The 72,089-nt window shown below is 39.3% G+C and overlaps 2 protein-coding genes across 6 annotated transcripts; one reads left to right on the top strand and one right to left on the bottom strand.

Annotated features, from left to right (window-relative positions):
* Positions 1-32,818: 32,818 nt before the first annotated feature.
* On the bottom strand, positions 32,819-59,384 carry LOC143851669 (uncharacterized). 5 transcript variants are annotated; one of them, XM_077361153.1, is made up of 5 exons: positions 58,601-59,384; positions 56,979-57,514; positions 44,339-44,405; positions 44,163-44,240; positions 32,819-32,937 (listed from the first exon to the last, which is right to left on the bottom strand). In XM_077361153.1, the coding sequence occupies exons 1-3, from the start codon at positions 58,701-58,703 to the stop codon at positions 44,361-44,363; spliced, it is 684 nt and encodes a 227-aa protein (XP_077217268.1). In that variant the 5' UTR covers positions 58,704-59,384; the 3' UTR covers positions 32,819-32,937; positions 44,163-44,240; positions 44,339-44,360. The 5 variants fall into 5 exon arrangements, with proteins under 5 accessions (XP_077217268.1, XP_077217273.1, XP_077217270.1 ...); XM_077361158.1 differs by lacking the exon at positions 58,601-59,384 and adding an exon at positions 57,998-58,593; XM_077361155.1 differs by lacking the exon at positions 32,819-32,937 and adding an exon at positions 39,459-39,639.
* Positions 59,385-61,120: 1,736 nt separating this feature from the next.
* Positions 61,121-62,496, top strand: LOC143850507 (uncharacterized). Its single transcript, XM_077359748.1, has 2 exons — positions 61,121-61,243; positions 61,849-62,496. The coding sequence occupies exons 1-2, from the start codon at positions 61,121-61,123 to the stop codon at positions 62,494-62,496; spliced, it is 771 nt and encodes a 256-aa protein (XP_077215863.1).
* The last annotated feature ends 9,593 nt before the right edge of the window (positions 62,497-72,089 follow it).

Below are 72,089 nucleotides of genomic sequence, written 5' to 3'. Positions count from 1 at the left end.
ACCCTAATGCGTGTATGGAGGCAGGTTTTACTGATACAGTTATTGTTTATGGCAGACAGTTGTTGTTCGTGAATCGTGGAGACTTGTTCATTTGGAATAATTATGGTTTAATTTATATTTCTATTAGATTATTGTGGATATTTTGTGCTATGCAGGTAAATGCACACAGCGGTGGGGCTGTGTGCGGGTGAGCGGCAATGAGCACTACAACATATAAATGTTTCTCTATTTGTTTCCTTTTTGTATCTTGGTGCATTTTTTGGCTGAAATTCTACTGTGCATTATTTGATGAAACTTGTAGGGAAATGTTATCCGCACTACTGTATTTTGATGAGGGCACTCCTCACTTTATTAGAAGTACGGTATGGCCCTCACCATAGGATGATCCAAACCGTCCATTAGATGGGCCACAGCCTAAATAGGTTGTGCCCCAAAAATCATTTCCATAGGTTGATCCTAACCCTCCGATCTGAATGTTAAAGGGTTGATCCTAACCCTCTATAGATCTGAGAGTTAGGATCAACCTATGGAAATATTTTTTTAGGGCACAACCAAGTTAAGCATTTACCTTAAAATCGGGTTGGGTTCAGGTTGATTCCAATTCATTTTTTAGCAAAAGCTCAACCGACACGACCCAAGCTGCACCCCTATCATCCATTCTGCCAAGGAGAAACTGACGCTAATTTGTGGTTCTTGTACGTCACAGGCACCCATATCTGTAATTACAATGGGCAATTTAACTTTGTGACTAAACACGTGGTACTTTCAAAGAACATTTGCTCCATGATTTGGTTTTTTCCCCCTCCTTTAGCTTATCTATTTCCAAATATCTTTCTAATATATCAGTGGTAGAAACTTTTAAATTCTTGATAACCTCTTATTGTTTCCCCTTCTTCACATATTGTAATTTGTGAATTATGTATTTATTTATAGTTGTTTTACCCTCATTTTTTGGTACTTACAGTTTGGGAGGTTGACCGAACAACTCTACACCAACTTAGCTTTTGTCCGGTAGTCATCAACACCGGCCAAAATCATCAGAACTGTCGGCTAATGTTTTCCCTGAGAACGAAAATAGAAAAGAACGAAAACAAAAATAGAAAAGAACGAAAAAAAAACAATTAGGCGGCGTTCGAAGTTCCTGAATGCAGACGACGATCATGCCGGCTATATTTTACACTGCCAAGGGTCCGTAAATGAAAATTATAAAAAAATAAAAAAATAAATTAGGGGCGGTCTGGTAATTCAGATTTTGGAAAAAAAAATACAATTAAAAGATATGTAAATCCAAAACTGGGATACAATGAATTGCCTGTAAGCAATCCACAAACAGCAAATCCTTTGGTTGTGCGACCAATAATAACAACAATTACTAGCTGGGTCAAGCGATGAAGTATTCGTTACAGAAAAGAGTGGAGTTATCCACAAACAGCAAATCCATTGGTTGTGGACCATTAAGTATATTTTACAGAAATGATGGTGTATTCACTATCAATAACATAAAATCTTGTGATTCTCACACTTGAAGAAATGAGAAGCAGAACAGCATGGACTATGTTAGCTTCAAGAAATGAACTGCCCTATCATCTAACTGGATTTGTGATATATAACTGAAATAGCACACAAAGAAAGCACTCAAAATTGGAGATGAAAAATCATGATGCTATATATAGGTAAATGAAAAAGCATAGGACAGAGAGCATGCAAAATTGAGATTGTAAAACAATGATGCTACACAGGCATAATGCAAAAAACTTATGTGGCGAAATAGCAAGAAGATGAGGTAGAGATTCTAGCTCAACCATAGATACTTGCCTACTCCCCAAATTAATTTCAGTATAATGGTCTCCAGAATTGAGACTTGACCTTCTGATGCAGTGCCAACATGGCAGCCATGTCATGCCTAGGTGGTTTTGGTGGAGTTCCAAGGTGCAGTCCCTCATTAATGTTGCTGGCCCGTTTTGAACCTGCTTTTTGAGCTTCTAAATGGAAGAATTATGGAAAGTGGTAAACTACAAAGTTGTAGGTCTCTTTGAGATCTTTCCACAAGTATTTGTGCTTGAAAATTGGATAATGCGGGTGCTTAAGAGGGAAGAAGAAGAAAATTAGAACACAAGAACACAACTTAGAGAAGAAGAAGAAAATGGGAGCAAAGCTCAACCCAATTGATTTCCATCAATTACATAAGTTTATCAACATCCAAAATCCTCTCTAAAGATGGTTTCTAACTCCACCAAAACCACCTAGGCATGACATGGCCTTCGGTGATGAGAGGGTAGAAAGTTATGACAGTTTTGGTGGACTGTGTCTGTGGGTTCTCAAAACAGTCAAAGTTAGTGAGTTCCAATGCAATTAATGTTATGTTAGTCCCCAAGCTAGCTAGTGGAGGATCTTGAACGAATTTGCTTTGGTTTTCTTTTATTTAAAGAGTTAGAAACCATCTTTAGAGAGGATTTTGGATGTTGATAAACTTATGTAATTGATGGAAATCAATTGGGTTGAGCTTTGCTCCCATTTTCTTCTTCTTCTCTAAGTTGTGTTCTTGTGTTCTAATTTTCTTCTTCTTCCCTCTTAAGCACCCGCATTATCTGGTAGAGCCAACGTTACTCTCTTGGGCTAGCTTCGATTTGATTTTCATGGCGGCACGAAGAGGTAGAGGAAGGCGTGGTAACCAAATGATGGAAGATTTGAGAGATGATGAACTTCAAGCACTTCGAAGACAAGTTGAGCAACTTACCAGGCGACTTGAACGCCAAGAGGCTCGTAGTGAGCATGGTGGATCAAGCCATGGAGGTTCTAGTGATGAATCCGATGTGAATCCCTTCGCCAATACTCGTGAAGATGCTAGGTTGAGAAGGTTCTATCGTGATTTCGACACCGTCAAGATTGACTTGCCGGAGTTCCATGGTCGTCTACAACCCGAAGAGTTTCTTGAATGGCTTAGTGCCATTGAGAAGTTCTTTGATTACAAGGAGACACCCGAAAGCCAACGTGTGAAGCTTGTGGCTACAAGGCTTCGTGGCTACGCTTCAACATGGTGGGATAAGGTTCAAGAGATGAGAATCCACAAAGGAAAGCGTAAAATCTCATCTTGGGAGAAAATGAAGTCAAGGCTTAAGGAGAAATTTCTTCCATTGGATTTTTTCCAAATTATCTTTTCTCAATTCAACAACCTACGCCAAGAATCCAAGAGTGTGTTGGACTATACCGAAGAATTCTACAAACTCATGGCTCGTAATGATATTCAAGAGGGTGAAAATCAACTTGTGGCAAGGTATGTTGATGGTTTGAAGTTTTCCATTCGTGATGAGGTGGAAACGCACCGATCATTGAGCGTCAATGATGCTTATCAACTAGCCTTGAAGGTGAAGGCTAAGCGTTCTCGTCGTGGTGCTAAAAAGTATGTGGATGTTCGTAGTCTCTATCCTTCTTTCGAAGGTGAATCTTCACATGGTGGAGGTACAAAGTCAAAGTCCGAATATTTCAACAAAAATTCTACAAAATCAGCCCCTACACATCAAGTTGTAAATCAGCCCAATCGTCCCAACAATTCAAATGCTTGTTTCAAGTGTGGTCAAGTTGGCCATCGTTTCAAAGATTGTCCAAAGAGGCAAGTAGTTGCCTTCGGTGATGAAGAAAATGATGATAATTTTGTTGATGATTCAAATCAGCCCATATATGATGAGGATCTTATTGACTATTCAAGTCAACCCATATATGATGAGGAAGATGGCATACAAAATGAAGAAATCGAATCCGAAGAAGGAGAAAGTTTGGTGATCCAAAGAGCACTTGCTACACCAAAGGTTGAATCCGATGATGATTGGCTTCGTTCCGATATTTTCAAGACTCGATGCGAATCTCATGACAAGGTTTGCTCCATTGTGATCGATGGTGGGAGTTGTGAGAACATCGTATCTCATAAAATGGTGAACAAGCACAAGCTCAAAACCGAACAACATCCAAAGCCGTATCGGATTGCATGGTTCAAGAAAGGGTATGAGAGTAACTTTTTTATTTCCAAGAACGAGTTTGATCAAGAGACCAATGATAATGGTAAATTCAATGCTCTACTTGTTGTTGAAACTAACGAGGAGTACGAGGAACTTCAACGGCAATTAAATGAATTCATCACCAAAGAAATTGGATCCGATTGCATATTAGGTGAACCGATGGATATTGAAGTGATGGGTGAATAGAAAAATATTACATCGATTTTTTCATCCAATTACATCGATCCATTTTTATTTGATCCTACATTGAATCTCACAGTGGATATTGGCGTATTCAAACATGTTCAAAATCTAGACAAATTATCACTTCTTCATGGAGATTATGAAGTGGAGTTTGATCTTAGGAAGTTTCAATTGATGATCATTCTTCGATACTTCAAGGTTCGAGGGCGAGTTTTCTTGAACCAAGGAAGTTTAGCAAATTTCAAGATCGTGTGGATGCCCATTTTGAAGTGCTTAAGAAAATTGGGGATAATGCATTCAAGGTTGAGCTCCCTCCAAATATCAATACTCACCCAACTTCAATGATAAAGACTTGACAACTTATCATGGAGAGCTTGATGAGAACTCGTGGGCGAGTTCTTTCTCACCCGAAGATAATGATGCAGTGCCAACATGGCAGCCATGTCATGCCTAGGTGGTTTTGGTGGAGTTCCAAGGTGCAGTCCCTCATTAATGTTGCTGGCCCGTTTTGAACCTGCTTTTTGAGCTTCTAAATGGAAGATTTATGAAAAGTGGTAAACTACAAAGTTGTAGGTCTCTTTGAGATCTTTCCAACAAGTATTTGTGCTTGAAAATTGGATAAGAGGGTAGAAAGTTATGACAGTTTTGGTGGACTGTGTCTGTGGGTTCCCAAAACAGTCAAAGTTAGTGAGTTCCAATGCAATTAATGTTATGTTAGTCCCCAAGCTAGCTAGTGGAGGATCTTGAACGAATTTGCTTTGGTTTTCTTTTATTTAAAGAGTTAGAAACCATCTTTAGAGAGGATTTTGGATGTTGATAAACTTATGTAATTGATGGAAATCAATTGGGTTGAGCTTTGCTCCCATTTTCTTCTTCTTCTCTAAGTTGTGTTCTTGTGTTCTAATTTTCTTCTTCTTCCCTCTTAAGCACCCGCATTACCTTCCTATTTTGTGGCCTTTAGGAAACATTGTTCCCAAAACAGATATTCACTAATGACATCTAGTCATTTGTTCACATGGTTATTTGTAGTCCTAGAAATGAAGTGGCATAAGTCCTACAAAACTTGCAACTCATTCAGCAAATGGAGGAATTTTTTCCTTTTTTGACCTCAAAGGAGAGGTATTCACCTCCATCCAATTGAGCTATAAGTTGATGCGAGAATTAACCTGCTCCGATCGTGAGGTTGGTGTAGCACGTATATCAAATTCAATAGAACATACAAAAATCATTAGAACATGAACACAATCGCTACTATTAAGCATAACTCAATGGCATGTTAAAGGTAAGATTTGACCTTATAATTGAAGCATCTATTTGCATACCCTGAGAGAATAGTTTAGTGTATTGGTGATAAAGTGTGTAGTTTACCAGAATCACATGTCTTGAGGCATCAGCATACAAGAACAAATAAGCATTCAAACACTCGGCATGGCAAATAAGATGAGCTAAACATGAAATTTGAGCTACCCAGATGCAGCTACTCGAGAAATTATAATTGAAGAAAGATGAGATCTTTCTCATTTACTGAGTATTCTCACAAAAGAAATCCAACAATGTTAGGGGAGATTGAGGAGGTTTTTTGTTTTAGGAGGGCTCCATAGATCTAATCCAGTAAGAAGATTTCTATGTTTTAGGAGAGTGAAGAGGGTTTTTGTTATTTCTACACAATGATGAAACGCTCATCCATGATTCTGAGGCTTTAGAAGCATTTTGTTCCTGTTTTAGGCCATCTGGGAGGTACTTTGTATGCCTTGTAATGTCTTACCTAACCAGCAAATATAACAATTGAAGGTACTATTGTGACTTGGGATCTGTCCAAGAAGGCATGCTTCTCATCTTCTGCTAAATGCAACAGAAAGTTGCAAGAAACCTGAGAAACACGGCAACCACAAGTGAAAAGTTTAGACAAATAAATTCTTGTAATCTTTTTAGCCAACAAATATTTGGGGCAATGAAATCTAAGTGTTAGTTGGTTGATTGACTCTGAACCCAAGATTGTTCATAATTCCAACACAAAACTAGCCACACTTCAACAAATGGAATGGAAAATCTGGTAAATTAGATTCAATGATTAAAGAAGACAAGCCATCTTGCACACAAAACAAGTTAATGTACAACACTTACATGCAAGATAATCTTCATACTTTTGGCTTCTGCATAGTCTCATTCCAGCAACATAGAAAGAAACTTCACGGCAAAGTGTTGCACCAGTCCCACAAAAGAAACCTGTGAAGCCATCTTGGGGAACAGTAACTCTAAATTGAATGGATAATTCATGTAAGTGTTTATGATGGCACAGTTCTTCTAGGAGGAAACATAGCCGGCATATATGAATGGGTAACTTAAAACAGAGTTCAACCCATCGATCGCACATAGAATAGAAAGCAAACTATGCATCTATGAGCTCTTGGGTTTATTTATGCTCATATGTATCAGAATTAAGGTTATTTTGGTCACTTTCCCATCAATACAATATAAACTTGATGTATCATCTTTCTCAGATATGAGAAGATGTGTTTGCGCTTATTAAATCAAATCTTTCAATATCATTGAAAAAAATATGCTCCTACAGAATGATCTTACTCCGTCTTAATATCATCTCTACTATAGAAGATTCCCATTGCTATCCTATATTGAAATCTTAGCTATCATCTCAGGGCCAATTAAGTACAAATTACCAAGCTAAAATCCCAATTAAATAAAAGAGGACATCAATACCATTCACAATGAAAGTCATTGATAACACTATTAAAGCCAAAAAAATTTCATCTCTAAAATCACTAAAAGAGGGCACTCTGGCTAGCTCAGGTCAGCTAGCTACTGCTGAAGGTCAGATTTTACCCCCAACACTCACCGTTATAATCCTTTGAAGCACAAGTAGAGGGATGGGCAAGGACTCTTACAAGCCGAGAGGACTCCTTGTTGCCAAATTCAAGAGTAAGTCCAAAGGAAAACAAACAAACTAGAAGAAAAAAGGGGTGGAACTCGTCCAAGCCTGCCTCCAAATTTTGAAAACTATTTCAAATTTTCATCTTCAAAACTACTGAAATGAGAGGACTTTTATTTTTTGAATGGCAAGGACTTCACCCCAAATTATAGTAGAGGGTTGAGGTCCTTGATGGGCTGAGAACTTGACAAGTGTCTTGTTTCCTCATGGACACTTGTCAAGCAAGGAAACAAGATGAATATAGATGTGGTATGTGTCCCATGGTCCTGTGGTCTAGAGGACAATTGGCAATCATAGAGGCCACATGTCGCATTGGCTGCCATGAGTCTTCAAATGACTTGTTTATTGCAGGTCCCGTTGTAAATTTGTGGATTACCTGACAAGTGGCAGCCTAGGAAATTACCTTGAGTGGTCTCCCTCTTGTGCAAGCATGGGAGCTCTCCAAGTGACGAAGGTGTGGTCCCCTCCCTTAGAAGCAGGAACCTTCCTCATGGGTGCCGCCTGTCCCATGATAAAACCGTGATTTGGAGGTCCTTTGGATGGGAACCGCTCCCATGGCACTCCCAAAGAGACGGGAACCGCTCCCATGGTGCTCCCAACCTACTCCTATTACACCATTAGTCTCACAGTCTCACTATCACCAACTTCCTTGTATCAAACTCCTCCAACTCTTCAAAGTATTTCATTGGAGCAAGCCCAAAGGCATCTTCATAGGGCACAAGGAAAGAGGGCACAACATGAAGATGGTTAGAGATTATTAATTTTAGATGTACTTAAAATTTGAAAGATATATGTTAAGAAAGTTAAATTACAATTTTTTATGCACTTGAATTTTAAAAAACATATGAAGAAAATATTACATAAACGCTCCCACGGTGCTCCCAACCTTAGACTCTTCTTGACCCTTACTCTTCCCAGCCCCCGTTCCCGCACCCGTTTTGTGCTTCTAGTACACACCTCATCCCCCACATCCTTTACCCCTTCTATTCTTCTAATTTACAAATATGGCATCACTACAGAATCTCCCACACTTCTGTCGCTAATTACAATCTTGTCCTCACTACAAATACTCCCCTCATCTCACAATTATTACAAAATACCCCCAATCAAAACAAGCAAACTGCGAACTAATTACCCATACTCTATCAAAGATGCCCCATAAGCTCTGACCAGGGACTTGGTTTATATCAAACTTCCCCTCCCTCTTTAAAAAAGAGCTTGTCTTGAAGCTTAACTCCGCTATTGGAGGTGTATGCTAAAGTCATGGGTAGGCAAGGATATTGTCTCTCACTAACCGGCCAAAGGCAACATAACTACGATGTCGGGGTCAAAGATGTAACCCTTCACCCAGGGCCCATTTCTCTCTATGTGAAGATATCTCTGTGCAAGGATCCACCACCATCTCAATCTAAATGGCCATGGCTCCTATCTGTCTCCGTAGATGTGTATTTTGACCATCTTGGCGATAGTTCCTATCTGTCTCCATCAATGTGTATTTTGCCCATCTGCCATAAGCTCTGCTCAATAAATCAGTCCAACTCTACCAAGGCGAAGTCCAAGGTACCTTCTGTCGGTGAAAATTTGTCCACTGCCTCGCCATAATCATCCACTGCGATCTCTGTCTCAAGCTCATCCTAATTAAAGGACCCTTCCTGCTCTTCATGAATATCCAAAGAACTATTGTATCAATAGGCTCCTCTACCGGTGCCTCAAATGAATCCCCGTTTGTAGTAGATGCCTCAACCTCTCTGTGAACCATAACATAAACTGGATCCTCTATATGCCTGTCAATGCATCCTTATGTGGCCTCTCCTCACCATCAGTCTCTACATATGTGATATCAACCTCAAATGTAGGAATAGAAGATGCTTGAGCCAGACTTGTTGCTTCTGTAACTGACACAAGGTCTTGGCTGATGTGGTTTAGATAGGAAAGGAACAAGAAAGCAACTCAGGGAAGGATAGTTGAGAAGTTATCGGTGAAAATTCAAGATCAACCAATGACACCTGGATCAACGCAAGTTTCCAACAGATCTCAACCAGATCAGCTTAAGGATTCACAAACTATTTGAAGTTCAAATAGCAAGGTTGATTGCGGGTTTCAAAAGATTCAATTCTTCTTGACACTAATCCCGGTAGGCTAATAATTGAGAGGTACACGAAAATCAAACTAACAGAAAGGGGATAAGCTGTAGACGAGTTTCATTAGATTTTGAACAACACTCAATGATGAAGTTGATGGAAGTTACAGTAACTGGTTAAAGAAAATAGATCATCTATCTTCAGTCTCTGGATCTATGAATTAAGGTACTTCGGTGGCTGAGATCTTAGGCTTTAACCAGTTTACAGAGAGGAACTGTCGAAGCAAAATGATCAATAGGTTTTGCTATAATTCTAGAAGCTAACCAGTTTCCCAGTGAGGAACTTATTGAGTGGAGTCACTCTTGAATGCAACAGTGGCAGAAAACTTATATTGACTGCAGATCTAGCTAGATCTAAGATCTAGTTGGATCTATAATCTACGAGGTATCCACACCGGAATTTCTAGCTTAGCATTTCTGAGAATAACCTATTCGATATTTGTCAGTTGATTTCCTAAGCTTCACTAGGAGAATTCAAAGAAAGATCAGCTAACTACTTCGACCTACTAGTAATATAGAAGTGAAGCTAGAACAAAGATAGATAAGGTAAGAAGAAGAAGCTGCTTCTGCTATTGGATTCAAAGTAGAACAAGAGTGGGAAAGTAGACCCTTATGGGGAGAGGGTTGGACTAGTAGCCAAATAAGTGTTCAAACTTGTCCTCTTCTTTCTTGTGTTCCCTAGGACACTTGGCATAATGAGAGAGATTATATCCTCCTTGGTTGCCACTTGTAAGTGGTCCCAAGGACACTTATCACCCAATCACACGGGTGGTTAGTTACACAAGTGGTCCCCAAGTGGGCTTGTGTCATGCTTGAAGATCATGGGTAGACCTAGCAAAAAGTGACCGGGACCCGCGGGTCCACCCGGCCCGTCAAAACTGGGCCGGCCGGGTGGACCCGCGGGTGCCCGTAGAGAATTACAAAAGTTATATTTTGACGTTTTATTCCCGTAATTTTCATATTCTTTTTATTTTCTTTGTAGTTTTTTTGGTAATTGTCATATTTTAATACTTTCTTTTGGTACTATTTTGGTAATTTTTCTACTTTGGTTCCCTTTTTCGGTAATTTTTCATTTAAAACTTACTAACTGTTTGATTATTATAAATTCCTATTATTTTATTGCTAGCCACCTTTGCGCATTCGTACTTCTGTCAGATCTTTGCAGCAAAGGATGTGTACAAGCCGAGAAGTAGACTAGGGGAAGGTGGCTAGCGAATCCCTATTATAAAAAAATTCTTAAATAATAATACGTCAGAAATCCGGTGGCCCGCGGTCAGCCCGGCCCTTCCGGGTCCTGGTCCAAGCATAGTGACCCGTAAAATTTTTCGGGTCAAAATGACCCGGCCCATTTGACCCGGACCAGTACGGGCCAGGTCACAATCGGCCCGGGCCGCCCGTTTGCCAGGTCTAATCATGGGCCTTCCTTTGTGGTCCTCTTCTTTGTACAATTCACTTCTTTCCTATTCCATATTACAATAAAATGTCACTACAATTTCCCCTCCATTATTCTCTCTAATTGCCTTAGTAGCCCCTAATTGCTACATTATTATTAACAAAATTACAAGAGTGCCCTCGCTATAACAAAAAGTACTATCACTACCTATGCTACCAATATCCAATCACTTTGATCGGGGACATAGTCCACATCAGTTATACAAGGAAATCGATAAAGGGAAACTATATCTTTGCTAAGAACAATTCAAACCAGTGTTTTAAAATGCACATGAGGGTCAAAACATTGCCAAAGTAGATCTTAATCAAGCAGTCGAGTACCCGGTTGACGCATCGATTGACCTGGTCATAACTCAAGAGAGTGAAAGAAGTTTTAATTGAATTTGTAGGGCAAAAGATCGACTCGAACAAGAACACGGCCATAGAAAAAGAGAGTCGACTTGGCAGTCGAAGATGACTGTAGAGATTTAAAACTATGATCCAAATGGTACACACTTTCACCCTCTTTAAAAGGAGAGTTTTAGTATTTGAATTTTGTGGATTTTCTCTTCCAGCAGTGGGAGAACAACTTTTATATTTTACATCCAAGATAGAACATCTCTGTTTATCAGGCTGAACCCGTTTCTATTAAATGCACATGTCATAATGTAGTAGCTGCTTCAATGTGAGCAAAGTGCATTGGCTAAATCCTGGTAGAAGTTTAAGTATAAGACTATGGAAGGGTGGCCTATTGAGAAGGCTCAGATTTGGAATTCTCTGACAGATAAAATAGTAGAAGACTGGCATAAATTCATCCGTTTCTTACCAAGATATTTAGATTTCAAAATCAGAATCACAGTTTAAGATACAGCATGTTTGTGTATTATCATTTTTTTTTTCAATTCAAGTAGCATATGAAACCTTCAAACACTTCTTGCATTTCCAAGAAAAAACATTTTCTTCTTCAATTAATTGAACTAAAACGAAAATGCTATTAATTTTATGAATTCCTTTGTTTCTCAAAAAACTTCTGAAATGGATGCTGATGAAATTTGCTACAGAGTATAGGCTATATCCAACAAAAGTGTAAAACTAGTTCAGAAATGGGTATAATCTTTATAAGTTTCTTTGTTCTTCCATAGCAAGATATCAAGCTTCTCAAAATAGATAAAAATAGTAGTGTCCTTTAACATCCACCAGCATCCATTTCAGAACTTTTAACATCCACCAACTTTGCACATCAAAATTAGATAAAAATAGACCATAAATTCCATGTCACTTGATTTTTTTCATTTAAAAACATGTTTTTCATAACTGTTTAAGTTTCAAAAATGCCCCCTTCAGTGCAATATTCATGTCTTTATTTTCCCCTGATCATTTAGCAGAAAACCTCCAAGGATGTGCCACACACTAAACTCACATCCTCATCGGAACTGCCAATGAGTGAACAGTGATTGATCTCTCAACTATACGCCATATTTTGAAAAAGAGAGTACAACGAAATCACAAAAAAAAAAGGCTGACAATCTCTAGCACAAACAGCTCCAGTTCTGAAAGTAGTAGACCCAGTGAGTCAGTCAGGTTCAATCAATTATATTGACATCTCGAAGTAACAGGAGCAACCCAAACAAGAGGGGCTTATCAACTAGTGGAATTGCCCGGAAGAACCACCTGCAACAATCTAAAAAGGTATTTCGGATACTAAGAAAATTGATGGAATATCTTGGCAATGAAAGACGTTCAAACAAATTATGATGCTATTCCAAATTAAGAAATCATCATTGAATCCTTTATTCTAATATATCAAAAGAAGTTCATATAAGTGCCATTTAAAGGTGACTAGAAAGTGCCATAAGTATGGTGCTTTGTCTCGCCTTGAGTTCGAACAATCCTTGAAAGGCAATGATGTTGTATTCGCTCTAGTGTCTAAACGCAATCAAAAAGTGGTGATGGCGTTTCTAGTGTTTCGGAGTATGCTAAGCCTATCGTGGAAGAGTTTTCGGGCGTATTTCCAAATGGATTGCAATTGGGTTTACCTACGGTGACATATATAGCATAAAATGGATCTCAATCTCGATGTCTTGTTTCCAGACAAGCAATAATACCAGATGTCGCCTAAAGAAGATGAAGAATGGTGGAGGCAAGTAGAAGATTTGATTGACAAGGAGTGTATTGGTGAAAGCATCAATTTGTGTGTGTGTGTGTGTCGTGCCTGCTTTGTTGGTACCCAAGATGGACGGTAGTCACAGCACATGAAGGGTGTGCTTTGAAAGGTGAGTCATCAACAAGATCACCATAAAGTACCATTTTCCTTGAGAAGTGCTAGAAAAATTGATTGATGATGCTTACAATATATGTTGCATGGATTCGGATTCGCATGTTGGGATCCTACACGGATTCGAGGTATCAGATTCGGCAAACCCCAAAAATTAAGATCCATGGATTCGGTAATTTTTATTAAATAAAATAAAAAATTTAAATATATATATATATAATATATTAGATAAAATTATCTGATGTATCCCTCGGATAGCTTATTTGAGCTACGCTCGGAAATAGGGTAGGTGCCTATGTCGTTTGGGTGATGCTAGGTATTGATTCCATAGGACCTAACATAGATAGGGTCTTCCTAGAAAATAATGTCCATAGGATGACGCTAACCCTTGATTTGTGGAGGTTTAAACGGGATGGATATAAAATGGTCCATTTTGTGCCTCTACAAAGCGAATGGTTAGGATGATCCTATCAATTTTTTAGGAACACCCTATCCATGTTAGGTCTTATGGAATTGTAAAGACCCAGCCCCACACGGGCCTAAAAGGTTAATAACCTTAATTAAATCTGGACCGTAGATCCCCAGACCAAAAATCACAGTGTATTTTTATTTTTTTTAGTATAACCAATTTTTGGGGCATCAAATCTTGTCTGTTCGACATGATTTTGGTCCCAGTAGATGGGTATTTTCGAATACCTATCTAACGGACCCAGATGAATTGGCTTATTCGAAAAAGGCTTTGTTCTTTGGAAGATCTATCTCGTGTCTAGTACTGCATGGTTCCACTCTGCAAGAACTCCGAATCATTCTCTTGAAGCTCCAAGATTCAGTGATTCGGACGTGGTTTGAGCAAGTTATAACCCTTTTTCTGCCAGGGTTAGGCATAGTTACGAGTTTTGTCTTATTAGGCAACTTTTGGGTTTTTATTTTTATTTAAAAACTTTAGTGTACTTGTTAAATTTGATAAGTACACCCATAGAGAGTTTAATAAAGATGGACTCTTGCTAATTGTAGAAGACTTGGATTAAGAAACTAACCTTTAACATTAAATCTAATTGGGAAACCCACTTTAAGCACAAAACTCATTAGCTATTAAAAACCCAAAACATGGGATTTTGCAACCCTACTTGTGCACGTCAAAAAAACCGAGAGAGAGAGAGAGAGAGAAAGAATAATTAATAGGAAACATTAATAATTGGAAATGTTTGGCGTTAATCTCTCTAAACATCCTACAAGATTAGGAAATGTTACCAATTGGAGAATAGGAAACATTCCCCGTAAATCTCTAAATGTGCACAGTTGGATTAATAATTGATTTTAGCCAAATAAATCGTAGATTTGTTTCCATTTCCAAAGGTTTTCTCTCTCTTTCAATTCTTCCTTCTAGCCTTCTCCTTCTTTTTTCACTTTTCATGAAATGGTTTTTGTTTTTTATTATTCTATGTGCTCTCGACTAGGAGACGGCCCGGTATCATATGTCCCCTCCGCCCAGCCATAACCCAACCTGCTACAACCCTATCCCTAAGGCAGGGCCATTACGGGCAGGAATTCTGATCAGTTAGTCTCCCTCAAACCAGGTTTGCACATGAATCAATAGAGTTGAGTCTAGGCAACCGAGTCCCTCTGCTAATGTTTGCTTTTATCTCTCCTTATAACACAATATTTATTTGTTATGGCCATTTTTTGTGGATTCATAAAAAACAAAAATCGGCAGATAAATATCGGCTGTCATTTGTCACGTAGGCCCTTGTAAAAAAATCAATTGTTGAGATGAAATCCGATGAACCTACATTTTTCTCTAAGTTCATTGTAATCTAGCACATAGGCCCCCATAAAAAAATTGTTGAGGTGAAACTCCATCAATTTATAAACCTACATAATTTTTCTCTATATCTCAATTTATCAATGTACACTCCCCTTCAAAGGAACATGCCAGATTATAATCGACGGAGGATAAACAAAGCCAAGGACACCATCTCTATCCAAACCTATGCATTAGGATGGGACACACTATTTTCTTCAATGGGGTGGTCCTACCATTTTACACCCATACATAGCATGGGTCCGAAATACTAGTGTATGGATGTATGTAAATGCATTCACAGAACATTACAAACTTTCACAAATTTAAACAATTGATACTTATATTATTTCTCTCATCTTTTCCTTCTTGGATCTATGACTACGCAGTCCTTTCGACATAGACAATACTAATATTTCTAGTGTACTAACAACTCTTTTTCACATAATCTGTGTATGTATGTAGAAAGTTTCTATATTCATTTTTTTCTGCTTTACATAAAAAAAATTGCCCAAATTTCTTTTTTAAACATTTAGTTCTTTTTTTGCTCTCCCCGTGCATCGCACGGGGTGTCGGAGTGTCTTCCTAGTCTCTCTGTAAATAGCACCCAACAACACCTTTGCAAATATTTTTCCCACCAATTGACTCAGCAGACATAATTGAATAGGGAAACAGTCTGCCCTAGACATTGCTTCCTCCCTCTCGCCTACTCTCTCTTGGAGTGAATTATAGGATAAGTTGTTCAACATGTCATGCACATTTTTTTGTTGTTCAACTTCTCTGTGGCAAGACCCAATAAAGAAGGAGAGAGAGAGAGAGAGAGAGAGAGAGAGAGATGGCTTTCCTACTCATATGTGTTCATTGGATGCCACTATTAATGCCCTAACAAAATAGGCAGAGTTGTCAACAAGAAAAATAGATCGGGTTATAAATGAGAATCACCTTTTGTATCAAAGATTGAACAAGGCCAAAATATTGAAGCCGACAATCCTTTAGAGAATTCCATCAATCAATGAGAGGTGTCCAAGGTGGAGTTCAAGCCCCAACAAGAGGTAGAAAAAGGTTGGTGAAAATCAGCATGGAGCAATTTTGGAAACCAAACTCATCATACCAAAGTATAGGTTGACACCTTTGATATGAAAGAACCCAAATTCAACCAACATGCTACTGGAGTTGAATTTTTGGGATGCAAGAGTTGCTTTGAATATTGATTCTTTCGAGATGAAGAGATGAGTCATGCTTCATGTGGCTGATTTCCATGGAAAGCTTCACTCAGAAACTTTCCAAGATAGGCTCATGAGAGGAGAATTTCATTGATTGGTGTGATATGAATGAAGATCAGAAGGTCAAGTTTGTTGAGGCCAAACGTAAGGGAGCTTTATCAATTAGGTGTCAACAACAGTCAAGGGGTTGACATGCGGTTGACATGGACCACCCTGAATTCAACAATATTAAAGAAATGACTAGGTAAATGTTTCTATCGGGTGATTATGCAAAAGCTTTGTTGAACCGGTACCATAATTCACGACAACATGTGACGAGTGGAAGAATACAGATGAATTTTTCAAGCTAACAAGAGTTGGCCTAGTTTAGCCCATTGCTTCTGCTTAGAGGCCCTCTGGTGGGTCTAAGGTGGAAGTTGAGATTCTTTTTCGAGAGGGATATCATCCCCGATATTGAAGCACTGGCATCATAGCAACCCTCGTCGACTAATGGCTCTTAAGGATTCATGGGCCGCTCTTGATCCATATGGGTGCTCATCAGATCTTCTCACTACCTGCCCTTGGACAAGGTTTTAGCCAAACAAATAAGAGTACGTGAGGTGTCAAGAAGTAGCTTATTCTTTGTTTTGATTCCGTAGGAGCAGCAAATCCGTAGCATCCCTTCGTGTTCGAGCCTAGAATCGTCATCCTCCCTTTTCGGACACGAACATAAACTCTATTACCCTTTTTGGTATATTCTCGTGAGGACTCAATCACATATTCCCGAATCGAATGCTGGTGCTTACGAGCACGAAAGGTTCAGGAGGAAGCACCCACCACTAGAGGTACGCCAGAGGGGTACAACATATCCTACACTACCTATTAGGAGTGTTTGTCGGCTAACTGTAGTTCGCAGTTCCCCAAGCCGGGTCTAGTATTACGACCGCTACTCGTGAATAATAATCAGAAGAGTCAGTGAACGACATTGGATCTGTTGAACAGGATCCACATCAAAGAGTTTTATCCATAGGCTCTAATGAGCATTAAGGATTATCTGCGATTCTCGCCTGGGGTCGTCTAATTTAGCCCTCGAAATGGCATTAGCCGAGAAGGCCTACGAATATGGAGAGGCAAAGGTTTTCTTTACTTAGGAGGTTATAAAGGTTCCACAGTCCTTGCGCAGTGCTCCTTGAAAAATGTGCTCGTTACAATTACCCTAATGACAAACAGGGTTTTGGCTATGACTCGCCTAACTGAACAACAACTTGTTGCTTGCAATGTTGGAAGCATTCAAATTCAAACTCGTAATGAGCTTGTCACCAAACAAATTTGGACTGTTAATGACTTTTGAGTATTTTCCATTAGCCAATAAAGTTGAAGTAAAACTTGGGCAATCGGCACATCAGAAAGGCCATCACAAACAAGGAAAGACTTCTAGTGCCTCTCAAAGCACTAAGCAAATGGTCGACCAGGACTTCAGCCCACACCGAAGCTGAAGTATATAAAAGGATTTTTAGCCTTTTATTTGTTGTTCGTCTTGGAAACAGCACCATACCCTAGTCCATATATTGGGTTTTATTTGGGTATGTGCTTGGTTTTATTTTGGGTTTTAATTTGAGTTTAAACCTTTTAATTTTCATTTCTGCTGCACCAAGTGGCAATTTCAAATGAAAGAATTGGGCCCTACTTGGTAAATGCTGTGGAGAAATGGGGAAGAAAAGGAGGCTCTTTCGGGCCTTGTAAAGGATTTAAATGTAAAGAGAGGGAAACCTTTATAAATAGGAGGGAGCTACTTATTTAGTCATTTAGGGAGTTTTGATGAGTTTGTGATTATGCGAAATCTTCATATTTGATTTCTTGAGTGCATTGGATCATTTATGTCATTTTCCAATTGAAATTGCTCAAAAATTCTCAAATTCCCAAGCAATTTTGAATTCCCCAATTTTTTGCCATTTTTCTCATCAATTTCTCTCCATTTTTAAAATTTTCCAAATTTTCTCCAATTGTTGGAAAATTCAAGTTTCAATTTGTTGTTTGCACTTGATTCATCAATTTCTTCAAGTTTTTTCACAAATTGCATGTGAAATTGTGTTTTTTGAAACAATAAAGTCAAAAAATACCGCCATTTAGGTTTTCTTCCCTTCATGTCTTCATTTTTATCCTTGTCAATGATAAGCATGTTGTTCTGTTCATTTAATTCACGAAATTTTGCTATCCAATAGATCTACAATGAAATCTATTTGTTTTTCCCCATCTTAAAAGCCTTCTTCACTAATTTCAGCCCTTTTTCACCAATTTCCACTGCGTTTTCTTGCCTCGCTGAATCATGGAATATAAGGAATGCCAGCTTCTGATTCGATTTGAAAGAAATCATGTAAAGATCTGTTGTAAGAGCACAAAGCTGATGGAATTTTCCTTCCAACGTGAAAAGATTGCCCTGTTTCTGTTCCTATGCTTGAAGGTTGAAGAAAACAACAGAGAAGCTGAAATTCGAAGTATTACTGTTCGTGCCTTCCTTTTCTTCCACTAGTGAATGATTCTTCTTTATTCTTTTTTTCCTTTTTTGAATTATCTCTAGTGAATGATTCTGAATGTCACTGAAATGGATTCAGCAAAGGATTAGAGAGGCTTTTCCTCCCTGTTCATGAGTATTGTTCGAAGGACTTAAATTTGGAAAGAGGAAGCAGGAGCTGCCTTCATTGTTCGTCCATGTCATTCCAGATTTTTCTCCATTCAAGGAAAGACAGTTTTGTCTACTTGAAGATCCCAAGAAAGCACAGAATTTTAGAATTTTAGAATTTTTTCCTTGTCTGGAGTTAGAGTTCATTCCAAATTGATACAATTTTGGGCAAATTTATGACACTGGTGAATGCATCAAAATTAGCAATCATTGGTAATGGAATTTCTGCTACAGAATCGTGTATTCATTCTCTGTTGCACTTAGCTGGCTCCATTCCACTTCTTATAGAATTAAAATCATAAAGATTGGGTGTATATACACCTCCAGAAGTATTCCAGGTTTATATTCAAAAAAAAAAAAAAAAAAGTAGTGGAATTGCATGCAAGAACTAAGATTTAGTTGATAAAATCTAGATACAGGTTAGTGCAAAACTACAATAGAACAGGAAGCCACAGTGCCTATCCTCGTTGAAATAGTAGCAGATTTTTTTCATTAGTTCATTCATGTGGGAATTTGGAAGTGTTGGTTGGAGAAGATCAGCCCGGGACTGCATTTCTTTATTCTAGAATTGCATTATAATTTCCTAGTCTGCATTGGCAGTTGTGATTCCATGTGATTGTCGGGTTTTTTCATTTTTTTTAATGATACGGTATCCCCATCCCATGTTTAGGGTGGGACTAATCCCTATGGATGCACGCAATCACCTGCAAACCACATGCAGCAGGTAAAGGGTTTTGTGCATTTTTTGTCTCAGCTTTACAGAAAATTTTAGATTTGAAGCTTTGTTGTCTTTTCCATCGATTTGGGACAGGCAGAGGGCAGAATCTGGCAGATTTTCAGCCAAAAGACATCTCTCATGCTGCTGTAATTTTAACCACTACTTGCCATCTTCCCCAAGCAATGGACAAAACTTGGGATTAGCCTTCAAAATTGACCTGCCAGCAGCACTGATTCTTATCCACCTTCATCATTTTCTGAACTTTTGTAAGGTTGGAAGCAAGAAAGATTGGAGAATGACAATAAGGCCTATGGTGCAAACATAATAGCTGCTAGCAAGAAGGACAATTCAATCTTGAAAGTACAATCTTCACGAAGTCTTTAACTAGAGTGGTTTGGGCAGTCCTAACTGGTTCATTAAGACCTAGCAGCTGTGTGGCTAGGGTTTGAGGTGGTTCGTGACCCCATTGATTCTGGCATTGAGAGTTGGTATATTAATTTGATACCCACGAGCAATGGCTCCACCTTATGTGCCATATTACGATGCCAGTTACACTTATGGTGATTGCCAGGCCACTTGTGTATGATGGATAAATGCTCTTGAGGATTATCAATAATACTATAGCCGAAACCATCATGAGAGAATATGGGGTGTCCGAGAAACCGTGAAGCATGATACTATGCTTTCATGGGTCAATTTACTGAAGGAACACCGTTAACAGGGCCGCTCTTCTCTTCCTTGATGGGAAGAGGTTCAAGACCATTTCTTGAGACTTTATGCACCCTCCATCTATTGGCAATGGCACAAGGCATAAGTTCGACGTAGGGAGTAAGAGGCTAAGTGGAGACAAGAAGAAAAAGCCGAACAAAGAGAATTTGAGGAGTTGTGGTTGAAGTGGAAACGAGAAGCTAAGGCCAGGCAAGAGCAATGGGCCCCGAGTGAGGCAAAGTGGACCAAGAACTTGTCTTAATTACATACGCAACTGAGTCTCGCACAGACATCTCCTATTCCGGCATATGAGGCTAATGATACATATGTTGAGACTAATGGTGAGGAGGAGTTGCATCTGGAGGTGTTGAGAGAGCAGATAGAGGATCTGATTACTATCGAGGACTCTGGAGAGATTGAGGCGTCTACTTCAGCGATGGATTCATTTGAGGCACCATTACAGGAGCACATTGATACAGAGGGACATAAGGATCTTTTTTCTTTTTCTTTTTTTGAAAATTGACTTTTGTTAACCCAGAGAGAACCAAAGAGGGAACAAGATGTCCCTGCACGGGCTACAATAATTCGAGCTCAAAGAATTTACAATAAAGTGAGTTTCAATAACAGGAATAGCCTTCCCGTCGCCATTCCCCATTACATTACCCGGAATACTAATCTGCATCGAATCCAGCAATAAACCCTTTTTGGCCAACTCATCCGCCATTTCATTCGCAGAATGCCTTCTGTGTTTGATTGTTGGACGAATCTGTCGTACTAGATCCTTAACCTCCGCGATGTAATTTTGCAGCCATCAGGGCCCTTTTGAATTATCTGATGCCCACACGGTCACATCAGATGAATCCCGTTCAACAATAAGGGGGTTAGAGGAATGTGTTGAATACCATTTGATTCCAAACAATAGAGCTCCCTATCGGGCCGAGTAGGGCATCACTATATTCCCCCTTGACTAATAACATAACTAGATGCAAGGACTAGCACTTCTATCACAAGACGCTTGTATTTGTAAATATTTCTTAGAGAGAACAACCTCAATGGTGAAGCTCTAGATTTAGCATAAAAATTCTCCTTGATATGACTGAACCATTAACTCTTTATGGAAGCTATATATTCATGATAATGAGATGAAGAGTGATAATCAAAAGAAACTTTGTTTATGTTTAAGTTCTCCAAACACACACACAAGAAGGCTAGATTTTTGTCCCAAGATGGGACCCAAAAGACCCATCATTTTACAACATAGTGCACTCCATTTTGGGGTTTCCAAAAACAAGTATAACTAGTTCCCCAACTGCCCTATTTTTGGGCACAAATAAGTCCACACATATGCACTACCTGTTTTGGGCATCAACACACACAGACAAATGCTAGGAGCTGCCCTGTTTTTGGGCGTAAAGCACGCAGACAGACAGAGACCACTGCTGTCCTGTTTTTGGGACGCAATCACACACACAAACATACTAAACAGCTGTCCCCTTTTTGGGACACAATCACCGATATAAACATATTACATTGTTGTCCTGTTTTTGGAACGCAAAACACGCGCATTTATGGCGTGCAAAATGGGTCTGTTTTGGGATCCAAACTACATACATATGTAAACTGGGGGAGACATACAAGTATGGGTGGAAATCAAAGGATTCATATACACTAGTATGAGTATACATTACTAATGGAATCAAATGCTCTATAAATATTTTTGTACGAGTATACAAGTACTTGCAAAATAGATGTGTTCGTTTGGATGTACAAGCGCTGATGAAATTAAGTGGATTTATACACATCACAAGAGGCATACTATTACTGACGAAAATTAAAAGATTCATCTACACTATTATAACCATACAAGTACTGGCAGAATTTATGAATTTATGTACAGTAGTATTTGTATATGTATACGAAAATCACCGATTTAATGAGTATGCTTTAACTGACAAATCTTGGATTGATACGAATGTGCGCGCCCACACACACACACACACACCCCGAAAACCAACAGTAGACATACACAAAAATCATCGATTTTATTAATATATTTTAACTGTCCAAATCTTGGATTAATACTAATACATATATACACATCGAAATTAAACGTACACATGCATAAAAATCATTGATTTTCTAAATATACTTTAACTGCAAAATTTTTGGATTAGTACTAATACAGATATACACATTGAAATCATCCGTACACATACATAGAAATCATTATTTTTTATGGGTACACACTACTGTCAAAATCATTTGATTGATATGAATATGTATAGGTACACCAAAATCAACAGTACATCTATATGAAAATCATTGGTTTTATGAAAATACCCTAATTGTCGAAATCTTAAATCAATATATATATATATATATATATATATATATATATATATATATATATATATGCTGAAAACCAAGAGTACACATGTATGAACGCGAAGGTGCTAATACACCCTGGAACTAATGAAAACCATGGTTTAAATCATATGGACATGAACAAAAGAGGGAGAAAGGTACTTACTTGTGGATGAAGAAATCCGTTGGGCCTTCCCTCTACAAATCCAAGCAAGACCGCCATGCGTACGAACTCCTCTCTCTCTCTCTCTCTCTCCTTGGACGAATTTTTCCAACCTAAGGGGAGAGCTTAAGTTAAGTTATTTATAATGTCTTTCTATTTTTCTTTTCCCACCCTTTTTCTCTTTCAAATCCAAGATTTCTTTCTTTCATTTTGATTCCTAATTCCCATACATGATTTAAGTGATTTCTCATTTATTGTGCAGGCTTTCCCTTTTGGTTTTCCCTCCAAGGATTTTAAGTTTTAAGTTTTAATTAAAAGTGCCTAAAATATGATGTGCTAACATGGCTTACTAAAATGAGAAAAGCAAAGTCAACTCTTTAATATTTGGAAGATATACACAATCCTACTAATTTATTTTCTAATTTAAATAACATAAAACATCTTTAACTTGCTTAAAAAGAGTCGCAAAACACAAATCCCGTATTTGACCCATACCATAATGGTAAATGGGTCATAACTTCGTCAAATCATGTCCAAATTGCTTGATCTTGGGCCCGTTGGATATGGAATCGAAAAACCTATCTAATGAGACCAAAATCAAGTCAAACAGACAAGATTTGATGTCTCGAATTTAAGCTACAATAAAAATGACGAAAATAAATAAATAAATAAAAGAATATCTCCCTCCTTTAATTTAGATTTTGAAAGTTGAATATCTTTCCAAATGTTTTATGTGCCATCTATGATTACCAAAAAGAGGGAAAGAAACTCAATCATGGGAGATTTGCCATTTAGGCAAATCCCATGATTGGGCACACTTTCTCATTATGGCAAATTTGTCCAATCTATATGGATTTGGGAAGATATTTTCCATGGAAAAACTCAAGATTAAATTGAGTGATTGTTATTAAGATAATTGAATATGGTTAATAGATTTACTAACTCTTCTGATCTTTTAAATCAAGCGAGATTGATGCTCGAGTGACATTATCTGATGTCTACTCGAGTTCGATTGACGATCCTAGGGGTCCAATTATTTATCCAACGGATCGAAAGGCTGAAATCGAAGATCTAAACCATTGATCTTTGAACGAGGAATCTACGGCCAAGATTAAATTATATTTTTACCAATTTCACCGACCTTTGGTGGGATCGGGCATTACATAATAAAACTGTTTTCTTATTGCTAAAAAAGCAGTTCATGACTTTAGAATTTTCTATTTTCAATTCTTGCATCTATTACTAATATTTTGAAATCCTTTCAAGCAGTTGAATTTTCCTCTAGTTCGATCATGCAGTTTGTGTTGTGCTTGCTTTTGGTTTGCATTAATTATAGATAAATCTTGACAACTAGATAGGTGGGTTCTTAATTCTGTAAATTGACTGTGTGAAAAGGGTATGTAGTGCGGGCTTATTTGTAAACAAGGGGATGAAAGAGCTCATTGTAATTATACATGTGTGGACCAAGAACATATGGCAATCAACAATGCGGAAGCTAGTAGTGACAATGACACTTGTCACTAGTACAAGAGTCAAGCTCTTGCTAAGTGACAAGTGGTAAGTGGGGAGCGGCCTGCTTTTAAGTTTCTAGTTCTCAATCTGAGTTTCACCGTCACCAAAATCAGAACGATTTTGAACTGAAACAATTCAGTTCTATTCATGGTGCGTTGGAATCGAAAATTACTTCTTGAAAGCAGTTTAGTTAGTCCTATTATGCTTGCTTAACTTCTATAGTTTCGATTCTAGCTGAACCAGAAAATATGATTTGCGTCAGCAGTTGCGTCTAAAAAGTCCAGCTCTATAGATGACTGTACATTTAAGTGTCAGTTCCAAAACTGTAATTTCAATGTTCAATTGCAAGCCAAAGACATTTGAGTTCAGATTCTATTGTTTGTTAGCTTATTGAATTGGAATCCAAATGCTGATATGAAATTTCTGCCAGAAGACTGTCCATTTCTTAAATAGCTACAGACCTTTAGCTCCTATTACAATAACTGCAAATTTCTGTAGCTGAATCACAATTTTATAACATTATCTCCTGAATCACAAATCAGATCTGAAACATGAACACTGGTTCTTGAATTTACTGGTTCTGAAACTCCAGCATTGTTCAACATTGTTTTGAATTAGACCTTTTCATGTATTGAACAGAATAATGCTGATTAGTTGTGTTTCAGTTCAGCACAACTAAATTTCAATCAGAGATACCGTTCATTGTAGTTCTAAACTAATCTGAGGAGGCGAATGGAACGGGTGACTCCTTGGACAATGAACGGTGTTTTACTCAAAGATAACAGGCAGTACTACGGATGGAGGGACCTTCCCAGAGTAGCGAGAGGAGCATGCAGATGTGACAGATTGACCATACCTAATCTGAAGACAATTGTTTTTCCTTAATCATATTTCATATTACGTCTTGTACAGATCTGTTTTAGATTAGTTTTGGGTCCCATCTTGATGGGTTCCTCAAAACTAGTGTATCGATATTTTGAGTATTAATAAAATTTTCTGCTCAGCCCCAGGGCCTTAGTGCACAATTCTGGGGTAAAAAAAAGTGGTTGTGAACTACAACTGAGTTGCAGAACCACCAGAAGTTTCGTCTGTTTCCTGTTGTGAACACCTGTGGCTGGTCTGTTGGGAACCGGACCAAGAGGACACTTGTCACCACATCATGACTCCATGCTTCATCGAGTGACAAGTGTCCATCGAGTGGACCACTTGCAGAAAGCTTCTCGGCCCCTTCCTATTCATATAAATATGGGTGAGGGGGCAACATGCAAGGCACTTTTAGTGATGGATTTTTTAGAGTGGCTGGGAATTCTAGGTTTCTCCTTGCATTTGCTTAGGAAAATAGAGGGGAAATAGTCGTGAGAAAATGGGAGAGCTCTCGAAAAGTGCAAGGGCTCTACTCTCCTACTTGTTCTTCTACATTGAGTTCAATAGTAGAAACTCTTTCCCTTCCCTATCTTGTTATTTCAATTTTCCATTTGAATTTCTTTTGTATATGTAAGATTAGTATGTAGATTTTTTTTAATTCTTAGAAAATACTAGCAAAATTCCATCCATGTCCTCGCAAACTTCTACCGAATTGCTAATACTTTGGAAATCAACCTCCCATAGCTCTCATTCCTATCCACATCAAATTTAGTTCCAGAGCCAAACTCGCAAGTGATTCTACTCTACTTGCAAGTCCTGAGATTTCTATACAACATGATTGAGGATGTCATTTGTTCTTCGTGATCCTGTAATGTTTCTTTGGGTAATTGTAGTTGGAAATTTCTTGGTTCGTGCTAGTTTTGCTTTATAAAGATCAGAGTTTTCTGCATCTTAATCGACCCCTGAGCAGCACCTAAAGAAATAAAGAAGTTATCAGATCTCAGTTTTGCTGCAGAGATTGGTGCTGCAACGAAGTCGTTTTCCAATATTCATCTAAATCTGAGAAATTGGATTCAGTTTGGGAGAAGTACCAGCCTATTCACTTGCTACAAAACATATCTAGATGAACAAGAAATGATACGGTTGTAGGCGATTGTTGAAACAAAGAATTACAGCAACACTAGTTCGTCGCTAATGTCCATCAGTCCAGCTTTATGTTTTCTCTGACTTGGATCTGTCCTGAGCCAAGGCTTAAATCCATATGAATTACATCTAGAGTAAATTCGGGTTCTTTGTTCGTGTGTATGCTATCTCATAACCGAATAGCACTATGTTAGGTACCTTACCAATACTCCAAAAGCTAGAGAGCAGATGGAACACATTAGGTAAGGCCCTTTAAACCTGTCTCATACCAGCCTGGGTCCCATCCAGTCCCATGGCTAGGCGGGCCCCCCCACTCAGGACCGTAACATACCACCACACTTCAGCATCCACCGTCCTCGGCGGCCCACTATGTGACAGCTTTCACTCTAGCCTTTTTTCTAGGTAGTCCTTTCCACATGTCAACCCTTTTGTGCCTCGAAGACGAGATGTGGTGGCTGCTCTAATACCATTTGTTAGGTACCTTACCAATACGCCGAAAGCTCTAGAGCTAATGGAACGCGTTAGGCAAGGCCCTTTAAGCCTGTCCCATAACAGGCTGGGTCCCACCCAGTCCCATACGTAGGCAGGCACCCACTCAGGACCATAACACACTGAAACCCCAGCAGGCAACTGATGTAGACCAAACCATGCATGGAAACTCTAACATCAAATCGACGCCGGGCAAGTCGGTGGAAACATGAAGGTCGGAGATGATGTTCGGTTCCAATAGATAAGACAAGAGAGAGTGAGCTTTCAAATAGCCAATAAATGATGCTTTGATACCATTTGAAGTAGGGAGGTCGCGGAAGCTTGGCTTTAGTTGTTGTAGAGTGGTGGTCTAATTCCAAATCGAACTCAACAACATTTCAAAAATATCCAGTTTATGAAGTACACAACTTGAGCTTCCACAAATCAATTCAAGAGGCAAAGGATGAAATAGAAATAATAACAGATGTCACTTGGGCTTCAACACATCAATGCAAGTGGCAAACTAGGGAAGCACAAATTTAGGCTGCCTTCTTTAAAAACTAAGCTAATGAAATTCAAAGGAGCATTTGTAACTTTGCAAACATAACTAGAACTTCCAATTATTAGATTCTAATCAATAAACCACAAACAATTCTGTGATGCTCCAAAGATCAAATTGATTCATGTGAGTGACGTAAATGTAGGGATTCTAGTGATGGGCTGAACCGACCATATCAGCCTATCAATAAAGGCATACTTCTCAAGAGACAAAAACCCTATATGGAACCCTGTTCACAGGCCTTCTATCAAACATTAAGTATTTCATCTTTGGCAAAGCTAAAAGCCAATGAAATCAGTTCCATCTAGCTTATAGCACAATGGAGTGATGATAACCGAACACGATCCCAGCACAAGCATTTCGTCAAGCACTAAACATGTGTTTCTAAAAGATAGGAAATTTCTGCTTCTTTATGGACTTGAAGCAAACACCACCTGTCCTCTATGTGTTTAGCTCATTCCTAGAGTCCGAGAGTCCTAAAATTCAATTCCAAACCTTCCTTAAAAAGAAAACACCAAGAATGGGATAAGCTTTCAATATTTAACACTTTCATTAATAGAGTGTGCCATGGTCAAGATAGCAACATGATTAAATGTTGGGATCAGGGCTCCCAAAATAAATGGAACTTCCTACCACACTCATGACACAACGTCCCCAATACTCATAGAAATGGAAACTAGCATTGATCCAAATGCACAACCGAGACACAATAAAGAGTTTTTTTCTACTCCAAAATCAATAGAGAAAGCTTAGGGTTACTTACTGATTCTGAATTTTGGATGAAAATTAAAAGCAAAAACTCACAAAATCTTCATATTTCCAGCCACTCCTTCACACGAACAAGAAATAAGAGAATTTCTTCCTTGGCACTTAAAATATCTAACAAAACTCCATGTCCGACACAGGGAGGGTCAGAGTCGAGACAATAAAGCCCATCAATCTCACGGCCCGAGCCAATCTCCTCCCAGTCAAGAGATCCTGAAACAAACAATAAGAGGGATAAAATGAGATAAAACAATTGAGAGTTTTAGTAAGCTGACTGACTAAAAGTAAACTAAAAGGTGACTTGGGCACACATAAGACATAGGACAAAGTTAGACCTGCACGAGGGAAAATGTTTCCAACACCAGAGATAGGAGTGGAGCTCCCATCAGCAAGTGTGATGGACTGAGAATAAAGGGGGCGAAAGGAACTAAGTGAGGAAGAAGTACCTTTCATATGATTGAAGGCTCCAGATTCAATGATCTAGGAGCTGGAGCTAGTAAGAAGAGATACAGGAGAGCTACCTGGCTGAGCGAAACTGGCAGTCGGGAGGTGGCTGGTAGACTAGAGATGCTGTAACTCATCATAGTTGGCACGTGACATACAGACCCCATCAACATGAGGGGCAAGGCTGGGCTAAGGTGAAGGAGTGAAGGGTTCTGAAGAATCAAGTGTTGAAAGATGTGCTGAACGGCCAAAACGTGGCTCAGAGGAGGGACAAAGCTAAAGGTGCAGAACATAACAAGTCTCCAAATAATGTCCCTCGCGGCGATAGTGGGAGCAGTACGGACGTGGCCGTCCACCACACCCGCAGGATGATCATGTCCACCGCCATGGCCAAGACCAAAGGTGCCCCCACCACGAGTAGCACGATCACCTACGTCATAGGCAGCAATCACAGTACTATCAACAGAAGGAGTCGGCGCAAAGTCACCAAGAAGACACTGCTGGGCACACAAGTACACCTCATGAAGAGAGGACATAGTGTCGAATCCAAAAATTTGCTGACGAAGGTTCATGAACTCAGGGCCCAAAGTCTCGAGAAAGTGAACAACACATAGCTGATCACGCATTTGAGCTGTCGTAGTCAAATCAGTGGTGAGGTGCATAAGAGCATCTAACTGCTGGAAGTGGAAAACAAACTGGCTATAATAGGTGGAGAGAGGGATGTCACCACGTCGAAGATGCATCCACTTAGAGTAGGTGGCACAGATGTATGCGAGGTTGCCCACCACAGAGTAGGTAATAGCAGTTTGATCCTAGACTTGGCGAGAAGTCGGAAGATGTATCATGGTCCGGCAATCTTTTTTTTTTAAAGATGATTGTTTATTCCCAATAACAAAAGCAGGGGCGGGGACAAGATGTGCCCAAGCCTTGGGTTTACATCACATTGTTATTTCTGTCCAAAGTTTACAACAGTAATTAAAAAACACCCAAGAGAAGCAGCCTAATCTGCTGTAATGTAGATCACCGTGGTTTCCAACGTGACGCCTTCTTTTGCCAATTGATCAGCCATCTCATTGGCCGACCTTCGTCTATGCTCAATTTTCGGCTTGATTACTCCAATAAGGTCCCTGATCTGCGAAATGAGATTTTGGATATGCCACGGTCGTTTAGTAATATTGTTTTTCCATGCAATTGTGTTTGCTGAATCACCCTCAACAATTAGTGGCCCCAAATTGTGATCTGAATACCACCTGAGTTTGGAAAGTAATGCTCTTAGCCTCTTACTTCAGCCTCGTTTGCATCACATACCCCCACCGGTTCAGAGTAGGAAATCTGTATCCTCTCGTTTGAGTCCCGAATCACACCACCAATTCTAGCCATACCAGGATTACCAATTGAACTCCTGTAAAAAATCAGTGTATGCCATCCTTCCGGTGGCGGATTCCATTTTGGTATAATTTTCATCTTCATCTACCTTTCCCATATGATTGCATCCCAATTCTTGAGGATCTCCCCCGTGTTGTATTGAGTGTTTAACCTGCCTTTGAGCAATGAGATTAACTTCACCTTAATTTGAAGCAAGACCCAACTTTGCTTTCTTTCCTTATCTTCAAAAATCCGCATATTTTGTTCCTTCCAGACATTCCATATTATTACGTATGGTAATAACTTCCATAACGCCTGCCCCGTATCACCAAACGGATCCCCACTCCATCCAAGCAGCACCCTTCTCATGCACTTCTGAAAGATCCACGCAACCTCAAAGGTTCTGATTAAATTCGTCCAAAGGTAATAGGAAAAAGGGCAATGTGGTAACAAATGAACCATGTTTTCCTATGTTTTCTTGCATAATACACAATAACTTGTTAAATGAACCTTCCTTCTTTTAAGTCGCTCACAAGTATTAATGCTTCTGTGTACTACTGGCCATGCAAAGGCCTTAACACACAGTGGAGGAGACTACGAATAAGGGCATCATCTTGCTCCTACTTCTCATAAGTGGGATCAGTGGAAGGAGGGGCATCACGACGAATAATAAATACCTTCCCCCTAGCAATCAGATAGGTCTCTACAACCACTTTCCAATTTAGGTAATTGCAACCATCAAGCTTGACTGTGGTCATGGGAGGGAAGGAACCATCCACCGAATAAGATGAGGGAGTGTATGAGGAAAAGGATGGGTGAGTCGTAGGGACAGGAGCCACAGAAGGCTGGCCGGGAGAGGGATCCTCAATAATGGGAGAATCCATAAATAGAGATTCGAAAAAAGAGATAGCCCACTAGCGAGAAGAAACGACTCCGAGACTGGAGATCGGAGAGATCAATAATGGAGATAGCGGCTCTGAAAAGAGACAAATGAGGAAGAGAGCATGAAATAGAGCCTCGAGGACATGGAAAAGACAAAAAAAGGTAGATATAGAAGAGAGAAGGAGGTAGAAGAGACTTAAGTCATGAGAAAAGGTAGGAAGAGGGAAATTAGGGTTTTGGATTTTTTTGTAGGGTTTTAAATGGTTCAGGATGAGGGGAGAAGGGGCACAGGGGTGGGGAAAAATGAGGTGTGGAGGGGGGCTTGCTTCAGGGAGAGAGAAAGGGGAGGGGGGTTGCGCGTGGGGCGGGAGGAGCAGGAGGGGTCCGGGGTGAGGAGGGATGGGCAGGGGTGGTCGCGGGTAGGAGGGGTACGAGCAGGGGGGTCATGGGTGGTGAGGGAGAAGCAGGAGGTCGCGGGGGGGGGGGGGGAATGAGGTGTGGAGGGGGGCTTGCTTCAGGGAGAGAGAAAGGGGAGGGGGGTTGTGCATGGGGAGGGAGGAGCAGGAGGGGTCCGGGGTGAGAAGGGATGGGCAGGGGTGGTCGCGGGTAGGAGGGGTACGAGCAGGGGTCATGGGTGGTGAGGGAGAAGCAGGGGGTCGCGGGGGGGGGGGGGGGGGTGGGGTGGGTGGGTGTCGCGGGTAGGAGAAGGGGGGTCGCTGGTGGAGAGAGAGAAGGAGGCGAGGTCGCGGGTGGGGAGGGGATAAGGGGGAGGAGATGGGACAGAGGGAGAGGGAGAGAGGTAGAGGCGGGTGATGGTGAGAGAGAGAGAGAGAGAGAGAGAGAGAGAGAGAGAGAGGCGGGTGGGGTTAGAGTTAGGGTGAGGAGAGGGAGGAGAAGGGGAAGAGGAGGGGGGTTGCTATGGGGGTCCCTAGGGGATCAAAACCCTAGGGCTCTGATACCATGTTGAGGAAAGAATGAGAAGAAGAGTCTGTGACTTAAGGAAAACTCCCCCTCACTTATATATGTATACAAAGAGAGAAATATATATATATATATATATATATATATATATATATATATATATGTGACCAATATGCCCTTAGGCATATACATACACTAACATTTCAAAGACACTTTGAAATCGCAAAACCATTTGAATTGATCTTCCATACAATCTAGTAAATGTAAAAAACTATTGTTCTTTGGATTGCATTGGCTTCAAGGTCTTCTTAGCCTGGTTTGTCTTCAATGAACACTTAGCTTTGAATGGGTCATGTGATTTCCTCCACTTGATGAATTCTTTCACTTTGGGTTGCATGAGGAGGCACCTTCTTTGGTTCATCTCCAAGCTTTTGACTTTGCCTCTTGTGCAAGTTGTGGTTTCCAAATGTACCTGTCCAATACACAATATCATGCAAAGCCATTAGTCCCTAATTAATCGATTTTGGTTTGTTGATCATCAAAACATACATAAGGTTGAACCCTTGGGCTAACAATCTCCCCCTTTTTTATGATGACAAACCTAAATTGATTATGAGGTAGGACCTCCCCCTTAAAGGTTGATAAAAATAATTAATGCTCCCCCTTAATCAATATAATTAATGCTTATTGAAAAGATATAAAAAAGATATAGCATGATAAGCATGTAATCATGAATATGAGAAATATAAACAATGTAAGCACAAGTATATGAGATAAGAGAAATATAAACATTCAAATTCAAGTTCTCTTTTCCTTTTTGAAAATTTTCTCCCCCTTAGTAATATGATTACTACTCCCCCTTAGTAAATGAATAGAAGCTATAAGTGTGCATAAGTGTGCATCTGAACTCAAAATTAACAAAAAAAAAATTACAATATCCCGAGATACACCCCGAGAAATTCTGCAGGCAAATATTTGTGACTGATTACCTAAGCACCTGTTATTAGGTTACTTCCAAAAATTCTGTTCATATATTTTTATATGCAAATGGTTTTGAAGTTATATGTGAACATTTGCAAATAATGGATATTATAGTTTAGAAATGATTTGGGTTAATGGCTTTCAAGAGGCCTTAATGACCCTTTTGCAGATAAGATCGATCTTATTTGCAAATAAGGACGGCATCCGAAGAGGCCCTAAGATACCTTGAGGTGATAGAGACACACAACACATACCTATACAATTGTCTATAGACAATGAAATTGCATGCATTTATACACAAGTGTCTTTGGTGGATTAAACATTTCCTACATACATGTATGAATATAGCGGGTGCCCCATCTGGGTGAATACTAACCTCCATATGCATTGGTGGCTCTCTTCCAGACCCTAACATACCATAGGAAGGGAAATCCTAGAATTAAAATAACAACAGAATAAACACATAAATGGAACTAAGAAAGCTTGCAAATCAATCTTTGCAAAAGAGTTATACTAAGTGTTGCCTGCATTGACAACCCATATTAATATTTTAAGTAACACTATCAAGAAGATTTGCCAAAATTATATATGTAAAGTGGGCTTATAAACTAATAATTAGCAAAGTAGGAACAATTCTAGTAGTCTTGTTAGTTAATACAAAGTCAAAATGGGCATACGACTAGTTTATAATCAATAAGTCCAAATGCTCAACAATAAGGCTTGAGAACTTTGAACCATGCATCGAAAATGGCAGCAAAAAGTACATATCAAGTGCAGCATACATTGCACACCATATGTCCACTGCTATACTATATACTTGCAGTACGTTTTTTGTTCTTGTAGGTTTTACAAATTAGCATAAGTTATTCAGATGTTCAATAGAAAAGGATATAATTTCATTTTAATACTTTCATAAATCAGTTGTTTTCTGTTGTTCCGCTAAAATTCAGCAACAATGCATTTAGTTAATTGTGAAGTAGCATCTAGAAATATGTCAGCTTTGCAGGAAGCTTTCACATAATATCACCACTTTCATAGAGAACATGTGGCACTCTATAATCTGAGAGAAAATGCATTAACACGTATTTTTTCCAAAGAGCAAAAGACCATATTCGTTTCCAATATAAAATAAGTTCTCCAAAATGATACAAGCCCGTTTACAAAATATATGACTAATGACCCCCCAACAAAATGTTGTAAGGGCTGCAACAAAAAATGAGGCCAAGAAAAACTGGAATTCCAGACTTAGTTATAATTACAAATTTAGGGCAGGGGGTTAAAATAATTGCAGCTTCCTTTATGGGTTTGATTTTGGTAAAAAAAAATGAGAATCGTTTTTTTTTTTTAAGAAAAAAAAAAGAGAGAGATTTTATAAAAGACAAGTAGAAAAGAAACAGCAGCAGGACAAAAAAAAGGGAAAACTTAACATGGGGAAGAGATTTTAATTGCACATTTATTTCCGAATGTGCCTCCTAGTATGGCCGGGCCAGGGAGGAGCCATCCAAATTCTGCTTGAAGAAGTTTGGATCTTGGGGTATGTACCTTGATTTCTTCTGGTTTTTTAACACGGTCCAAAATAATTTCCTTCCATTTCCGGTGCATATTTTGAACCCTGTAGCCCTTGGACTCTTTTCTAACAGCAGCCTGATAAATCAGGAGGCCTATGACAACCCAAAAGACTTTGATATGAGAAGAGCATTTGTAGTCAAAATTCCTCAGGTTATACGCCTCCGAATCTCCCAAATCACAACAAAAGGAATGAAAGACAAGGGAATATGACCATTTTCCCCCAAGAGCCAGGATCCTAACTACCCAACAGCCCTTTGAATGGCTATGGGAAAGTAAATTGAATGCCAAAGATTTTGAGAATACAATATCAAACTCATCTCGCAACTCTCAGTGGATAAATAAAATGATTTGAAGACGACTCAGCTCACAAGCAAAGGATACACTGATTTTCCAAATGGAAGCACTTTCTTTTCAGTAAATCAAGTGTAGTAACCTTTTCGTGCGCCACTAGCCCATCCTAAAACAAAAACCTTGGACTTTAGTAGGGATGGGAGCTTTCCAAACGTTCATCCAAAAAAGGAAAGGAGGATCACCTTTCACCAAACAATGAAAGAAAGGGCAAACTGAGAGCAGAGCATTAAGACACGGGCTCATAATAAGCATGCTAAAGGTAGTAGAGGCAAGGTTTTAAATTTTGGTTTCGGTTTCGGTTTCGGACATAGCCGAGACAAAAAAATTGGCCGAAATTCCGTAAAAAAACATATTTCCTCAGTAAGCCGAAATTTAGGTAATTTCGGCAGAAATCTTGGAAAAAAATGTAAAAAATTACAATTTCACGAAATTTTGGCCGAAATTACAAAAATTTCCAAAATTTCGGCCGAAATATTGAACTGGCCGAAATTTCGGCTTCAGGTGATTTCGATTTCAATGTTGACCGAAATATGAAATTTCGGTATTGCGGCTGAAATTTAGAACCATGAGTAGAGGAAACACAGACCCATTCAAGGACCCCCAAAGGGTGACAAAGGTTTGAGATCCGCTTTTATAAAAATTCAAGATTTAATCGAATTTCCAAATCAGCATGCTGTACATAAAATAAATATATTAACATTGACAAAAGTTGTTTTCGTTGTCAGAGGAGCACATTTCAGCAATAGTTATAACTAATTCCAGCAAATTGAGGGTATTGTAATAACATTCATACATAAAACCGCTCCTTTCGAATTTCAAGAAACTAAGGACAAAAATGTTACATCACTGGTGATGTTATTACCTACGACAAGGACATAATCCCAATAAAAACAATTTAAAAATGAAATTCGATTAAATTCTGAATAAGGACAATGATCCGAGTCTAGTTAGAAACTATGATTTTTGGACACGGACACAAGTGTCGCGTGTCGACACAGACACGAGACATGGCAAACACCCAAAATTTAGAAACAGAAACATTGCTAAAACAGAAGGTATATATAATCATGATTTGTAGACACAAGACTCGTGAGCTGAGTTTCGACACGGATAGAAGGAGTTTGACATGGCAACCCCTAAAAATCTAGATATGGCGGCATTCCCATGCACGTACATACATATAAAATTATTGATTACTATCATAATTTGCAAGAAAATAAATACAATATTTATTTAACAAACTAATAAATTTTAGGATTAATCACCTATAATCTAAAACAGACATGAATAATCAAATAACAACGCATTCATCAATTTAATCTACTTCTCTTTAGTCTCCAATATGTAGGGAGAAAAGGAAAACAATAGGATACAATGAAAATAATATTGTAATAAGAGTTTGTTTAGTGTTTTAGGTTTAAGGCAGGGGATATGACAACAAATATTAGCTAAAAGAAGAGTTTCTAATAAAAGAAAAGTTAATAATAAAAGAGGTAAACACAATATTCAATAATAAAATAGAATGTTGCTCTTGACACACGGTACGAAAACGTGTCGAGACTTGTAGCAGTGCATTTAAAAGTGTCAAAAGGAGTGTCGTGTCAGACATGTGTATCGGCAATAAAATCAAAAGTGTCGTCTAAATCATAGGTTAGAAATGATATTAGATTGCATCCTGATAGCAATTGAATAAGTGATAAAGATTCCTTCACAATTAATGGTTGTGATCATGCGTAAATTTTCTACTAGCAATGAAATTGAATAAATCTGCAGTTGTTGAAAATTATGATTTCATTATCCATGGTTTGCATTTTATGTACTTAGAGAAACTAGAGTGTTTTTAAAGCATAAGAATTAAGTGAGAGCTGTTGTTATTCTATTTTATGAAGGTGTCTCTGTTTAGGATATTGACAAAAAAGGACAATTTGAGTATGTAAATGAGTCTATTAGCATGAGGGACTATCCAGATAGATTGTGAAACCTTAAATTTGAAATATGACAGGCCAAGTTTTCATGGACCATCACATGCTTTAGAAGTTCACATTAACATTTTTAGATTATGCAGTGTAGGGCCATTAGAGGAGGTAAATGCCATGGAGGCAAAAAACAAAAGCCCTGACCGAAAGTCTCAGAAACTCAACAGTTATGGGCTACCATCCTCTTTTGTGGATCAAAGTTAATTGTTTGAACGCAACAACTGAAACCCTCCACCTCAGTAACTAGAGCATAATATTCCTAAGAACTTCTAACTTTTTGTTTGAGCCCAATGTGATAGGGACCATCCTAGGGCCCATATTTAAAATTTTAAGTGTCTTTTAGGTGTCTTTTAAGTCCATTAAGTTATATGAGGGGTACCACAGTCTTTAGCCACTAGTATCACTAGGTTTCTTTGAATTATGAGGGTTCCACATGGGCCCCAAACATGTATTGCGGAATTTTAAGTGGGGGGTAGAGTTTTTAAGTCATTACAAGGTATTTTAGTCTAAAAGTAAGCCTCATGCACTTTTCCTTAATAACGAATGATGATCAAACAAAGAAATTTGAAAGCTTCTTCTCTTGTGAGGATGTGATGTCTACTCCTTACGATTGTGTGATGCCTTGATCTTCCCTAAGGTGTGATGCCTAGGAACCCCATGGTGTTATTCCTTGGGTTTTGCTTTGTGAGATTCCAACCTTGTTGTCTATCTCTTTCATGTTTCCTTTTTTGTCTTCTCCCATAAACCACCTTCTCAAAAACCTCAAACCTCCATTAATCTCACACAAAACCTCATTCGCATTATTTTTCACTTAACTTCTATACAAAACCCCTAAAATACGTACTATAAAAATTTCCCTATCTTAGAAATATCATTCAAACCCATTCGTGCCTGCGCCTTTTTTTGTCCCAAAACTAATTTTATACCTTCCCAGCATATGTCTATAGCTTCGCGGCATACGCATCCGTCCAAACCTAACATAAACCTAGTAGAAATATTTTCTATTTAAATTCTGCATCAAATTTGGGATTAGAGCTCAAGTTGGAATCATATCGTCTGGATGTAGTGAAGATCGAACAATTTTTTTTATTTTTAATGGCAGCGGAGATCGAATAGTTGAATTGTTAGAAGGCTTAAATTTCAGATTTGACCAATTGCAGTCCCACCTGGATTTCGTGACTTATATTTATTAAGATTTCTATGCACATCCTTTAGCCATAGAGACTCCACCGGTTAGACAAAAGTCAGGAGTTCGTGCCAGAACAATCATTGGTGATACCTTCTTCGGAAAGCACAAAATTTTAATAATGGGCAACGGGACGCTCAAGCTCTAAATCGAGTTCAACGTCCCCGCACAAGAGTTACGTATTTTCCCGACGATGATTACTCTAGTGAGGAGGAATTCGAAGGCATCATCCATCCGAGGAATACTCGTGGTCGTGTTCCGCAAACTGCGGCTCGTGATCGCGATTATAATATTAAGGTGGATTTGCCCAAATTTAATGGCCAAATCCATATCGAAGATTTTCTTGATTGGCTTGCGGCGGTCGAAAGATTTTTCGACTACATGGAAGTTCCCGAGGCGAAAAAGACAAAACTTGTGGCCATCAAGCTTAAAGGAGGAGCTTCGGCATGGTGGGAACAACTACGACTCTCACGTACAAGGATGAGAAAGCGACCAATCCGAACGTGGGCACGGATGCGTCAAATCCTTCTTGAGTTTCTTCCCATTGATTATGATCATGTACTCTTTCAACAGTACCAAAATTGCCACCAAGGGAGTAGATCGGTGCGAGATTATACAGAAGAGTTCTACCGGCTATCATCTAGAAACGATATTTCGGAGACCGAGGCACAACGAGTGGCACGCTACAATGGAGGTCTTCGTCAGTCAATCCATAATCAGATCGCTCTTCACCCGATTTAGATGTTGTTTGAGGCGGTAAGGATGGCAGAACAAGTTGAGACCATGCTCAACCTTTCAACCCATAGGAATTTTTATGAGAATCAAACCGTGGTAGAGACACCGTAGATGTCGATTTCTACGGCGAAAGAGAAGGCGGGTTTGGATCTTCCTGTTGGGGTGGGTAAATTAGCTCAACCATTCCCAACACGAGGAAGAGGGCGTGGAGATGTTCCTACTGCTTCAACAACTACCCAAATTCCACGAGGAGATCCGTATGAGTCGCAATTCGAGCAGCGGATCATATGCTACAAGTGCAACCGAGTGGGTCACAAATCCAATAGGATTCAACCGTGCCAATTGCTCTGATCGGATAAGCCCTTGAATCCACAAGGGCTTATTGATTAAACTAAATAATAAACTTACCCAACCTATGGATAAACACTAAATAATAAACTTGTAATGTTGGGACTCTTTTTTTCACAAAGCAAAAAGCAACAGCAGCTTAGGATAGAATCGGGAAGAGTAATCAATTTTTTTTTAATTCCAATCACAAGGTGCTCTCCTCATATACCCAGGAGACTCAACAACCTAATAGAGATGTGTTGATTTTTTGCTTCTTTGAATTGGATCCTCCACATGCGACAACAATCTTCATCCTTATCCAATAAGGAGAGTCGTGGTTGTGGCTACGTCACAAACAATGACTAATATGGCCAGTGCACCACATCAAGGGCAAGAATGAGCCCAGCCCCGAGAGGCCTAGAGACATCACACTCAAGCTACGTTGGACCAGCACTCGGAAATCTTAGCCGAGATCAGAGTTGCCTTGAACCGCATTAGCAAACGCATTGGGCTTCAGATTGTTGGAAATGTCGTGGTCCCTTGGAATGCACGCCCTGCCTAGCTAAGCAAGGCAAGGTGAGGTGAGGCAAAAGGGCATTGACTGAGACTCAACTAGTTCAGTTGTAATGACCCAATTCCATAACTGAGTCGTTATGAGCAAAAGAACCTGTTAAAAACTCAACGAATTTTTTTTTAAAAAGAAACCATTACTTGAATACTAAATCAACCATCTTATTCCAATAACTTTAATAGTTCCACTACAAATTATTTTAACTAAAATATCCCAAAATAACTTATCTATTCAATGTCCCAAAATAATTAACCATGTCCAACTCAAAAGAAAACTTAAAAATCCAAAAGGATTGACGAAAAGCATCGTCTCCTCTACTTTATTAGCTCACTGACTTCTCCTACGCCTCTAACTATCTTCCCTTGCAAATGCTCCTATGTTCAAGTCCTTTAACCCTGGTGGAAAAATATGGGTCAAAACAGCAGGTCAATAAAAAAACAAGGCATTCATAAAAGGTCAATAATTCAAGATAATATCTAGCAATTAAAACAATCAAATAGGTTGAGCAAATACATGCACGCCATAACAAATAATTTGTACACAATTTTGCACAATCAAAAAAAAGAAACTGATTTCAAAAGAACAAGAATTTAGATTCATCTGGCATAAAATATAACACAAGCAAAAGTCAATTAATTCATTTATTAATCGACACAAATCTTTTATCCCAAGGCACTCCAACTCCCAACTAGCGTGTTGCCTTTGCCGACACGGTCGGTTCCGCGTGGTCTTATAGTCTCCATAGGATTTCATCATCAACATGGGGTTGCGCAGTTTTCCCAAGTTGTATCCATCTTACTTATCTTTTCTTTAATTCCAAGGATGACTCAATGGCCTCCCATCACCCTTCCCGATTTCCTTTTTGAATAATTCCATGTATTTCTACCCTTTTTTATATGATATAAACGATAACAACTCAGCACTTCTCAATTAAAATTCTAATTACATTCCAAAAGCATATGATAAACAAATTTTCGGTCAACAAACGGAAATAAAAATTAGTACAAATTTATAACTAGAATATCGCTCCATTCCTATTGCAAGTATTGAAAATTATACACAACAAGTTTTTCTATCACCTGCCTTTCAAACATGAGTGGTGTGGAAGTTAAAGGATCTTTACGCAGAGATGAGGGGTGACCAACCTGTAAATGAGCCCACACACGATCTCTAAGTTTCTCGTAAGCTTACCCTTTTATTTTGAGATGAATTATACCCAATTATTTCTTTAAACCCTTACATGCATGTACTACTAGGTAGATTATACCCATTATTACTTAGACTTCATAGTCGGATATGCCCAAAATTTCATTTAAATTTTAGGGGTGGTGTTGCTGATAAAGATTCACAAATGAAATATTTAAATTGGTACTTTAGAACAAATGGGAAAAAAAAACAGTATACATATATATATGGGCGAGTATCCATATATATATATATATATATATATATGAAATTAATTTGAAATGAACAGCACTATTGAAATGAAACTATATATAAAATCATTTATATAAAAAAAATATTTTGTACAATTTTGTTGGGATGGAAACTTACATAAAAAATCTATCTTAGAAATATCTATTCATTTGATAATACCAAAATAAAATTACTCAAAATCATGCTTAGAAGTGACAGATAAATTTTCTTTGTACTTATAAAGTACATAGCACCACAAATACCTATATCATTTATTTAATCTAATATGATATTGAAAACCGATCATCTGATCTTCTAAATCTGACAAGAAGAACATGAATAGACATACAAAATACATAGCATCACTAATACTCATAAAAACTTACTCGATCTCAGAAAGTTGTTGAAACTAGATTTTCGTATAAAAATCATAGGATTCAAATTACTCGAAACATAAGGTTTCATTCGAAAATCACTTAATAGAATGAGGAGTCAATGTAGTAGGGCATATCGGATTAATCGAACAGTACATAAGGCTAAATATTCACCCCAAAAAAATTTCTTAAAATAATCTTGTTCGCAATATCTAACGAAAATTTTGAAAAAAAAAAAGTCATATCATAAGATCTATAACACTGATAAGATAAAATACAATTATTCACGAAACCTTATGCGAAAATCGCGAATCACATATTTTTAATCACTTCAAAAGATTGTCTCTTGAGCAAAGCTAAGTCAGAACTACTCTTTTGAGTAGGTTCGTCTAAGCGAATCTTTCCCTTTAGGGGGAAGTTCAAGCTTCGCATGGCAATACTAAGGGGGAGAGAGAGAGAGAGAGAGAGATTGAAATCACTAAGAGTGGTGTTGCTACTGTTTGTGTGGCATATTAGTGCAAACTGCAGAAAAAGCTCATTAACAAATTTCAATACTCAACTCAACTAAACAAAGCCTCTTTGTCTTAAGCTAGTTGGGGTCGGCTAAATGAATCCTTTAGAAAAAAAATTCATGAAGAAGGTAAAAGGGATCTACCCGGCTGTAATCCTGGTTCTAGTTGGGTTCTTCTACGTGTATCATTTTCTTCCATTCTATCATATCCAAGGTTATGTTCTCTGTTATGTTCCTAGCTATCAAGTCTTTCCTCACTGTTTCTACCCATGTTATTTTCGGTCTACCCCTACCTCTTTTTACTCCCTCAATTTGGCACGAGTCAACGCTTCTCACCGGAGCATCCAAAGGCCTACGTTGGATATGTCCAAACAGGTGCTCTCTCATCTTCTCCTCGATTGGAGCCACCCCCACCTTTTTACGAACGTCTTCTTTTTTAATTTTATCTAACCTGTGTGGCCGCACATCCATCTAAGCATTCGCATCTCCGCTACACTCATCTTATGCGCATGCTGCTTTTTGGTGGCCCAACATTCTGAGCCGTACAGCATGGCTGGCCTCACAGCTGTCTTATAAAACTTTCCCTCCAACTTGGTAGGGATTTTACGGTCGCACAGAACTCCTGAGGCAAGCCTCCACTTCAACCAGCCTGCTCTTATTCTATGGTTAACATCCTCTTCAATCTCTCCTTCCGTATGTAGAATTGAACCAAGATATCTAAATATATCCCTCTTATGTACCTCCTGTCCACTCATATTTACTACGTCCTCATCCCGCCTCCTTACATTACAAAAGTTGCATTCCATATATTCTGTCTTAGTCCTACTCAATCTAAAACCTTTAGATTCCAAAGTAGTTCTCCATAACTCTAATTTAGCATTTACTCCTGCTTTGGTTTCTTCAATTAATACTATATCATCTGCAAATAACATACACCACGGCACCTCATCCATAACTAGCGTAAAAAGATAAGGGCTTAGAGCTGATCCTTGGTGCAGTCCTATTGTAATTGGAAACTCACTAGACGTGCCATCGGTGGTTCTAACACTAGTTATTGCTCCCTCGTACATATCCTTAATCACATAAACATATTTAGTAGGCACTTTTTTCCTTTCAAGGACCCACCACATAACACTCCTGAGAACCCTATTATACGCTTTCTCCAAATCAATGAAAACCATATGAAGGTCCTTTTTATTTTCTCTAAATCTCTCCATTAACCGCTTAATCAAGAAGATAGCTTCCATAGTCGATCGTCCGGGCATGAAGCCAAATTGATTCTCTAACACCTTAGTATCTTTTCTTAGTCTATGCTTAATTACCCTCTCCCAAAGCTTCATGGTGTGACTCATTAGCTTAATTCCCCGATATTTGGTGCAACTCTGAATATCCCCTTTTTTCTTATAAATAGGTACTAATGTACTCTTCCTCCACTCATCAGGCATCTTCTTAGTCTTCAAAATATTGTTAATTAATCTAGTTAACCAAACTAAACCCACATCACCCAAGCATCTCCAAGTCTCAATAGGAATATCGTCAGGCCCCCTAGCCTTACCTAATTTCATATTTTTCATAGCTACTGTTACCTCTGATGTTCGGATTCTACGAACAAATCTCTGATTTGTATCATCAAAAGCGTTATCAAGTTCTCCCAAATTTGCTATAGGTTCTCCTTTAAACAACTTATCGAAGTAACTTCTCCACCTCTCTTTAACCTCGTTTTTTTTTACTAACAATCTTTGATTCTCATTCACAAATTTCTGTAAAAAATTGTTCAGTTTACAACACAAAACCCCTTCTAATACTCAAGTACCCTTGAACCTATTCTAATATAACCCTACAATCCTTCCTTCTTCTTTTTTGAATGGGAACCCTACGATCCTTCTTAAGTGACTAACATAATGTAAACTATTTAAAATGATGGTCGCCATCTCACATATAACTTAAAAGATCACTTAAGTTATAAGGTGTTGACTTAAGTGGATGGTCCCTACAATCTTAAGGCATTACAATCGAAAAGTCGGAAACATGATGAAAACCCCGAAACCAACATGATGAAAAATCCAAAACCCATAGAACTAAAAGAAACACCTCCTCCCCCACCCCCACCCCCTTAAGAACAAAAAAGAAAAGAGAGAGATGTCAATGCTTCTTCTTCAAGGGGCTAACAATTGCATCAACACACAAAGACGCGACCAAAAGGTTAAAGAACCAAAGCAAGACTAATAGATTAACCTCGCAAATAAAAAGGAAAAGAGAGAGATGTCACTACTCCTTCTTCAAGGCGCTAACAATTGCATCAACACACAAAGACGCAACCAAAGGTTAGAGAACCAAAGCAAGACTAATAGATTAACCTCAGAGATTTGTGTAAAACTAACAAAGTGATGTCTTGGTAAATTCCTTAATTACAGACGCATTTAAGGGATTGCATGTTAACCAATCAAATATAAGGAACTGAGCATTTACAGAGCAAAAGATTTCAAAAGATAATAAGAAGTTTGGCCAATTCCAAAAATACTTATAATACTTTTTTCAACAATAATAGGACTTTAGCAGACAGCCAGCATACGAAAAGCGAAAATGCACAAATAAATACGACAAATAGACAATGTACCTGATAAGTTGAAGGACCACAAAATGCATATCAAATGAGCTAATGCACCATATTTCGCCACTTGTCCTTCAAATCAATCTGTGCAATGCGAGCTTTCATTATCAAACCCACCTCCATCAAGAATACAAAACAGCATAAGAGATTTCATTTTAAATGAGCAATGACATCATAATTACCGGTGTTCTCCCCTCGAAGTTTTCAGTATAGCGATTCAAAATGAATGCCCATCTTCTCGTGCCATGCCTTCACAGGAACAAAGATAACATGAGTGCGTACAAAGGTTAACCCTCATCAATCTATTCAGGAAAATGAGAAGACAAAGCAATAGATAAGAGAACTTGAGATAATTGAACATATAGACACAATCAATTTTTTTTTTCTTTTTTTGGTAGGTAAGCTGGTATTGAACCACCGACCTCAAACTCAAAGAACAAAGCCTTACCGAGTGAGCTAGAGGCCCAACCCCTCTTTTTATATATTGTATTCTAATAATAGACACAATCATGTCAAGGTAGGGATGGTAAACTTACAACATGACTTTATAATGGACACAAAAACTACAATTAACAATAATTATTAAAGAATAATAGAAAATAAACAGGAATTTTAGGATACTATTTTTCCTAGCCCAAACAACTACCTACTTTTGCCCAGCATCTCTTAAAGGCTCTTCCTCCTGTAAACTCCACCTCTTATTTTTTCTCCTATATCTCGTCCCACCTCGCTTATTCAAAGGAGATATTGCGTTGTTCTTTGGGCTCGGAAAACAAATTTCCCGAGGACTCAATCGAATCTTCATACCATTGCATGGAGAAAAAACTACAAACTCGATTAACAAAAAATGTGTAACATAAGTCCATAACTTGAGATTTCAAATGTGCAAAAGTTGGAATAGAACAAATGTGTTAAACATCAACCAGTGTTATTTTATCCTGATGATGAATAGGAATTACGAAAAATGAAAGAAGAGAAATCAAGAACATTATACAATGGCTTTTAGTATAATGATATCTCATTGACACATCAATTTCAACAAGTATTATGTAATCTTTCTCACGTGGTTCTTCTCAACCTATTTACTAAGGTGTGACTCTAAGCCACGTCATAGAAAAATAAAAATAAAAAATACACTGGCACCCCATTTTTTTCCCTCACTCTCCCACTTCCAATTTGTCATCTTAATGTTTGTGTATGGGGAACACTAGCATCATGGGGAAAAAGTTCTCTTCCAATGGGAGAATAACATTGAGCAAAGCTCGGCTAATCCACAAATTTACCATATATTTTTATGTAATGCAAGATACACGAAGTGGTATCATCAAGGATGAAAAGTTTACAACTGACTTTTTATAGTAAGGAGAGTGCAAACGAAAGCAGCAAGGTGGGCTTGGCATCAAAACAACATATTCCTGAGAAACAAAATATAGTAGAGATAAAGGGGGAGAAAAGAGGATTATGAAAAAGAAGAAATCGACAATTCTGAAAATGATAGCCTTGTCAGATATTTTTTATGAGTTCGATTATGATGAATATCCAAATGAGGAGATGCACCAACCAAAATTCTACTAGGATTCGATTTCTATGAGAATGATGGGGAGGATCTAGGTTTCTTTATAAGCTACAAGAAAAAGGAGGAACACAGTCGTAACTAAATAATAATCATAAAACAAACCCTATATGGCAGTACATGTGTACATCAATTGTTTGATAAAATGCAAAACAGAGGCTTCGTTATTACTGTGATATTGCTAATTCTTACATGAAGCTTGATCCAGCTGAAAAGGCAATACAACTGTTTCAGGAAACTCCTAAGCAAAAAAGTATTCATCTTAGATATAAAAGTCATACAAATCAAGACCGCATCTACTTCAAGTTTTTTTTTTTTTTGAACAAGTGAAATATATTATTAAACCAAAACAAAAATAACAACACCAAGAAGGCCAAAGGAAACTCACATGGGCCTCGGCTACGAAACCGACATAATTAACAAGGAAATCTGCACATCATTCCCTTTGACTATTTGACTCTATGGAAGAATTTCTTCAGTACATCTCTCCGAGCTCGAAGTTGAATTCTCTCTAATAGGGTGGGATTGATGCAGTCCAAAATCTACGCCAAGACTGGATCAAAGGACGATGGATGAAAAGGAAAGGTAAGTCCATGGTAGTGATCTGTTGAGGAAGTGGCCACTACCTTGGAGTGTTGTTAAGCATAAGTTCCAAGCTTAATTGATCTTATGGACTACACCTAAGGTTTTTTATGGATTGAATCAGCTGCAGAGACATGATTTGGTCCAATATTGAGGTTTTTGAGAGAGTACTTGAAGTTTGGGGCTAGAAAGATGACTGAAAAAGAGAAAGAAATCAGGAACAAGGTAAAGACAAAATATCAAAAGAGAACGATTAAAAACCAGGATTAAGGAGAGCAGGCGGCTGGTTCTGTTCAAGATGCATATTCCCAAACTATTTCTTAAGAAGCAAATGTAATAATCTACTAAACAATCGAGTATAGAAAGGACAAAGAAATGATAATACAAATTAGGACATCATATTCTCAGAGAACGTGAAGATTCGTGAGTAGCTATACATAAGGAATTGATCAATATGGAACCCCTGTCTTAGTAAAAGAGGCAGGCCTTCCAACTTTTTTGAAATCTGTCATACACGGGTTGTAAGCCATTTCTTTTGAAAGCTTCTCTCTTCCTTTAATGCTTACCCCTACTCATTATTGTGGTTCGAATCAGTGTTTCAAAATGCGGATGTGGGTCAAAACGCGTTGGAAGAAAATCCCAGTCAACTCGGAACAACGCACAGTCATGACCGGGGAGAGTCAAAGGAGTTTTTATTGACTTTGTAATGAAAAATGTGGAACGCGGCAAGGGGAGAAGGGAGTTGACTCGGGGGAGTCCATGATGACGTGGGGGAGTTTTGAAACTATGGTTCGAATACCACTCCCTTAACTTCACAATTTTGTGTTCGTTTATCTCATGTTACCTACCAGTTTAGAGCAGCCAGGTAGCAGATAAAAAAGAATAGAGGCGGCATTGTCACCATGTCAATGAAAAATGAGGAACCGAAGATAATAATGAAATAAAAATGGTAGAGATGAAATGAAGACTTCTGAAGCACTGCTTGAATAAAGAATTACATGGATATAAATGGAGATGGAAATTTTGGAGGAATGGGCTAGAAGAAAATGAGGAATCACATTCGGCCTGAAAACTAAACTCATAGGACCAGGTACCTACCTATTTGAGGTAGCCAAAGAAAAATCCGAAACACACACCTCTTGAACTGGTGGAGCCATGGGAGGTGTACTGGACAGCCACTACCCTTGGCACCCAGCAAGCTTAGCTAGTTGAGACCTTTACTGCCATTCCATTACACGCTTGGGTAGTTGAGACCTTTACTGCCATTGGATCCATTTCGGTCAAGTGAGAGAGATCGACAAGGACTCCATTGAGGGTTGTAGATTGGACAGCCCAAGAGTGTTGATCCAAATGCGAGAATGGCAATCCTTGCACTATGAGGTGAAAATGAGGGTCGGTGAGCAATGGTTTCCAGTGACGGTGAGAAATGAAGACTAAGGGCCAACGTAGCCAAGTCTACCTCGATAAAAAATTTGTTTGCATGGTCACTGCTGTAGGCAGAAATGGTCGGTATCTCTTGTGATGACGATGATGTGGTTTGAGCGATCCATAGCAGATCTCAACCATTACGCCCAAAAGCTTGGAATAATGGGGAAGGCCAGGGATTCCTTAAAGAGGAACATTACACAATACCCCCACGCCCAGAGTCCAAAGTACTCGGTGGGCACACTGTCAGGCGGGTTACTACCACATGGCTCTCTGTGACGGGCATGCTGCCACAGATTCACTGCATCGGGTTCACTACCACAATCCATGTAACCCCGAGACTCAAACCGTCGACGTGGTTTTGCTCTTAAACCAATTGTAAGGATCTTAACCACTATACCCAAAAGCCTGGACTGATGGGAAAGGTTGGGGATTCCTTAAAGAGGAACATTACAATAGAGGAGGAAGATGATGTCGTGGCAGCCTATGTTTACTCAAATTTTGAATCTATGGAGAATATGAACACATCGCTCAAGATAGGTAATCCGTTGGTTGCAAAATGTCCAGCGCCTTGTTGGGTTTTTTGGTTCACGAAGTAGTCTCCAACGTAGAACACCGATACATCCAACAGCTGGAAGGTCCAAGGATTCCTTAAAGAACATTATATTGGAGGAGGAGGATGACGTCGTGGCGGCCTAGGCTTATTCAAATTTTGAATACAGTGGAGAATGAATCCATCGCTCAAGATATGACCTTGTTGGGTTTTTTGGTTCACCCTCCACCGTAAACACCGATACATCCAGCGGCTGAAAAGTATAGGGGTTCCTTAAAGAGGAATATTACACTAGAGGAGGAAGACGTTGTCGTGGCAGTTGTTGGTTTCCATCACTCAAGATAGGCAATCTGCCGGTTGCAAAATGTTCAGCACATTGTTCGGTTTTTTATTCACCAAGTGGTCTCCACTGTAGAACACTCATACATCCAACAACTGGAAAGTCTAATGCGAACCAAGCAAATAGGGTTTCCTATGCGTCCTACTCTCAAGATGATCTACACCGTAGATCTGTGATCAATCATATAGCTGGAAGGGCAAAAACATGTAATGTTATTAGGGTTTGGTGAGAGGTGCCAAATCAAGTAAAAGACTATTGGTGCTTCGTAGATCGACGCCTCTCTCCTTTGGTCAGAAGCAATGATGATCGCCATCATCTTGTTGTAGGCGATAAAAATCTAGGCTTTGACCATTCTACAGACGAATGGACATTAAAAGCGAAAGAATGTGATATCTTGCAGAAAACTGACTCGGTGACTCAGCCCAGTTCTGGAATGAGCCCCGATCGACCCTAGAATACCGGTGTGGCAACCTTGATGTTCAACGAGTCAGATTGATTCTTCGTTGTTTGCCTTCCACCTCTCGAACTACGCCATTTGGCTGACCCATCTCCCTTTTGGAAGACCCTTCCTAGATGGTGCAATCGACGGCTCTAGCACCCGTGATGGTGTGTCAATATCAATGTCCTCGCATACTGAGTTGCATCGATTTTTTATTTACCTTTTTCTTATTTCAGGTTTCGTTCAACTATAAACTAATCCATTTCACTCCAGGTCCCGGATTTGAGCTTTGCTTTGGGTTCAACTTGAGTTCACCATTTCCTTCTCCATTTGCTGCTTCCTTGTTTATCACACCCTGGATTCCCAAACCATGTTTGATCGCAATATGAATGGCATGGGTCCCAACTTTGGCCATTTTAGACAGTGTTTCAAAACGCAGATGCGGTCAAAACACGGTTGAAGAAAATCCTAGTCAACTCGGCACGACCTGGTCAAGTACTCAGTTGGCGCGGCTAAGTACTTGAAATCGCTACTCCCAACGGAACTAGAAATCGCGTAGAATAAAAAATTTCTTCGATTTCGCCCGTTAACCCAGGATCCAAGAGAAGTACATGATCTTATGGTGATGAAATAAAACATACAAAGATCAGTACTTTACCTTTAGAATTCGAAGTTACGAATTCTTCTTCTTAATCTACTCCTCGAACATCCGTGCATGTTCTCAACGCCATGAATCCGTAAGTTGAATCGATGGATTCAGGTTCTTTGCACTTGTAGGAAGTGGAATAACCTTTATTCCAACAAGGAAATGATCCAAATCAGTTCTTTAAATTAAAAGGAACAACTTTTCTTTAGGAGACTTTATGTATTTCTATCAAATAGAACTAGAAATTTCTAGAGAGAGTGTAGAGAGAGGTTAGAGAGAGAATAGACGAGAGAGAAAATTGAATTCAAATTTCTGGGAGAGAGAGGGCTAGACGAATTTCTTAGAGGGCTGGAGAATTCCTCAAATTCTAATTTCTTTGGTGCTTTAAATAGAAAAAAGAGTTTGGATTTAGTTTGGATTAGGTTCCTAAAATTTCTCCCTTTAATGTCATCCTATGTTGAGTTTCACATGAAATAGGATCAAAAGGACAAATAGAATGCTCTTGCCATGAGAGTGGTTATCTTCTCCCAACTTTTAGGAGATGTTTTCTCCTGTTTTATCTCTCAAAAGGTAGATCCTAATTTGTAAAAAACAAATCCCTACTTTTTAGCCTACTTTTTAGCAATCCCTACAAAGTAAGAAAATAATTTTCCAAAAATGCCAAGACTACTCCTAAGGGTAACAAACTAATTCGAATTCCCCAAGGAGGGGAAATTCAAATCGAATTGTAAGTGTGTGGGTGGTTGGCCAACCATGGGGAGCACCCCATGGCCGAATTTTCCAAGATAATTCACCCCTTGTACTGTAATGTCAACTGTATAGAGGATAATTCACTCCCCTTCTGTATAACCCTCACTAAATATATTAAATCCCATCCAATGAGAATAGAAAAGGCTCCAATGGATTTCTAAAATCCTTTTAAACATTTCCAATATTTCTTCACCATCGGATCATATCCGAAAGTGCTTACAGATAAAATGCAGGACCCACATTCATAAGAATGTACTCGGGTCATTCGAGTTATGAGTGGGATTGTTGCAGGGATCCGACGATCGATCCTGCAGAACCCAATAATGGGCCCTACTGCAATCTCGCTCCGCAGTTAAAACTAAAATCGCATTGAGTCAGTAGCCTCCACCGAGACGTAACCCTGAAGATGACCGCCAAATCATCTTACCCCTAACCACATCTAGTATGTGAAAGTCCCTTCTACGATCTACATCTACCGAGTTGAGTTCTATGGGGGGTGGACTCCCTTTACCCCTTGGGCCCACTCATGGTATATCATTTTGGTCAAGCATTGTAAGCCTCGCAAATGCATTTGCAAAACTATTAAAACTTCTTAATGTTTAAAAACCTTTTTGATAAACCTTTTATCAAATCCACATGGCCAGGTATTTTAATAGGCCTACCGCTCTGACTGAAATTGTAGATGTCTTCCCTACTTAGGGCGGAGAATTCCGTGTTGGGTATCCCTAATGATCTCGAGGGTTTGTCCTAGGATCCAGTACTATCTGAATGTGGCGCTAAACAAGAACCACTATAAGATAGACCAAAACCCTGGAAACCCACAAACCATTACGTCCCCTCAGGTCAAAGGACATGTAAAGGGTCATGTCTGGTAGAATAATCTTATAATCTCATGTCCACATGTTGTTCCAATGTGATCATGTTCAGTGCGGGATCCAATCGTCGTACCCACTCTTCTTGCTTAGGGTCCACTACCTAGATGACCGAGATAAGGCATCTCACGACACGTGCATGTAGGCAAGATGGTGCTGGTTGTATACAGGAAGAGATGTCCAATCTCAGCCCGAACCAAGAACTATTAAGGTCTGCAAAGAACCAGAATGTTGTATCTCCTTGTTCCCTTGGATCTGTGAATCCTTGAGCATGGGATTCCTACTTTCCTACCTAAGGACGAATATGTGACATAAAGCAAGTGCATCATACACATTCTATTGAATAATACCCATAATATGTCATGAAATGAAACTTTATTGATACTTTAATTGGAAGGAAATGCAAAATGAACTGACTTTTAGGGCACTAGCTCTAACACTTGATTTATGCAGTCATAACTCAGGAAAGTCAAAGGAGTTTTTATTGATTCCGTAAGGCAAAACGAAGAACGCAGCCAAGGGAAAATGAGTCAACTTGGGGAGTCCAAGATGACGTGGGGGAGTTTTAAAACTATGGTTCTATGTAGTTCTGTTCTACTGACCTGTGATCAGAGAGTAGACTTGGGATGACATCTAGGGCTGGCAACGGGGCGGAGCGGGGCCGGATGTTGCATTCTCCATCCCCGTCCCCGCCGGAAGGACCATTCCCTGTCCCCGCTTCGGGGATGGCGGGGAATCCCGTTTAATTCTCTGTCTAGGAGCCCTTCCTTTACTATATGGGGCTATAGTGGGTTCGTTTGGCCAGGCATATTGTTTTTGCAGAGGAAAGTAAGAAAAGAAGAGCTGGTTTGGCCAGGCATATTGGTTTGGCCAGCCCTTCCTTTACTTGCCACCTCCCCATCCACTGCAAAGTGGCTAGGGAGGTATGGAGTAAGCTTCTTTATCTATTCGACATTCATTGGGTTTTTAATGAAAACCCCATGAACCTCCTACAAGCTTGGTCGGCATCACCATGGAAAAAGAAGTGAAAAATATTGTGGAATGTCTCCTTCTTGGCATCTATCTGGGTTCATTGGAAGGAAAGACATGCAAGGGTGTTCAAAGGCACTCAAGGGACCCCGCTTTCTTATTTATCAAAGCAATAGCCCTCATGATCCATTGGGTGAAATCTCTTCCTTCCTTTAGATTCGTATCAGCCTATGATCTTTGGGAAGGATGGAGGCAAGTATGTTGGAGCATGGAGATTAAACAAAAAGTTTAGAAATGGGAACCTCCTCCTCCCAGTTTCCTTAAGTTAAACTATGACAGATCGAGTTTGGGGAATCCAGGCCCGGTAGGAATAGGAGGCATGGTAAGAAATGCTCAAGGGGATGTAGTATGGACATTTTCGGGTCCCATAGGGGAAGCGGATGCCACTGAAGCGGAGGTTCATGCAGCTTATCACGGACTTAAACTTATGGTGGAGAACAAAATTGAAAAGGCGGCAGTAAAGGGGGATTCTCTCAATGTTATCAAGTGGCTAAAAAGAAAGCAAAGCCATCCGTGGAGATTCGATAGGCTCTTTGATGAGATGTTAGATTGGTCAAGAAATTCAAAGTTTGTATTGATGCATCTTCGTCGGACGGCCAATGAGGTGTCTGGTCGTCTTGCGAGGGAAGGAGTGCAGAAAGAGTCTCTTGCTTTGTTTGAGTCTCTTCCTCCCTGAATCCTTTATGTTGTTTCTTTTTTTAGCCCATTGGGTGTCTTTTTCTCAATGTACCTTGACCATCTCAGTCTTCTTGTCAATGAAATGGTGATCATTCAAAAAAAATGGAGAAATGTAGATTTAAAGTAATGAAAAAATAAGATCTTTACCTCAAAGCATCTCACCAAAGAAGCTTTGGCATCTCAGCAAAGAAGAAGATTATGCTAGAATCACACTAACAATGCCCAATGCATCGCACCTTGAGGATGAAGGTTTCGCAACGACAATTTTGCAAAGCAACAAAGAAGAATCATTTTCATTTACTCAACCATCCATTGCATCCATCATTATCATCATAAAAGAAAAATGCCATGAGGTTACATATATATATATATATATATATATATATATATATATATATATATATATATATATATATATATATATAATAAGGGCATTGATAAATCGACTCCCCATATGGATAAATCGACTCCCCATGTGTCTATCTCTCTCCTCTTTCTCTCTCTAACCTAGAGGAGAGAGAAAGACACATGGGGAGTCGATTTATCAATTTGGGGAGTCGATTTATCACTCCCCTATATATATATATATATATATATATATATATATATGAGAGAACGGTTCCTACACATATGTGTAGAGAGTTCTCTACACACTAGCTTAAAATACAGTGGGGCCCACATTGTTTGGGTGATCCAAGCCATCCATTTTAAAGGCCTTCACATAGATAGGGTGTCTACAAAAAATCAGATCCATAGGATCATCCCAACCCTACGATTTGTGGAGGTAAAATGGATGTCTTTAAACCTTCACAAATTAGTCCAATTTTTGCCTCCACAGTTCGAATGGTTAGGATGATCCTATGGATCTGATTTTTTGTGGACACCCTATCTATGTGAGGGCCTTAAAAATGAATGGTTTGGATCACCCAAATAATGTGGCCCCCACTATATTTTAAGCTAGTGTGTAGATAACTTATCTACACATGTGTGTAGGAACCGTTCTCTCTCTCTCTCTCTCTCTCTCTCTCTCTCTCTCTCTCTATATATATATATATATATATATATAAGAAAAATAAGATCGTAGGTCTAGGCTCTCCCCACTCGATTACCTCGACGAGAAAGAAAAAGCAAAAGGAAGTGGTTGACTCAACTGGCAGTCCCTCTTTTTCTCTTCTTTTCTTGAGTTGAAAGTGCCCGGTCATTTCTTTCGAGGATTTTCCCTTGATGGCTCGCTACACCAGCGCTTCTCCCTTTTATATGGCCCGGATGACTAAACCTAGCTCATGCACTAATGGATAGCCCCCTTTCTACTAATGTAAAGGAGTTACTAAGCTACTTAGGCTCAACTCAATCTGGATTCTCACTTGACTTTTTACTCTCATTTATTGAATGTCCTAAACAACATCCTAACACTTTTGGACTAAAATACCCTCTAATGTCTTAAAGAATCTCCCCCTGTAAAAGTTCGTAATACATGTGTGAGGCCTATTTAAAATAGTCATAACTCAAAGAAACTGAGTGATACTAGTAGGAAAGGACCGTGATACCCCTCATATAACATAAGAGACTTAAAAGACACATGAATGACACATAAAAATTGGAATATGGGCCCTAGGATGGTCCCCATCATACTCCCCTGCCTGAAAAGATTCAAACATGCTGGATACAATGATTATCATGTCGGGAGAGAGTTCGTCAGTACTGGCCCTCGCACAATTTACAAACGATTGGCCCTTGTCGGCTCTAGGCTCTTCTGAGCCCTATTAGTGAGGACTCTAACAAGGAGGTTCAGGGTCTTCTGCACGGGATTAGACTCAATGATTAGTCACAGCTAGATCAGATTATCATTGAGGGAGACTCCCTAAACATAGTTAAAAGCGTGAGAGATGGGATCAGCTCCGCCTGAAGGCTTGCAGATGCCATGGAGGAGATCATAGATAGATTAGAGGACCATGGTATTAAGATTCGACAAGCCTGAAGATATGCAGATTGGGATGCAAACTCGCTCACTTGGATGTTAACAGAGAGGTGATTTTGACACTTGCTTACAACCTCCTTGAGGGTGTTCCAATAATTGGGATATTTATGCTTTGCATTGTTTCTTTTTTCCACTTCATTTCACTGGTATTTTTGTTTGACAATCTTGATCAAACAGAAATGGGGCTCTTACCCCTTTTTTAATAAAATGTTCATCATTCAAATAAATGGAGAATAGAGAAAAAAAATTGGTTCGAAAAGTTAGATATCTGAACAAACGATGTAGTTTATATCTTTTGAGAAAGAAGACAGCCTTCTACTTTTTTTAGTTTACTTTCATCCCTTTGACATCTCAGGTCAATTACTTTCAGGTCTACATCATATTGGTCTAGTGTGTGACGAGTCAACTATAGTTTAACAATCACTGAAACATCATCTAAACATGTAAGTTATAGTTCTTCGTTTTTCAAAGTTATCTAGGATTTCTAGTTTTCCCTATTTTAGGATTTTTCAACTTAGAGAACTCTCAAATGCTTCCCCCTACCCTAACACACCAACTAAAATATGAAACCAAGTTTTTAGTCCTTGGATAAAAGAGAACTGCCTAGAAATTAGAGAACTCATGGTGCTATAATGTTAGAGGGGTATTGTATGGATCCTGTACAAAATTCATGACCTACAAATTACAACTAGAAAGAAACGGCAAGCTCTATGAGTGAGCATTTTTCATCCAAAAAATACATGCTTTTATGGCTAGTTTTTTATCATGTAAAACAGAGTTGGAGCTTCAAAAAATTAGTAATTTAATAGATAAAGAAATTTACAGATATACGGCATTTAATAGCTTTATAGGAATTTGCAGGTATAAGATATTTAGTAGCTATAAAGAAATTTGATTTTATAATATATTTAATATTTAAAGGAAATTTTACATTTATAAGGTTTTAAATAACCTTAGGAGCCACACAAAGTCCATTAAATATTCATGCAAAATATATGCGCTAATGATTAATGTTTTTTTTGGGTTGAGGGTCATGGGTGTAAATACTCCAGTCTTGGGTTTCACATAACACATGTGTGGTCCCCTTGAGTTAGTGTAGATGGTCATAGCCCAATGCCTCATGGAAAGTTCCTAAAGACACCTTATTGATCAAGGTTCTAGGCTCATTCAATCACGTGGGACCAACTTCAATGGGTTGGATCAGAGTTACCCATCATATCAACAAATCAGATGACATACATGTGACATGCATGGGGACTAGAGCCAACTTTCTTTCCTTTTCTTTTTTATGTACATGCATTTAAATCACATCATAGTATTGTTTATAAGTGCAAGGTATTTATTATTAATATATAAATTTACAGTTATAAGGCTTAAATAACGGGTTATCTATATTTTCTTGGAAAGAAGTCCTAGAGGAAGTGGTCAATTAGGTTCTCTATTTATAAACGGTTTACATGCAAATACTAAGTACAGGAGAGGAGAACCACAGGAAGGATTTACACCAGATAGAGAAGCAGGAGGTGTCGGGTACGCGTGGGTGCGCACCCTAAACGCACCCGACATGCACCCAACAACCAAAATTTGGGTTTTTAAAAAAAAATAATTGGGGTACGTACCCGCACCCCATACGTGTCGGGTATGGGTAAGGGAGCCCCGGGAGAGTACCCGTGCTTCCTAGGAGATGTATATAGATAGATAAATGGCTTCAAAAGTTTCTAAATGGCATGGGGAGATGGGCATGGAAACCCATGTCTTCCCCTTATGTATACTGTCTATTATAGATGAAGGCCGGAGAAGAATGCCATATTCCAACAATAAAAATTATGATCAGCAGGAATATAAATTTCAAGTCCCCTACATTTACAAAACAGCAATATCTACTCGATAAGCTTAAAAACAGTGTAAACAGAAAAGAAATGAAGAATAACACAACAAAGGACAATGCAATCATTACCTCATAAGTATGGGCAGTCGTATTCCGAACCATAAATCCAGGCCACGATGCTCCATCAAGTCTATCATTCTGGTTTGCCGTATTAGTTTCCCCGACATGAGTAGCTTCAACACCCTTATCAACAGAAGAATTGCACACATCTACATCTACCAGATTATGATTGTCTTCAGGACCTTCCTGATTTATTTGTTCAGTTGGCATATTTACTAATATTCTTTCAACCATTTTCAGAGAATCCGGAAGAGGATCTTCCACAACTGTTTGCAGATTTATACAGCTGGATTTAAGGTCCTCTCGTACTTTATTTACATCGGGTGTAGAAAGGCCATCATATTTATTCCCCATTACACAGCTACCCAGATTCACAACGTAAGAAATGCCCACTTCTTTTGGCATTGCAATCTCTCTTTCCCCAGTAGAATTTATGTCTTGAATGGGTACATCTTTCTCTCTAGGCTTCTCTCTTTCCTCAGTAGAAGTTATTTCTTGAATGGGTACATCTTTCTCTCTAGGCTGTGAAGTCCATTTACATTTATCTGGGCAATGTATGTCAAAAGAAAACTTTCTCAGATTGATTGTAGAATTCAGAAAGATAAAATAACAAACAAGTATAGTATATTAGCACCAAAACAATGAAACAAAACATGAAGAATATAAAATTACCTTCGTCACACTCATAAGTTACAATCATGCAATTGCTTAACTTTTATCTCAAAATGAAGACTGAGAAGAAAACTTGTCAGGACAAAAACATAACAAAAACAGAGAACTGTTGTGTGCTTAGACGGTCCCACTTAGGGTAGAATAAATTAATTTATACTTTAAATAGCTTGTGGAATTCTCTGCCTAGTTGTTTGGTATGGATAGGAGTCTTAGAGATAAGGGTTATCTATATTTTCTTGGAAAGAAGTCCTAGAGGAAGTGGTCAATTAGGTTCTATATTTATAAATAACATCGAAGCAGTCTTTTTCGAATTAATAATAATTCCAAACTCAAAACTGTGTTTCTGCGCATAGAACCTTTGTTAAAGTATAAAAGAAAAATAACTCCTCTCTCCAACAGCTTAAGCTTTTGGAAAAGTTGGTAAGTTATCATGGTATCAGAGCCATTGATCTGATCTGGCACTGACCACAAAACAAGCACTTCTGCTCTCTAGCAGACGGTGATTTTGTCGTCCGCCCGGCCACCAACTCTCCCGGCTTTGCTTCTACTTCCCTTTTTTTCCCAACATCTGCACAGCCTCTGGTTTCTCCTTTCTCTCTAGACTTATAAACACAAACATATTTCACCCTCTCTTATCTGTTCAATCTCGCCGTTGTTGCCCGCCCAAGTATAATAGCAATCTCCTCCCCGATTTGCTGCCTCTAGTTTGAAGAAGAAATAAAAGATGGGTTCTTACTCTTCCTTTTACTTCATTAGAAAAGAAAGAAAGGCATGGAAGTCAAGCTATGCATGTCATGAGTCATGATGACTGCAATGTAATCAAAAGCACGGCCTATTGTTTCAACTTCCTAGATATTTGTATTCCCAAGTTCAGTGATGTTATGGGTCGTGGATTCTTTGGTTCCCATATCCCATTTCATTCCAACTCTCTTTCCTTTTGTTCTTTGCAAACCACTCACCCCTAGGTTTCCGTTTCCGTGCTGAGAAGTTCTTTTGCAATAACCCTCTTATAGTTGGTCCTCTGCTCGGGTTGCTCACGGAGAAACCCCCTGATCCAGGCATCCCCCAAGCTGTGAAAGAACTTGAAGCAGAATATGGTTTCGATGACCTTGTTTCTGCTCATAACTCTCCTGAAAAAAGTTTATCTGAACATTCAGACCTAGGTAGGGACTCCCCTTTGGGATTTGGAGATGCTATCCAAGCAGGCCATGGATACTAACCAGATGAGGATCTTTCATTTCTGGATAATGATCTCGAAAAAAAATCTTGAGGGCCCAAGCCCTTCAGGTCCCCCAAAAAGCTCAAGGGCCCAAGCCCTTCAGGTCCCCCAAAAAGCTCAAGGGCCCCCCTCCAGATATCGGATAGAGAAAAGGATATCTATAAAAACATAGCAGCTCTCAAAGAAGGAAGATACGAGGAAGAGGAAGTTACACAAGGTTTCGACCCCACCACGCATTTCAAAAGAGGGACAAGGGTCCATAAAATTTTTGATAAACCAGAGGTGCATCGCCCAAAAACACAGGTAATCAAAGCCATGGCAAAGAGCAGAAGAAGGAGAAAAATCCTAAAAATCAGAGAACAAAGCTGCTTGAAGAAGTGGACAACCATGCCGATTTCACCCCACCCTCAGCCCTCAAGCTGAACCAATATATATTTCCTGAAGAGGCCAACCATGGGTGAGAAGAAACAAAGGAAGAGGAAGGAGAAGGAAAATTTGCTATTTGTGGAAATATTCCCCAAATCCTCCGGGGGGATGTTGCTTATCCGATGGATAATGCTAACCACCTGACGATTTGGTCTCTTGAACCCCACGCCCAAACAGAACCGCCAATTTCAATTTTTGAAAGTCAAGGCTTGGATAGCACTGTGGAGGGCCCAAACAAGACCAGAGAAATTTTGAACGCTTCACAAAAGGCAGTGGTTGAATCGGATTTCCCCCACCTACCTGCGTTGGGAAGAGTTATTGGGACAGCATCAATCAGGAGTGACTCCTCTAGGCAGGATAATGAAAATTCGAATATGCTGCAAAAGTCAAGCTCGCCTCAAACCAAAGAAAAGTACAAGCCATGGAACCCGTTGTTCTCTCAATAGGAAACAAAAGTTCCCCAAACCTTGAACAACTCCCACGGATCCAGAGCAAGGATGGTGAAATTAACATAGATGTGGAAGATGAAGAAGTATCGGAAGCAGAAAGCCAGTGGGAAAATTGTCTGTTAGGTTATTTCCTAGGGCGAAGACCTTATTTTCTGGCTCTGAGAGATCATCTAGCCAGAAAATGGAAGTTGAAAGGGGATGTACAGCTCATCGCCATGAGTAATGGGTTCTTCCTATTCAAATTTACAAACTCAGAAGACTGTTCTCAAGTGCTGGAAACCCCGGCCCACAGCTATGGTGGTAGACCTCTCATTCTAAGAAAATGATCCAAAGATGTTTTGGTGGAAAAGGGAAACCTGAAGTATATCCCAATCTGGATTAAATTGCCAAATCTTCATCTAAAATTCTGGACGAACAGAATCCTTAGTAAAATTGCTAGCGGATTCGGAAAACCCCTCTACATGGACAGCCAAACAGCTGAATCTTTGCAATTGAGCTTTGCTCGTATTTGTGTGGAAAATTGAAGCTGGCACAAACCTCCCAGGCACCATCCAAATCAGAATTTCCTCTGAAATTACTTCCCAAACTGTCAAATATGATTGGAAACCCAATTCATGCCCCAAATGCAATACTTTTAGTCATTCGGCAAAGGTATGCCCCCTCGGTACTAAAAGAACTGTCCCAATTGTTACCTCAAAGCAGGAGTGGAGACCCAAACAGACAAAGAAAGGCGGAAATTTGGAAAACCAAGTTCAAAAAATGATAGACACAAGGGAAAACTTTCAAGTAATAAATAGCAAATCCACTGAAGTGGAAAGACCCTCAAAATTAGTTCAGCATCCCAATATTGTAACTCACAACCACTTCAATGTGTTAGAAACTCTGAATGAAGATGAAGAGGCAAATGATCAGAAAGAAGAAGAGGAGCAAAGGCCGTCAGAAGAAGAAAGTGAAGCACTCTCAGACCATGAACCCCCCTCAGCATTTGCTAATCTGAGAAAAGATTGGTCCCCTGGCTTAGCCCTATCCATCAGAAATGTCCAGGAAAGTAGAACTGAGATCCAAACGAAAGGCCATACCTCGGTTGAACGGAAATTAAGCATGGATCATGGGAAGCCGGAGGAAAATATCAGGATCATCGCAGGAAATGGCTCAGATCAATCTCCTCAGAATTGCGCGCCAGTTGAAACAATAACTGATCCGAAGTTTAAAGAGGCGAGCTTAGGTACCAGTTCTGTAGACTCTTCAGGAGCCCAAATCACCTTGAATCTCACAAATCAATGAATATTATAGGGTCTTGGAACATCAGAGGATTGTGCTCCAAAACAAAGAGGGATGAAATTAGAGATTTGATCAGCAAGCATAAATTGCCCATTTGCTGCATCATGGAAACGAAAGCTAGAGCCCATAAGCTTAGAGAATTTGTCAATGACATTCAAGAGGACTGGAACTATTGGGAAAATTATCAGAACTTTATCAAGGGTAGAGTTTGGATTCTTTGGGATCCGGTTAGAGTAAAATTATAAATGAAGATGGAAACTAGCCAGTTCTCACATGCTGAAGTTCACATGAAACAATTGAATCAGAGCTTTATTCTAAGGGCTGTCTACGGCCACACCTACAACATTGATTGAAGAATTCTGTGGAGGGACCTGGACCAAATTGTAAGTACAATTAACCAACCTTGGATTCTCATAGGAGACTTTAATGCAATAAGGTACCATAGCGAAAGAAAGGGAGGAGCAATGCCGAAAATCCAAGATATGGATGAATTCAACGAATGCATCCAAAACTGCAATCTAAATGATCTTCGATCGATTGGAAATCCATATTCCTGGAATAATCGAGCTCTAACCAGAGAAAAAATGTTTGCTAAGCTAGATCATCGGGCTCTGATAAATGGTGCATGGCTGACCCAATACTCATTGTCCTATGCGGAATATTTAAACCCAGGAATTTCTGATCATAGCCCAATTATTGTCATGCTGCGAGACTTCAAAAGTTTAGGGCCCAAGCCCTTCAAGTTCCTAAATGCTTGGTTGCAAGACCTATCTCTGTTCCCAGTTGTGGAGAAAGCATGGAGAATTGAGGTAAAAGGCAATCCCATGTTCAGGTTAACTCAAAAGATGAAGTAAAGAAGCATATAACCATATGGAATAGGGAAGTGTTTGGTCTGATCGGCATCACTTCTCCTATTATCAAAAAAGAGCTTGAGGAAATCCAGATGAAGATAGTTGCTAATCCAAATTGTAACAGCCTGAAAGAGGAAGAGACAAACCTCATAAATGAATTCTTAAAAGTAAAGCTCCTGGAAGAAAATATAGAAGCAGAAATCAAGAGTCAGTTGGTTGCAGTTGGGAGACTCCAACACAAAAATTTCCACTCGGCAATAAAATCCAGATTAAGTTCCAATCAGATCATCACGATGAAAACGGAGGAAGGAGCTCTCACTACAGAGCCAAAGGAAATTGAAAACATCCTTAATGATTATTTTCGGGGCCTGCTGAACACAAACAAGAGGAGCGTAAAGGATACCCCAGAACCTCTTCACAAGTTGACGGCAGATGAAGCTGATCATCTAACTCGTCCTGTATCCACAGAGGAAATAGAGGAAGCAATTCTAAAAGAAGATGGTGAAAAGGCCCCTCGGCCAGACTGCTTCAATGCAAGTTTTTTCAAGCATTTCTGGTATCTCACTAAACATGACTTTGTTGCAGCAATCAAAATTTTTTCAAAAGTGGTAAATTGTTGGCTGAGGTGAATTTGACCTTCATCACTTTGATCCCAAAAGGCCTGGACTCCCCCTCCCTCTCCAAATTCAGGCCTATTTCATTATGCAATGTAATTTATAAAACCATTACAAAAATATTGGCTTCGAGGTTAAAAACAGTGATTGGTAAGCTGGTGAGTGCTCCGCAATCAGCTTTCATTAGAGGGAGACAAATTCAGGAAAATATCTTGCTGACCTAGGAAGCACGGGTACTCTCCTGGGGCTCCCGCACCCGCACCCGACATGTATGGGGTGCGGGTATGTCCGGGTACGTCCGGGGTACGTACCCCATTTAAAAAAAAGAAAAAGAAATAGTTTTGATGGTTGGGTGCGTGTCGGGTGCGCACCACGCGTACCCGACACGTCCTGCTTCTTCCTGCTGCTTCTCTTTCCTCTCCTGTACTTCTCTCTACTTTCTTTCCTGTACTCGGTATTTACAGGTAAATGTCTTTACTATTTTATTGTTCATTTACTTAAGATTTACATGTAACTAACGGAATACCCCCCATTTGGATTTATTAAAAATAGTTTCAACACCCAAATCTAAAAGAAAAAAAAGTCAACTCTCCAGTTCTAGTACAAAATTCAAAGAAAAAGGGTCGGGTCAAAATTTTAACTTTCTTAACTTCCAAACGGTGGGGTATTTTTCAAATTTTAAAAATTCATAAAATCTATCGTGTCCAAACATTATTAAATCCCAAAAGTCCGGTAAAAAAATCTCATAATTTGGTCTCTAAAAATTACCCATCTTGTCAGGCACTGGTCAACACACTGGTGACAGACTTTTTTTTCTAATGAATGATGTATTGATGCCTCATGTTCTGAAATATGGAACTTAATCACTTATGAAATGAAGAGTAATATTAGAATTTTCCATTTTGGTGATGTTATTGTTATTTGATTGCTCTACAATTATTTTTTTTTATTTTTATAAATATATAATAAAATTTTAAAATATATTATTATATTCGGCATACCCGAACGTACCCGCACCTAGTTTTTTTGGCAAATCACGTACCCACGTACCCGTGTCGTGTCATACCAGCGCCCCGTACCCGTACCCGTGCTTCATAGTTGCTGACCCATGATTTATTACACAATTTTCATAGGCCCAACCATAAACTTGCAATGTGTTTAAAAGTTGATCTGGCGAAAGCATTTGACAATGTCAACCGACAAACCATTCCAGGTTTCATGCTTAGGCAAGGTTTTAACCAGACCTGGGTAAATTGGATCATGGAGTGAATCTCAAAGCCCTCTTTTGCCATCATGATTAATGGCTCTCCGCGCGGTTACTTCACCTCCTCCAATGGAGTAAGGCAAGGGGACCCGCTCTCTCCGTGCTATTCACCTTAGTCATGGAGATCCTAACTCTGCTCCTGGAGAAAGCTAGACAAAATCACACCTTATCTACTCTTTTCGTTAAGGGCGAACTCACAGTATCTCACTTGATGTTCGCAGACGATCTGATGATCTTCTCGAATGAAACCAGGACAGCAGCAAAGGGGCTGATGGAATGTCTGACAGATTTTACTGATATAACTGGTCTTGAAGCTAACAAATTTAAATGTGAAGTGTTCTTTGCAGGAACAAGCAGTCGTAAAAAGGAGCAAATCAAGAGGACCTTGGGTATGCAAGAAGGCACGCTGCCAATTAAGTACCTGAGGTTACCTCTTTTCACTTCGAGAATGAAGAAGGATGATTGTCAACCGCTGATTGGAAAGATCAGAAAGAGAATTCAATCCTAGGCTAGCAAATCCCTATCTCAGGCAGGTAGAGTGGAGCTGGTGAAATCAGTTTTAAGCACTTACCAGTTATACTGGTCTGCTGCTTTCAATGTGCCCCTGGAATCTTGTAAAGCATTGAGAAGATTTTCCGAGACTTCATCTGGGGGGGACAGAAGAGAAGCAAAAAATTCACACAATAGCATGGAGCGACATTTGCAAGCCTAAAAGAGAGGGAGGCCTTGGTCTAAGAAGGCTGGCAGAGGTAAACAAGAGCATGCAGATTAAGAACCTTTGGCACCTCATTAGCACAAAGAATTCTCTTTGGACAGCCTGGTTCCAAGCAAAATATGTAAAGCACAAAAAAATTTGGACCATCCCGGTTCTAGCAAAGCCATCGTGGGGAGTGAGAAGCATCCTCAAATCCAGAGATATAGCAAAACAGCATGTTTGTTATCTTGTGGGGGACGAAAGCAGCATCAAATTATGGAATCAGCCGTGGCAACCGAAAGAGGTGCTGAATACACTCATTTCGAAAAGAAGTACCTACTCCTCCCTTGCTATAATGAAAATTGTGGACAATGTCACAAGCCAAGGAGTATGGAACCCTGTCTTGTTTAAGGAGTCCCTGAAGGAAGAAAAAATAATTCTTGGTCAAATTCTGAGGAGTGGAAGCAAAGAAAACCTGCCAATATGGAAACCGGAACCAAGCGGAAAATTTACAGTCAAATCAGCTTGGGAAGAAATCAGAAAGCATCATGGGAAACCTAAATGGTGCAAAACAATTTGGTGCAAAGGGTTCAGCCACCGTCAAGCCATTGTTACTTGGAAGGCTATCCAGGGAAGGCTGAATACGAAAGAAAGGCTTGCTCATCTGGGCATCCGTATCGACACAACCTGTAATCTATGTGGAGCAGCAGCTGAAAGCACCGATCACTTGTTTTTCAAATGTGGGTACTCGGCCTGGATATGGAGGTCGATTCTATGGTGAATATGATCAAGAAGAAAACCAAAAACTTCAATTCTGGAGGAAGAAAATTGGATTAGAGAATCTGTTAAAGGAAGAGGGCAGAGGGCCACGGCTCTAAAATTGGGTTTCCAATCTACCATATACTGTTGGAGAGAGAGAAACCAGCAAATTTTCGAAAATAAGTCCACCCATAAAGCTCTGATCCTCAAGGAAATCATCAGCGACATCCGTATTCGCATTAATGGCCTCCCTCTTCAAGATAACCTGACTGAAACAAATTTCCAGGCTGCTACACGCTTTGGACTTAAATTCCTCCCATCATTAGATACCGAAAGGTACTGCACATGGGAGAAACCTGAGAAAGAAGAGGTCAAATTAAATAGTGATGCATCTCTGGAGGAGGAAGGAGCCATCAATGGCGGATTACTTCGAAATGACAGAGGAATAGTCATGATGGTATACTCAGAAATCGTGGCAAGCGATGAAGCGCTGATATCAACATGCTCTAGCTTCAAGCTATTCTTCATGGCCTCAAAGCGGCAGTGGCTATAGGAATTAAGCGAATTTGGATTGAAGTGGACTCTTTGCCGGCGGTTCAAATCATACAGAATAAGGACTGTACGCCATGGAAGGCAACCCAAATTGTACATCAGATCATATCCTGTTTGCTTCGATTTTCGGCATGGAGAATCTCGCATATATGGCGAGAAGGAAATGCGCCTTTTCTTCTATTTTTTCCTAAAGTGTCTTCCCTTTCCTTTTTTTAAGCCCATTGTTTTCTTGAAAGCCCATCTCATCTTACAACCCCCAATTTGATATTTGCACCCCATCCCAAATTCAATAACACTCCTCATATCTGATATGTGCATATTTTTTTCTTGTCTTTTTCAAAGTTTCGTCTTGTTGTTGCCGTCAATACATTAGTCGTTTGTTGTTGCTCATCTCATTTATCCTTTCTTCCAAATCTTTAATTTTCAAATCTCCATTTCTTATTTCAGTTGAGGTACCTCTTCGAGGTCCGTGCTTGAATTGATCTTGATCGCTCTACTCAGTTGAGGGGCCTCGATTCCTTGAGGTTCGTGCCTGAGAGGGTAGTTTCAAATTCCATGTTGAACGGTATTCGACCTATGATGTCTTGCCCATCAAGCCTTTGGTCCATTGTGACCAATTTCCATAAGGATCGGTATTCAAAACCGGCCCAAAGACTCTCCCATTCTGGCTTGAGTCCAATTTCGTTCTTTGAGGCTCTGTGCGGCTCATCTTTCATGCGACACGTTCTTCAACAACAGGCGGCAATTCTATGTTCAACAATATCAACAACAGGCGGACATCAATCGTAGCAGTGTGCATCAAAAAAAAAAAATTTGAAGAATGCAAAATTATATAAATAAAAGAACCGAGATGGTCCTGAAGAGATACAAAGAGGAAAAAAGAAGAAATTACAATAACTCAAGGTGGGAGAAAATCAAACCACTCTAAACCAGATCTAAGAACATCTCCCCTAGCTAGAGAATATGCTTCAGCATTGGCAGTTCTCCTTACATGCACAAACACAATAGAAGACCCCTGAACCAGGTCCTCAATCTCCTCGAATAAAGGCAAGAATCTCCATGGAGGGATCACCACCCCCGAAAGCCAACGAATTACATTTAAGGAGTCCCCTTCCACTATGATTTTATCAAACACTGAGCTATCCAAATGCTTGATCCCACTATGAATAGCTCTTACCTCTGCTTCATTTGAGTCCGCTAGTTCGATAGGCCCCAAGTAAGCCCAAAGAACTTCCCCCTTGTCATTTCTACACAAACCCCCAATTCCTGCATCACCAAGATTACCAAGAGACGAACCATCGAAGTTAAGCTTTAGTAGCCCATCTGAAGGAGGATGCCAAGATTGAATGATTTTCTCTTTACTGACCCCATCCTTACAAATGGTCGCCCATCCTTCCCAAAGGTCAAAAGCTGAAACAAAGAGAAACAAAGGAAGGCTCCTTGCCCGAGATATAACAGCAGCTATCATCTTTACATAAATCCAATAAGGTGACCTTGCCTCTCCTTCAAAAACTCGCGTGTTCCTCTCTTTCCATAACAACCACCAGGTAGCCACAAAGCACATCTTCCAGAGAGTCCTGCCTTTCTTTCTCCAAGGATTCCACTCCCAACTCCTAATGAAGTCTACAATGGTTTTGGAGGGAACCCAACAGACCCCAAAACGAGTGAAAATTAGGCCCCAAATATCTCTTGCTACCTTGCAATGGATGAAAAGGTGATCTATTGTTTCACCATCAGATAAGCAGAGAGGGCAGTGATCCACCAGCCACATTCCATGCTTCCTCAAAAAATCCATTGTCCGAATACGTCCACTGCAAACAGTCCACCCGAAGAAAGAAACTCTCGGCGGACAAAAGAACTTCCATATTGAGGAAGAAAGAGGCTCTGCTTCACTAAAAATCATGTGATGGTAAAATGTTTTAACTGAAAAGAAGCCAAAAGGGCACCAAGTCCATACTCGGTAACCTGCTCCCATTTTCTTGATATAGCAATCTTCTATCAAAGACAGAAAGCCTTGAAGAGAATTTAATTCTCTATAAAAAAAAGGCCCTTCTAAACTCGGGAGTCCAAACCACTTTTGCGTTCACTCTTTCGAAGCAATCCTTAACACATGCCCCTTTCTGAGAAGACACCAAGAATAACTCTGGAAAAAGATCCTTGAGAGGAACAGCCAAGCACCAAGGATCCAACCAAAAGTGAATCCTATCCCCACATAGACCTTGAAACGAATGTCTTTCATAAAAAGAACTTCCACCTTCAAAATATCCCTCCAAACCGATACACCTTTGAATTTATAATTGTCAGCAGAGCACCATTTTCCTTCCTTAAACCCATACTTGCTTCCAATAACTCTAACCCACAAAGAAGATTGTTCTTCACCAAACCTCTAGAGCCACTTTCCCAACAGAGCATTGTTAAAACCTTTTACCCTCCTGAGTCTCAATCCTCCATTTTTTATAGGGAGACACACCGCACTCCATTTAACCAAAGGAAGCCCTTTTGAAGAACTCGTTCCTCCCCACAAAAATCTTCTTTGGATTTGCTCAATTCTCTAAGCTACACTCACTGGACATTTAAATAGAGAAAGAAAGTATATCGGAATATTTGATAAAACTGCCTTTATGAGAACCAGTCTACCACCTTTGGATACCAAATTGCGCTTCCAGGTGTCCAATCTCCGCTCTATTTTGTGAATAATGGGGTTCCATAACTTTTTGTTCGGTCTTCCCACTCCCAGCGGAAGGCCAAGATAAGAGGCAGGTAGAAAATCTAAGGCACAACCCATATACGTTTGAGGGGGCATATTAGATTTCTTTAGGGATATCTATTATAATTGACATATATTGATTTTCAATCCATATACGTTTAAGGGGGCATATTAGAGAATAAAATCAGATTAAGATCAAATCTCCTCATATCTGATTTGATTGGGCTATATTGAGTAGTTGTGTTAGATTAGGCAAGTGAATATTAGATTAGGTTTATCTCTTACCCTTCTTATCATGATCTATTTCTATGTTTATCCCTATGGATGTTTTATATAAACACACATTAGGGCTCTTTGTAAAGCAGCTAAGAAATCCAAGAATAATAGAAATTTCTCTAAATTTAACATGGTATCAGAGTCAAAGGTCTCGAGTTCAAACCTCCCGGAGGGCAAAAATCCACAAGCGATGGTCGGCCCAAAGTGAGACCACATGTTCCATGTGTTTGCCAAGTGGGCCACACGTGTGAGGGAGTGTTAAAGTATAAAAGATAAATAACGCCTTTCTCCAACAGCTTAAGCTTTTGGAGAAGTTGGTAAGTTAACAACCTTCACTCGAAGTGGGTCCAGAAGCCTGATCTTCCCACTAAGAAGATCAATCATGTTGCGAACTGATTCGGGTTCGTAACCGATAAATGTTATGGTGTATATGCTTTAGTTACAAAGTAGTTATCAGATAGTTATTTACGTCAAGGTTGTGGGTGTTAGTTTTTATTATGTGTCATGGTAGTGGGAAAATGAGTTGATGATTTGGCATTCTTTTCGTGCTAGTATTTTAAGTTCTTATATTTCAATGAAAATGTAGAGAATTTGCAACCAAAGCAGAAGCTTATTTTCAGGAGAGTTATGGTTCCTCTCGAATTGAACCGTTAGGAGGTCCGGTTGCCTCGAATCAACCTCTCTCCCCCTCTCTTTTTTTGTCTTTTCCTTTGATTATTTGTGTTACGGCCTTACGACCAATTAAGCACGTAACAGTAAGAATATCCAACCAGCACAGAATGACAATTAAACAAGATGATTTAGAAAAAGCAATTTCAAGTTAGAAAACAATAATTGTTTTTATAATTGAACTAATTCATATTGAATTTTATTGTTTAAACAGATTTAAAAGGTTATTATAGTTCCCAAAAAGCTCTTGGAAGCCAATTAAAGAAGAAAAGACAAGCTGATTTTGTGCAATTATTGAAACATGGTATTGCCAGTATCAGTATCCTTGAGAAAAAGCAATTCCAGTTCAGAAAACTAAAATTAAACATCAGACAACCAACCTATCTGTGCTGGTTCAAGCACAGTTTCCTTCTCCATCTCAATAGGGGGATCCAATTCCATGCCATAGACACCATCCCCTAACTCAATTCAACTAACATTTCCATCCAAAATCCAAGCATTTTCCTCCTTAGTACAAACCATTTCCGCCGCAAATTCCAAAAAAGAAGGACGCAATTCTTCCACAGCCTCCTCCAAAAATACCCAAACACATTCCAAAGCATCCTTTTGCATATCCTTCATCAAAAAATTATCACGAACACTCTCATTCCCAATCGCCTCTATTATCTCATCCCTCGATTCCCTCAACCATTCCGAACCCAAACCAAAACCCTCCATCTCAGAACCCTAATTTTCCAAATTCTCTAAACATAATTATAATTCCGATTCCACGGTCGATCCATTCGATTGATTCCAAGGAATCGAGAATTTTCTCTGTGATTGAACATTTCAAAAGTGATGTACAGATTCTTCTCAAGAGTATTGTTTTCTTTAGACGGAGATCGTGTTTACGAGTGGGGAGAATTGAGATGAGTCTGTTGAGTACCCAGTCTTCGATTGGTTGGCGAACGAGGAATTCGAGAATCCATGAGCCTTTGTGGATGTCCGTTAGGGTTTGTAGAGATGAAACCCTAACATGGAGTATTGAGGATTTTTAGGGTTTTGACGTTGGAACAGAGAGGGGGAGTTTAAGAAGCGCGAAGAGGGGTGAAAATCTCCCGCCTGTTTGTTTCGATGGAGCCTCAAATTGCACGTGTGAGAAAAGGCACAAGGGCAAGTGATCCAAACCGTTCATCTTATGGCGTATTGGGAGATCATCCCTAGATATGGTCCCGTACCAAGAAAAACATTTTTAACTGAAATTTTTTCTTTCAATGATTTAGAAGGAAATTATATGATTATGGTTAATTTAGAGGGATATTAAGGTCCCTCTAACTGAAAATTGAATAGGGTTGGTTTATTTTATCTTTTTTACACGTGTACAAAAGTAGGGAATTTTATAAATATTTTTCCTTTCCTTGTTTGGATTGCAGGAATCAAGGTTGGAATTGGCACCCCATTCCTATTCTGCCGGGCATTTGATTTAAAAACCTGAACAAAAAACCAAGGGGCAAAAATGACATTAAGGGGGAATTAAATGGGGGAATGCTTGGAATCTGTTTCCTGTCCCAAGAGGTTATACTCTCAACCCGGCCCAATTGGAATGAAATTTGTATTTAATTTTTTCTAATTAATTTTTTTATTCTATTTTTTCATTTCATTTTTGGGCGAATTTGGATAGGAATCAAAATATGATGCTAATTTTGATTCGTCATTCCAGTCATCCAAATGCTCCCTGAGGACGTGTTCGGCAAGGCAAAAAAAAATCTTGTGAATCTCATTTCGTCCACAGAGTTGATTTCCTTCTTTTCTCTTTTTTTTTTCTGCCGACAAAATAATGGAATTTTTTGGAGAGAGTTAGAACCACTTCAAATATTCTCATTAATCTATTTCCACTTATTTTTTGGGAGAGAATGGGAAGTGTTACCGAACACGCCCGAGGAACCCCTCATGGTAAAATTATCCAAACGCTAATGACTCTTACAAGGGGATTCCCTCTCTTCTTTACATCTTATGTGACGAAGTGTTATCTTCTCAGTTATCTAAGCCAGCAGAGTTGGAGAAGGTAAAACCAGTTTAATTCTCAAGAGGTAGCCCAAAAATCTCACTTCTCAGGTTCGCATACGACAATTTTTCTTTAGGCAAGTCCCCTTAAAAACATGTGTGGAATCAAAATAAATTCTCACTTGAATATAATCTCCAGGTCAATCAAGATGACTGATGAGGGTGGGATTCGATCATCCAAGATCGCTACATGTGGCACAAGATTGAGAAATATCCGAAAATGGCAAGAAAATCTGTACTCCACCAGTTCATAGGAGATTTCGCAAGAGACAAATCTCAATATTGTCACCACCTGAGGGACTCCACCATATCCTAACAAACAAAAGCTCTGTCGTGTCCCAGAAATCTTGCTATAAATGTACACGGTTGTTAGAGTTAGTACCTTAAAAGCCAGTACATTGTCATTTAAGTATTTATAAAGGTTTCATTCCATGACATATATTGGCTATTATCTAATTCAATATGTGTGATGTGCGTATTATTTGACACATATTCATCCCTAGGTAGCAATGTAGGAATACCATGCTCAAGGATTCATAGATCCTAAGGAGCAAGGAGATATGGTATCTCGGTTCCTTGTAGACCTTAAAAGTTCCTGGTTATGTTCGAGACTATTCTTCCGTTAGGGAGAGTGCCCTAAGACA

Source organism: Tasmannia lanceolata, unplaced genomic scaffold (assembly GCF_043159265.1).
Source record: "Tasmannia lanceolata isolate RefF3 unplaced genomic scaffold, GAP_Taslan_0.1 ptg000018l, whole genome shotgun sequence".
NCBI classification, from domain to species: domain Eukaryota; kingdom Viridiplantae; phylum Streptophyta; class Magnoliopsida; order Canellales; family Winteraceae; genus Tasmannia; species Tasmannia lanceolata.
Note: the sequence above shows the minus strand (reverse complement) of the source record. Positions and strands in the feature narration are given on the sequence as shown.

Bases quoted from the DNA above. Each gene is read 5' to 3' on its own strand.
- LOC143851669 (XM_077361153.1), bottom strand. From the start codon at position 58,703: ATGCCTGGATCAGGGGGTTTCTCCGTGAGCAACCCGAGCAGAGGACCA. The intron at 57,515-58,600 runs GTGAGTGGTTTG...TACATTGCCCAG, and splicing joins ACGGAAACGGAAACCTAGGG to ATAAATGTAAATGGACTTCA. The intron at 44,406-56,978 runs GTAATGATTGCA...GTTCCTGTGAAG, and splicing joins CGACTGCCCATACTTATGAG to GCATGGCACGAGAAGATGGG.
- LOC143850507 (XM_077359748.1), top strand. From the start codon at position 61,121: ATGGAAACGAAAGCTAGAGCCCATAAGCTTAGAGAATTTGTCAATGAC. The intron at 61,244-61,848 runs GTTAGAGTAAAA...TCCCATGTTCAG, and splicing joins TTTGGATTCTTTGGGATCCG to GTTAACTCAAAAGATGAAGT.